A 72,089-nucleotide genomic window follows, 5' to 3' on the forward strand; every position below is an offset into this window, starting at 1 on the left:
CCGCTGCACACTAAAAGGCACAAAGAACAAAAAGTGAATTTCAACCGTGCCCCTTTTTTCCAGTCAGTGCATTCCCAGCCCAGGCCTATTGACGAGCGGTTGGAACAATACCAAAATGCAGTGTAAGATCAATCTTGCTGTTTACTCCACTGAGTTGAAGGAACAAAGGACAGAAGAAAGGGCTTAAACCCAGCTATAGTAAAAAGAGTGCGGATGAAGGATGAAAAATGTGCCTGATGGCCAGTTGCAGAGAGTAAACTCATTTAGAAAATAGGCAGCTCCAGCTGAGCTAAAACCAATGATGATGATTTGTATTTTGTACTGTATCTTCAGGGGATAAAAGCACTTCTATCAGATACCATTGGAGACCAACATGAAACACGGCAGCAAAATACTGTGCCTCCTACCGCAGAGGGAAGAGAATAAAAATTCCCATAATTGGAAAGGAGTATAAGATATCTGATGCAAACTGCAAGCCTCCCCCACACCCCATTATAGTACAATAACACAACCCAGTCCTCTCTTTAACTTCACACAACAAGTCACCGAATGGAATATTCAGCCAGAGGCTTCTATTCAGCATGACACCGTGTTTTACTCAGATAAATATTGCTGATTTGTGATTTTTGAAAGGAGATGAGCTTTCAAACCTTAATATATATGCTGCGGAGGGCAGGAGAGGTGAAGTGTGTAACCATATGACGGAAGCAACAAGGTGAAAACAGAAACATGTCGGAAAAATTATCTTTTGCTGGAACCACTGTATCTGATAGGCAAGGTGAAAATATAAAGACTTCCAGCACCAGAGAAAATTAAGGTTACTTAAACAATTTTTATGGGAGTTATTCGTGTTAATTAAAACATTTTCCAACCCTCACAAGATTTGCAAAAGACAAAATAATGTCTGACAAAAAGGAAAAAGATAATATCGTTGCCTTCCAGGGGCTTACAAAATTAGCCATGCTTGACCAGATTCTCTGAAATAAAGGGGACTTAAGTTTGTTATGAGTAATTTACATTCCATAGATTTCAATGGGTCTGCTCTTAAGTCTTTATATTTAGCATTCTTTAGATTAATATCCCACTTGATTAGGGTCTTCAAATCCTAACAGTTTCATTGTGGCATAAGCTTTCATGGAGTAAGTTCTAGTACACAAAATCTTATATCATAATAAATCTGCTAGTCTTTGAGGTACCGCAAGATTCCTCGTTTTCCTTACCCTGTTCAAACAGAAATTATGTGGATGATTGTCTCTGGATATGAATGTCTTGCATGGGGACACAAACTTTTATTTAAAAAGCTCGTTCCTTATCGTCTTTATAGATAAAGTCACTTGCTTGTTCTGATTGTATATAATATCTGATATTTGGTGTATGTTACCAATCTCAGACAAATTATGTATTAGCATCCACTGGTGTAAGTCCCTGCTTATCAAGTAATGTTACAGGGGCCACATTTGAAACTTTGAAAAGGTGTCACAAATTGAGCATTGGTACAGCAGAAAATGGCTGCCATGGGGGTGTGATGCAACACAAAATGGCTGCTACATCTAAAAGAGCAGAAAAAGATGGTCTAAGTGTGCTCCCTTATCAGCTACTGCTGCACTTGCTCACAGAGAGAAGTTATTTGCACTTCTGTGCTATTCAGAATGAATGGAAGTGGAGGTTACACACTGTCAAAAATATATAGTAGGTGCCCACATTTAATTGGATTCCAAATATGGGCATCCACTATATGTTTTTGAAAGGGATTTGTCTTTCTGTCTGTACATCTGTTCTACATGGGTTCAGCCGCCTCTCAAGATCTCAATGGCAAACTTGGCACAAGGCTTTCTGAGCCAGGGGCCCTGGTCATCGTGAGTGTTTGGATGCTAGCCGCCATTTTGAATCAAGATACTGGGCCAAAATCTCACTTTGGCATGGCTTTGCACGTTTTCCCATAGATTCAGTCACCTCTCAGGATATTGTCACCAAACTCGGCATGAGGGTTCCCGAGGCAAGGGGGGGGGGAGAGACTTTGTCACCATTTTGATGCCGGCTGCCATTTTTAATTCAAATGGCCGACTGAAATGCGACTTTGGCATGTCTTCTTCAGCATCGGTTCAGCCACCACTCAATTATGTCATCACCAAGATATTTGAATGCTGCGTGCCATTTTTATTCAAGATGGCCCGACTGGAACACGACACCATTCCGACTTTTCCCACTTTGGGGCATAGTTTTAGCTGCCTCTTGAGATGTCATCACTAAGTTTGGTGAGAGGGCATCTGAAGTGGGGGCGGCCGTATTTGTTGGTGTTTGGACCCTTTAGAATCAAGATGGTGGACTAAAATGTGACTTCCTACTAGTACTCAGTATAAGAGAGGCTGAGCTAGTACAAACAGAAACTGGGCAGGAAAAGGAAAATAATTCCTGGTGCACTGTGGACTTTTGAGAGGATATTTACTGACATGGACTTCACTCTTGAATTTTGAGGATATGCTAGCAGAGGCCTTTGAAATTCTGGATTTAAAGCACATCTGAAGTGCATTGCTTCCCCCCAAAGAATCCTGGGGAATCTGGTTTGCTCCTTACAGAGCTAAAATTCCCAGCACCTTACAAACTACATTTCCCTGGATCCTTTAGGGGGAGCCATGTGCTTTAAGTGTGTGGTCTTTATGCTAACTGTGTGTTTTATAAATTTGGGAGGGGGGCAGATTCCAAAATGAAAGTGAACTCTAACTGCTGCTTCACTTATCCTTGCCTGTACTCTGTTTCTTGGTCTTTTTGATTAAAAGGCTTACAGCAACAACGGAAAGGGGAAAGGAACAAAATGGGGAAAGAATAAGAAATTGCCTCCTTTCTTTAGACAGGCAGAAGGAGAGGTGTACAGTTCAGCATTGCCATTGCCTAGTACATTCCTGTGGTACATAAAAACCACTGAGAGCCTTCTAGCAAATTAAAGTCCTAGCAGCTAATAAAGATAATCTCATTTCATTGCAACCCATAAACTCTAAACAAAACTGTCTCACCAAATCAAAACGTCTGGCCAGCTTATATGCCGGGAACCAAAATGCATTACATTTCTACACGTAGATATTTAGGTCAGTTGTGTAGTTAAGGAATAGTGTTACGTCACCAAAAGTCATTCCAGTTGTAAACACCTTTGGCCCAATCTAACAGCAGTTCCAATGTGCCTATGGGCACATTTGCCCATGGAACTCCATGTATTAAATGCTGCTCTCGGCTTTCTTCTATGAATGTGGAACTGCCTTGCATGTGGATAAACCGTGTTCTCCCTCACGGAGAGCACGTGTTGCGGTGGGATCTGACAAGACACCTCACTGTTGCTGGGCAAAAGAGTTTGGCCATCTTTAAGCAGGGGCGGGCTGTTACTGGGGAGATTTATATGTTGCCATTTATTGATTGACAGCCCTATTTGTTAAATACTCTGCACGCAGCGACAAGCTTCCTCTTTTCGCTGCGTGCTTCGGATCACCTGCCCTCCCTCCCTAATGTTAGGCTGTTCACTTGACCTTGCTATGCCTGTCATGGGGTCGCCCGCTTTTGGGGCAGGGGCCCGGTAGGAATTTTGTCCAATTGGCTGATTGGCTGGTGCCATTTGGTTTTTGCCTACCGCAAATCGTCACAACTTGTAAGGTTGCGGTTAGGCATTGGTTTGGGAATTGGTTGGTGGAGGGGTATGGATTTGGCTGTGCCTGCCCCTCCAAAATGCTGCTGCTGCTGCTGCAAGGGATTTCCATTAAAGCAACCCAGGGGCTCCCCATGCTTTTGTCCGAAACCCCCTGACAAGGGGCTAGGGCCACGCAAGAGCCCCTGGGAGCCTTCGGGGAGAGGTGAAGCATGGTTCCCAGTCCCGTCTCTCTCCCCGGGTGACTTACCCTTTCTGACTTCGTGGGGGGTGCAAATGTCAGACTGTCCCCGTGCAGGGTCAGTTAGTCACTACCAATGCCTAAGCAACCACTCACATTGCTGTATTTTTAATAAAGTTGTGGCCAAAATTATGCCAAAAACCTTAAACAAAAATCAAGTGTCATTGTGTTCTTATTTGGGGTGTCTTAGGGACCTCGACACGCAACCCATTGTGAACATGAAACACTTCTCAGTGAGAATGAGTCTCTGTGTTCCTGGAATGGCATGTATACCTAACAGCTTCGCTGACCTTCCATTTATGCCCATTATAGGAAAGTGAGTCCTATTTGTTTCAATAAAAGTCAGGTTTATCATGTTTCGTCAAAGGGAAATGGGGCTGTACTTAACTGAGGCAAGGCCTTTTGGAATGCGCCAGTAGAGCTTCTCAGTCAACTGCTTCCTTAATATACTACCTTCCCTTGTAACTCCCAGAATATTCAGTATACCTCAAGTACTAACAGTGACTTGCATGAAGAAGAATTTGTCTGAGAGACAATGACAACGCTCACATTTAATCATTACAAGAGTTATCTGAAATCATTGTAACACTTTCTTTTTAACAAGACTGTCTTCCTTCCAGATGTTTAAACTTTTTTTAAAAAAATAGCCATTGAGGATAAGAAAGGAACCAGAAGAAGAAATTGTTTGCAGAATTACATCTGTAAGCTTTATGTCTGCTAGTTAAATCCACATGGAGCTTCTGAAGGAAGGAAGAAGGAAGGAAGGAGTTCATATGTAGTATTGTCCATGATTTGTGGTAAATATCGAGTCACAGGGACATATCCCTTAATTGATCCAGAGGGCATCTGTGAGAGTAATACTTAGAATGATCCATGTGTGCCCATTCCTATGCCAACAACATCATGTGGGTGGAGAAAACTGCATGTCTTAACATTCCATTAACTCCACCCCACCAACGTGGTTTGAGCCTCCTGTCCCATTCAGAGACAAAAATCAAGATTTGGCTCCAAGGTCTTTTTGGAAGGCTCTAACCACATGCCTAACCTCTGGCCAATTTCACTATAATAATAATAATAATAATAGGTAGTGATGAGGCAAATCTGTAATTGGCTCCTACAAGCCACAACCTCAGTCCCTTGTATGAATAAATCCCCAGGTTTGTACATGAAAATGAATAGCCATCCCACTGATTTACATGTTGTCATTAACTACTCTTATTCTGGACTGAGACTATCTTAAGAGTGCAGTTTTAAAGGCCAAGTCATAAACATGTTAGAAATATATTGTGACAGAAGTTGGCAGCTGGAATAATCCTCACTACAGTGGTAAAAAAAAAAATGAAAACTGCCAGAGTAAAATAAGGCAGTATTATTCAAAGTAATTCCACATCCATAACAAATAGGGTTAGTTTAAAGGGCTTATAAATTGCAGAGTCTTATTTACTTTGTGATACAATTACATTTGCAATAGATAAAAGTCCCAAAGTGTTAGAACCTTAAATCCCTGCTGTGTCTTTTTGGGGGGTGGGGGGAGAGATGCAAAATATAAAGCGAGTTTCTCAAAAACGCATTCCTCCCCAAGACTATGTTTTACTGAATTATTGGGGAGAGAGGTACAATGAAGGCTGGTTTTGTTCTCTAGCTTATTTTCTTTTCCTTGATTTATAATAAAATATTTATATGATTTTAGATTTACACATAACTGCATTTACACAGCCATATGCCTCTCCCCCCCCCCCCTTTTAATCAAAAACAGTGCCAAGCCACAAAGCCATCCCAGCCTCAGACACTAACTGAATCCTCTGCCTTCACCTGGTTCTTTAGAACCTCTCTGGAGATTCTGGGCCTGTAAAATCAAGATCCCTTCATGTATTTTAAGTACATACTATATCCTCAAGGTGTATTTGTGCCCCGGTATCTGTGCCTGAGGGGATGCAGGTGGCGCTGTGGGTTAAAGCCTCAGCGCCTAGGACTTGCCGATCGAAAGGTCGGCGGTTCGAATCCCTGCGGCGGGGTGCGCTCCCGCTGCTCGGTCCCAGCGCCTGCCAACCTAGCAGTTCGAAAGCACCTCCGGGTGCAAGTAGATAAATAGGGACCGCTTACCAGCGGGAAGGTAAACGGCGTTTCCGTGTGCGGCTCTGGCTCTGGCCAGAGCAGCGATGTCACGCTGGCCACGTGACCCGGAAGTGTCTCCGGACAGCGCTGGCCCCTGGCCTCTTAAGTGAGATGGGCGCACAACCCCAGAGTCTGTCAAGACTGGCCCGTACGGGCAGGGGTACCTTTACCTTTACCTTTATCTGTGCCTGAATCCAAATTACTTCACCAGAAACTACCATTAGTTGTTGTGGTCAGGGCTGTCTTATGCATATGAAGCCAGGGTGGACAGATCTGCCCGGCACACCCCCCCCCCCAGGCTGCCCAGTCCCAGGCGTGCAGGAGGGCAGAGCCGGCCGGCCACCTCAGCGTCTTGCTGGCCTGGTCACCCCCAAACTCCCGGCGCAGAGCCACCCGCAGCAGACGAGCCCGCCATGGCGCTCCAACCGATGGGCGGGCTCTTCCCCGGATTCAACTCTTGGGCCCCGGACTCTCGGCCTGGCACCCCTGAGAGCCCGGTGCCCGGGTGTCCTGCACCCCTAGCCCCTATGGGTAAGATGGCCTTGGTTGTGGTTGCTTAGTGGACTACAGCTCCCTTCATCCCTGAGCACTGGCCATGCTGCCTGGCACTGATGCCAGCTAGAGTTGAGCTGCAGCTGGAAGGCTGCAGGTGGCCCACCCATGATGGACATGGCGCCCCCCCCCCCCATCAAGTGACTCCTGTTTCCATTATAAGTTTCTTGGGACAAGGTAACATAAACAGGAGTCACTTGATGGGGAAGCGGCTGAATGAACCAGTGGAGCTATCGCCACATCGGAAGGCCTGTAACTTGGCCAGGATGGAAAGGCAGGCAGGGAGAGGTCAGTATTCATATTAATGCTACACTACTGGTTTGGGTTTCAACAGATATTTGGCTGGCCCAGCTTAATCAGCCACATTTTGAATCCTTCCAATAGCAGCAGCCTTTCAACAGCCTTTGCCCTTGGTGGGCAGTGTTCATTGGGACTGGTAGGGTGGAACACTGGGGTCAAATAATTCTATTTTCCCCCTCTGTGAATTCCGCAAGAGCAGCAGTGAGACATAGCGCATGCCATGGGGAGGAGGTGGTGAATCGTGGAGCCCAGCTCCATGCTCCCCATTCCCCACCCAGCACGCAAGCGCAGGGATCGTGGCGGCAGGGGTGGGATGCCTACACTGCCCAGCCCAGGGTGCGAGTGCTCAGAATTTCTCCTACCACAGTCCACGCCCTTAGCTACTGCCACTATGGGCAAGCCAAGCACCATGAAAACTTTCCTAACCGGCGCAAAAAGTTTAGGAGAGGGAATTGTTGCCCCAGCCTCAACCAGATTCCACAACAGGTTATTTTCTACAAAGCTAGCAAAAAAAATAATATGGAGAATTCTCTCCTCCATCACTACCCAAGCAGCACAATACATGAGTAAGGTAAAGGTAAAAAGACCCCTGACCATTAGGTCCAGTTGTGACCAACTCTGGGGTTGCGGCGCTCATCTTGCTTTACTGGCCGAGGGAGCCAACGTACAGCTTCCGGGTCATGTGGCCAGCATGACTAAGCCACTTCTGGCGAACCAGAGCAGCGCACGGAAACACTGTTTACCTTCCCGCTGGAGCGGTACCTATTTATCTACTTGCACTTTTCACGTGCTTTCGAACTGCTAGGTTGGCAGGAGCAGGGACCGAGCAACGGGAGCTCACCCCGTCACAGGGATTCAAACCGCCGACCTTCTGATTGGCAAGTCCTAGGCTCTGTGATTTAACCCACAGCGCCACCCACGTCTGTGTACAATACATGAGTAGCAAGGCTTTAAAGCAGAGCTTTCCATATTGTATCGAAACAGTAGTGTGTTGCCTGCAGAGTGTAGATGTGTCGTGTGAACGCTCCCCACGCTCTTTCCGGGGCTGGAAAGGGGTTCATTTAACCTCTGGTTTGCTAGTAAAACTGAATTATTGTGTCACAAAATGATGCTTGTCTAATAAGCGTGTCAATGACATGAACAGTTTTGGAAAGCTCTGTTTTAACGGAACACTTTTGACTGAAGTAAATATGCAAACTCATAGCATTTTAAAAAAAATGCACATTTCCCCCTAGAAATTATATCCACTTGTGATGGATATAAAATATCTGTTTCACATTGTATTCAATCATGGCAAGAATATCAATAAAAAGAATTATTTTTAAAGGTGCAAGAATAGCTGAGATATTTCCCCTTTTGAACTCCAAGTCACTGTCATAATTTTCTTCTACATCTAAATTGTTTTTAATTTCCAGGAAGTCTCTCCAGATATCTTGACATGTTGCCAAATTATTATTAAGTTGACATTTTGCCATCCCATAAAAATGTGATGATCTTTTCTCCATGCTACAGGAATAACTGCTTATTCAGGGCTCACTTGCTTAGATCATTTTTTAAAAAGAAAGATTAAGCTTCAGGAGGAGAATGAATCCCAAATTAATCCAAAATTCACTGTAGCTTTGCACTACATATTCGAATATAATTTGATGTCATCCAGTCTCTCCCTCTTAAGCCACTGCAAATATTGGCTACACTCCAAAGAGCTACTTTAAGTACACTCAAGAACCCGAACATTTCCTGCGAAGGTTTTGTTCTTTCTTCTTCTTAGAACAGCAGGTGTCAATGCCATATCCAAATCTGCTTCCAATAGCCCTTGTTTCAAATGTGATTTGCTGTGGGATGCAGGGGGCTGTAATAATAATAATAATAATTTATTATTTATACCCCGCCCATCTGGCTGGGCCTCCCCAGCCACTCTGGGCGGCTTCCATAAAAACCAAAAATACAGTAAAATATCACACGTTAAAAACTTCCCTAAACAGGGCTGCCTTAAGATGTCTTCTGAATGTCAGGTAGTTGTTTATCGCTTTGACATCTGCTGGAAGGGCCCAAACCTTCCTTGATTAATTCATCATTGAACTTGTGGGTGATCTGAGAGTGTAGGTGAAATCTTGCAGGCTCAGACTAAGGCTCACCTACTAGAAATCTGCCCTAATCAATTCCATTTGGCTCTAGAAATTAACCATCTGAAACTTCAGTTGATTGATCTACCCCTGTAACCCTATTATAGCCCTCGCAACAGGGAATTAAAACTCCTTTGGAATTAACACCATGAACTGTATGCATGTAACTGCCTCTGCTGGATCACAGTGAATAAATAGATGTAGCCTGGGGATTTCTGAAACTTAATCATACTGAATACCTACCTGCCCTATTTTTGTACAAATTTTCCTTTGCCCTCAGCAGTGACCTGTCCTAATACTATACCAGTCTACATTCAATGGACTACTCTATGCGCTCTACATGGGGCTCTACCTTTGAAGGTGACCTGGAAACTACAACTAATCCAGAATGCGGCAGCTAGACTGGTGACTGGGAGCGGCCGCCGAGACCACATAACACCGGTCTTGAAAGACCTACATTGGCTCCCAGTACGTTTCCGAGCACAATTCAAAGTGTTGGTGCTGACCTTTAAAGCCCTAGACGGCCTCGGCCCAGTATACCTGAAGGAGCATCCCCACCCCCATCGTTCTGCCCGGACACTGAGGTCCAGCACCAAGGGCCTTCTGGCAGTTCCCTGACTTAGAGAAGTGAAGTTACAGGGAACCAGGCAGAGGGCCTTCTCAGTAGTGGCACCCGCCCTGTGGAACGCCCTCCCATCAGATGTCAAAGAAATAAACAACTACCTGACATTTAGAAGAAATCTGAAGGCAGCCCTGTTTAGGGAAGTTTTAATGACTGATGCTTTAATGTATTTTTAATCTTTTGTTGGAAGCCACCCAGAGTGACTGGGGAAACCCAGCCAGATGGGCAGGGTATGTATGTATGTATGTATGTATGTATGTATGTATGTATAAATAAAAAAATGGCTGTTGTTGTTGTTGTTGTTGTTGTTATATACATTTAACCTGCTGTTCCCATCTTGTAAAGTTTTGGGACTCAGTAAGCACAGTAGCAGCTAGAATGTGGTTAAAACTTGTTCAACTTTCCCGTCCTCAATTTACTACATGACAAAAATGAATAGAAATTATTTATTAACCTCAGAAATTAGACTTGGTGGATGCCCTGTCAGAGGGAAACCTGCCTGCTGTCGTACCCTTTTCCCTCTTGCATCTCATTACATTGCTGGTCCACTAGGATTCACCTAACAATTTCTGCAGCACAAGCCCTGAGCAGGCCCTGTGACTTCCACTTGCACAACGGGGCTTCTCCCCCATAACACCCAGATTGTCTCTGGTGAGTTCGGGAGAAGCCCCAGAACAGAGTGCACGGGGGGGGGGGGAGGTTGTTCCATTGTGAAAGCTGAAATGTTTGCCCTGATGGAACAGTCAACAAGTCAACATAGCATAATATTGAATTCCTCCCCATGTAGATACACAGGTGAGTGTATTTTTAAACCAAATTCATGAGAAGTGTGGAATTAATTGCCTGTATCTGTCAGATTCAGCACCAGCAGAACAAGCAACTTCACGGTACTCCGGGATGATTAAAATATGTTTGCTCTAGGAGGTTGATGGATAAACCAAACCCATGCTCCTGTAAGTACCGGTAGGTCAAAAGTCCTTCTAGTCCAGCATCCTGAGTTGCATCTAACTAAGGTCTACTCCAGGCTTCCTCAACCTCAGCCCTCCAGATGTTTTTGGCCTACATGATCCCTAGCTAGCAGGACCAGTGGTCAGGGATGATGGGAACTGTAGTCTCAACACATCTGGAGGGCCGAGGTTGAGGAAGCCTGGTCTACTCAGAGTAAACATATTGAAGTTAGTCATGTCCATTCAGTTCAGTAGGTCCACTCTTAGTATGACTGACATTGGTAAAATCTTACATTGGCCAACCAGATGCCTTTGAGAAGCCTCACAGCAGGACCTGAGTGCAAGAATGCTTTCTCCTGGGAATCCCAGTCTCTGATGTTCAGAGACATGCTGTCCCTAAACAGTGGAGGCACAACATAGCCATCATGCCTGGTGCCCACTGGTAGCCCTGGCTTTCATTGTGGCCTCATGCTGCTCAAGTAATATGAGCTGCTGTGTCGATACGTCAGTGTGATGTTCACTGTGTTTTCTTCTTGAAAACACGTTTGTGCAATTAGCTGATTACCCTGATGGAAAACGTGGGATCTGAATAGTTGGCTGGTATGCAAAGCAGCAAAGGACTCCTGTGCCACAAAGCATTTTGTAGAAGAGGAATTTTCAGCAGCTGTGGATTCCATTTGCAAAAAACCCACATCTTCTACAAAATAAGATACAGGACTCCTGTTCATCTGGTCACTTCCAGCTCCATGTTACAAGAGTTCGTGGGTCTTTAGTATAGTTATGATCCCTCTCTGTTTTATGGCAAAGAAAGGGCGGAAACTCCAAAGTGCCATTTAGCAGACTCATTGATCATGAATTTTTTTATTTTTATTTTTTTGAGAGCGAGAGACCGGGGGCATTCACTTCTTGGCCTGACCCATAATTGATAACGTTATTAGTTTGTGTTATGCAGCATTACCCACTTCCCATATGGAGAATTTCCTCAGCAGATTTCTTTGTTTTTACTCTCACTGCAAAAAAAAACTGCAAATAAATCCAAATTTGGCCCAGTGGAATTATTGCATCATTTAGTACATCTGGCCATTTGGTAGCATTTCCTGCCGTCACAAAGGAGACCTGCACACACAGTGCAATTCCAGGTAAATGATGTATAGGAAACTGAGGGAGCTCATCTTAGCCCATCATTAACTTCATTTTGAGACAGCCCCAGAGGCAGTTCTTTAGCCACCAGCACAGTCAGCTGTCAATTGTGTCAAGCCAATAACATATTAGTTAGCAGGGGAGCAATGTAGAAACCAGCCATAGATCCAAATGCCTAAAAGATATAGGAGAATGTGGTAATTATGCCCTGCAGCTGCCAGGGCTCTCCTCAGAGAACTCACAGATATTGGTTGTGCCAGTGAAACAGGACAGATGACACACACACACACACAATGCTGTTATAGTGACTAACAATAGACAAGACTCCATGCTACCTTACACATCATCTGCAAAGTATCTTCACCTAACATGCTCCATATTACAATACCAGTTTTAAAAATGGCTGCTGTGCCATATCTCACAACGCAGCTCTGCACAATCTTGACATTCATCGAAATGAATACAGGTCATCCCTTCTGGCCAGGGACCCATTTTCCTGGAGGATTGCTTTGCCCTGTATGTGCCCACTCAACTGCTTCAGTCTGCAGAAGAGGTACTTTTACAAGGGTCACATAATGCTCATTCCATAAGTCAACCTTTCAGTGTGACACCACCTATTCTCTAGGACGCCTTGCCTACTCATATTAGGAAGGCAACTTGGCTGTCTTGTTTTAAACACCTGCTCAAAATATTTTTGCTTAGACAACCTGGCCAGACATGTGATATTATTATACATAGTAAAGGTAAAGGGACCCCTGACCGTTAAGTCCAGTCGCGGACGACTCTGGGATTGCGGTGCTCATCTAGCTTTACTGGCCAAGGAAGCTGGCGTACAGCTTCCGGGTCATGTGGCCAGCATGACTAAGCCGCTTCTGGCGAAACCAGAGCAGTGCACGGAAACACCGTTTACCTTCCCGCTGGAGGGGTACCTATTTATCTACTTGCACTTTGACGTGCTTTCAAACTGCTAGGTTGGCAGGAGCAGGGACCGAGCAACGGGAGCTCACCCCGTCGCGGGGATTCGAACTGAGGCATCTGATCAAGGCCTGTATTTTAAAGATATATTTGCAAATGTTTGTATGTTTTATGCCAGGCAGAAAAGCAGCTGGCTAAGTACTTTGGCAGTTGTTTATCCTCCTGGACAAGGGCCCCCCTGATTTATAGCAGTAGCAGGAGACAGGTTTCTCAAAGTTGTAAAAAGGGAAATACAGGCTGGGAGGTTACACTGACCCTACATATTACAGAATACAGTCAAGCTGCAAAAACACTAATTAAGAGTTGGTAAATAGTAAGATCTCTGTTTAGATAGAACTTAATACCACGAGCCATTTGTTTTAGCCATTTGTTTTGGAATGCAGGGGCAACAGGGGCAAAAGGTGATCTGGTAATTAAGGTGCCTTGTCGAGGCAAATGTAAGATATATGGCTACTTGTCTGCCATTTATGGATAGAAGGAAATATAGCTCTTTGTCTCCCATAAAAGGTAATAGGAAATGGGTGTATCTTTTATGATTGGTTCTAGCAAACAGCCAATAGGAATTTCAACCAGGCTGACTGGACAGAGGCAGCCAAAGGAGGAGCAAGGGGGCTGGGCTGAGGAAATGTAAGTGCTGGCCATCAGGGCTGGAGGGCAGGCAGAGCTTTGGTAACCATATACCACTGTGTCTATCATTTATTTGTCTGACAAATAAATTATTATTTTAATTTCTCTATTGCTGCGTTGAATATTTCATTCCAGCTAAGCGTTAACCACAAGCAGGGTGCTACAGAACTACCGACCTTCTGATCAGCAAGTCCTAGGATCTGTGGTTTAACCCACAGCGCCACCCACGTCCCTTTTATTATACACATTTGCTTTTAAATCTGTTGGCTTTATTTTGATAATGCTATTATATCTACTCTTTTAAAAGTCTGCTTTTTTCAATCAATAATTCATGCTACTTTGTGTAAACCACTGAGAAATATTATTTTGATTAAGCAATTATGCAAATTATTCCAGATTAAAAAAGAAAAAGAAAATATTACTCCTGGTTTTGCATACTGTTTGGGACTGCAATTGCAAGGGAGCCACTATGCACCTAACAGACCCTGATGCCAGTGCTGAATCAACGGAGGAGGCAGAGAACAACCCCTTAATGAAATCCACAGGCCCCACCCCTTAACTTCCCCCAATTACAGCCTTCTAAAAGCTGTAGGGGGTTCCACAAAAGGCAAAGGGGGCCTTTAACCACCCCACCCCCATTAATTCAAGCACTGCACAATACACAGTTGGTGGGCCGCCTTTGTTTTGGTGGGTCACAGGTTCTGCTGGCCTCTCATAGCCTTTTATTCATTTTGATGACTGACTGATCACCTTTCTCCTATGAAGGGCTCATGACAGTAGAGAAAAGCAGTGCACTTTTCTTCATGTGTGCTTAAAAATCAAGGTCAGGTTAAATTCTTTCAGCTCTTTGGAGATCAAATTTGTAAGTGAAGTTCAACTTCACTGAAAGCAGCAGGAATATTGCTGTTTATTTCAGTGGGTACCAAAGCAAATGGGCATAATCTACCATTGAAATGAATTTTATTACTTATTTCTCTTTATTTTGTATTTACATCACACCTTTCCCCCAAGAGCTCAAGGTGGCATACATAGTTCTCCCTGGGTACGCAGGATACATTTCCTGGTGAACAGTACCTTGAATATTTTATTGCATGGTTCTGATTTTATAGCCTTATTTTCAAAAGTGGGTGTAGGATTCCATGCCATTCTGGTTTAATGATTTAATCTTGCATAAGATCTAGAAAGGGACTAAGCAGGCAAACATCATTTTTCTTGTTCTTGACTTTTTTATCATGATGGTAATATATTTCTCTCCTGTGAATCTTGAAATCCTCTTACAACTCAAATAATTACTAGCTCAATAATATGCTTGACCTAAACACTTCTTTATCACTGCAGTGTTCTGTCAGCAACAAGAAAGTAAACTCCCTTTCTTCCAATTTCCTTCCTACTTAAAATTAATTTGCTTATTACACTTTGTAGGAAATGCCTTAAAATTATTATATCACCACACTGCAATATCGGACAATCTTAGGGCTGATTCACACCTTTTAGCATGCTACACATAAACAAATTTACTTGCATGGGATGCATTCTGAAATGAGAATCTCTGTTCATGGAGAATGACCTATAATATGGCAAAAGTTCAGATACATAGATGGATAGATAGATAGATGGATAGATACAGGCTGGATGGATAGATATCACTCACCCAAAGCTACAAAAATGGAAGGATTCAAATGGTAATATGATGTAGCTGGAATTCACCAGCTTGATTCAGGCCCCTCTGCAGCATCCTTCCACATTTCCTCCTCTCCTCCTTCCTCTGACTCCCTTTCTGACTTCCCTTTAAGTAAAGTTTGCTCAGTAAATCATAGTTTAACTTATATCTGAGTTAAACCATGGCCTGAAACTATGGCTTGAAGTAAGCTTTTGATCCTTGTTTTGAAGGCAGACTGGTACAGGTGTAATGGCAAAAGACGATATGCTTAGAGAAATAAGGAAACGAGGGTGGGGTGATATGGGAAGGAATCTGAGTGCATGAGCACCAGGCATCTCAACACCCTAAAAATCGCTCCACGGTTCATTTTCAGTCCATGACGAAACTGGCATTTCAACACTTTGAATTTTCCAAGCGCAAGGTCAATCTTCTCTATTTTATCTAATATGGTGTTGTAATTTATTAACAGAAGGTACAACAACTCCGTTCCTTTCTTTGCAAATGCCAAATCAAATGTATGCACCCCCATTTTCACAACAACTGCTTCAGTGCCTCAGATCTACCCTTCTCTACCCATCTCGCTGCCCCACAGCTTCCTTTATGACAAGATCTGATAGTGCCCTTAAAGACCAATTTGGAAAGTTGCCTTCACCTTGAGAGTTATAAGACAGCACCACACAGGTGAAAGGAAACATGACAGAGGCCATTGCTCATCATTTCATTGAGATGGGAAAAGGGGGGCTCTGGGTATTCAGGAGAATGAGAACCTTTTTCTTTCCTCCTTCACCAGTGATGTTTATTGATTTGTCTAGTTCATAGGGAGCATCCCTTAATGTTCTGCTTTCATGTTTCTGCTTTGGTGCATGGGTGCAGAAAAGAATATTGCAAATTGATCTGCCTTCTTGGCCTTTGTTGGGAATGAACTCCTATTACGTTAGTTTCTCTGGCTTGTCATCTCACGGTTGCTTTGCCACTATATAATCAGCATGGCTAAACACCAAGAGCTGAACTGATTAATTTCCAGCATTCTCCACTGAACCCATTGATGGGCTTGCTGTTTGATGATCTATGCAATAGACGGCCACTTTTGATTGCTTGACCTCTGACCTTAAACCTCCAGCTGTCTACTCAAGCACCTGTTTAAGTTAACAGCGCACACACTGTGTTTTTCTTAGGGAAACTATCACAATAGATTGCCGTTCCATTAGTACAAAAGGTGCAAACTTTTCAGCAGTTCTGTTTGCAACCCACACAGATTCCAGACATTTCTGAATGCTCAGTACCTCAGGATACAGGAGTTATTTTAATTTACAAAGTGGTATTTTAGATCCTTACAGATGAGCAAACAATTACATAAAAGAAAAAATGCAGTATATTTATATACATAGCTTATTACCCATTTTTAAGACTTTGCAAAGGTGTCAGTCTTGGTTTATCAAAACGGCTGTATAACTACTTTTCAATTATTGCAAATATTTAAAAGCACAAAGCATTGGTTTGCCACTCAACAGGAAGCTGCAGGTAATCTCAGCTCACTGCTGAGTATACAATGATGTGGATTTTATAGGTGTACATTTTTAAAGATGTAATATATGGATTGAACCCATGAGCAGCATAATGAATCAAGACTGCAAAAAGTATTCCAATATAATGAATCTGGAAGCAATTATTTTGATTGGAAAGATATATTGCAAATGCTATAAACCTCTTTTGAGAACATTGTAAGAAGACTGAAATGAAATACAGTGGGTCAGTCTCTTGATTTCATACATATATACATATGTACACCAAAACCATTTTTAAAACCTTCAGCTCATTGGATTTCAATTGTGCTGTGCTGATCAGCAGTGCTATTTTTCTAGAAAAAGAGGTGCCAGAACTCACCATGAACACCTCTCTCATTCTCCTAGAATGGCAATGGTGCCCACTTGAGAGGTGCTGGAACTCATCTGAGAGGTGTTCTGGGGAGTTCTAGCTGGAAAAAAGCCCTGCTGATCAGTATTGAATCCTACAGCACCATAGTCTGCAGAAATGTGTTCCTAGTCCCAAGAGGGTATGGGAGGGTGTGGCATAATGTCTTAGGATGGGACCTTTAGGGCCAGCAGGCAGAGGAGTGCTGCATCTGCAGACTCTGATTTGGGATGGAGCTTGGTAATGGCTTATATAAGCTCGGTACCGTCCCACCCTCCAGATCAGTCTCAGCATTCCTCCATCTGCTCTTGGGTCAAAGTTTATGAACAGCTGGTCACATAAACGCCAACAAAAATATGTGTGGCCTGTTAATAGGCTTTGGAGATTATTGCTAGTCCTGTAATGCACCTTTGGGGTGACTGGTAATTAGCACACCAGGGGAAGGAGATGTCTATAAATAGGAGAATCAGAAGTCACAAGGGCAAAGCTGACCAAGAAAGGAGCAGCTATACATAGGCTCATAAGTGACCTCTCAGAAGCTTGTGCTGCTCAAGAGTTTTGAGTCCCAGGAAGTAGAGAAAGGAGCCCTCTATGATGCTAGCCTGACTCACACACTTAGACTTTGGGGGACTCAGGGAGTAGCGAGTCAGAAAAGACTCCCACAATGCCAACTGGGGAGGAGGTAGTCAGTCCAGGAACGGATCAGGCAGTAGGGAAGCAGTGATAGCTGCTGCCCACTGGGAGTTGTGGGGCAGAAAGGAGGGAGACCAACAGCCAGGGAAGCTAGAGCTTATGGCAGGTGCAGCCAACTAGTTCTAGTCTTGTCCCCATCCTCCTTCCTGTTGAAAAACAACACTGAGACTCAGGAGAAAGAAAATATACTGTGTAGTGATGGCACCATAAAGAAGGCTGATCGCCAAAGAATTGATGCTTTTGAATTCTGGTGCTGGAGGAGACTCTTGAGAGTCCCATGGACTGCAAGAAGATCAAACCTCTCCATTCTGAAGGAAATCAGCCCTGAGTGCTCACTGGAAGGACAGATTGTGAAGCTGAGGCTCCAATACTTTGGCCACCTCATGAGAAGAGAAGACTCCCTGGAAAAGACCCTGATGTTGGGAAAGATGGAGGGCACAAGGAGAAGGGGACGACAGAGGACAAGATGGTTGGACAGTGTTCTCGAAGCTACCAGCATGAGTTTGACCAAACTGCGGGAAGCAGTGGAAGACAGGAGTGCCTGGCGTGCTCTGGTCCAGGGGGTCACGAAGAGTCGAACATGACTAAACAACTAAACAACAAAAACTGGTGGCAATAAAGTTGTTTGAGGCCAAATCACTGGCACAGCTTATATATGTTGCCTAATTCAGCCCTTACTGCAGTTTTACACCTCTGAAAGCAGTTCAATCTAAATTTCTGCTGGCTATTCATCAAGCATGCCAAATGCTTTGACCTCCAGAAGGTGGAAGCCAGGACTTGGCTTGCCACTTACAACATTTAGCTGATGCCAACCTGCCCTCCAACTGGCTTAGCCCAGATAACTCTCCAGGATAACTTTCAGTCTGTATGGAAGCAATTGCAGCTGTATAGATTCGGGTTCCCTCAATCCCTCTAGGATACAAAAACATTGAAGCAGCTATCAATGTATTGTAGATAGTAGATATTGAACACCAGCATGATCTAGGCTCAGCTTCCAATGACACTCTAACTTGACAGAGCAGTATAGCCTAACAAACCAGCTATCTTTCTGCACTCACAGTCCAAAAGCCATACAGAGCCCTCCCACTGGCATGCCTAAACAGCCTCTTCAGCAGTCATGTAGGGAAGAGACTTAAAAAAAACCCTTCCATGAATAACAGAGTCTTTGCAGCTCTCGAGAGATTGAGTCATGAACCCATGTCCTCCTGTATTGTTCCTTTCCCCGTTATTTGCGTAACATTTCCTCAAAACCTCCTCCTCACATCTGCCAGGACATTCTGATGCATCTCATGTCCTTTTTGAGTACCACTCTCATTGTGGCCAAGGACTGTGTTACAGCAAGCAAAACCCCCAGGAACTGATCCTAGACCATGGGTAGGCAGCCTAAGGCCCGGGGTCCGGATCCGGCCCAATCGCCTTCTAAATCCAGCTCGCAGATGGTCTGGGAATCAGCATGTTTTTACATGAGTAGAATGTGTCCTTTTATTTAAAATGCATCTCTGGGTTATTTGTGGGGCCTGCCTGGTGTTTTTACATGAGTAGAATGTGTGTGGGTTTTTTTAATTTAAAATACATCTCTGGGTTATTTGTGGGGCATAGGAATTCATTCATTATTTTTTTCAAAATATAGTCCGGCCCCCCACAAGGTATGAGGGACAGTGGACCGGCCCCCTGCTGAAAAAGTTTGCTGACCCCTGTCCTAGACGTTTTGTAATTTTCCTCGTTGGAGTTCATGACAGGATTACATCTTTTAAATTGTTGATGCTAATTTAGTTTTACTTTATGAGATTTTTATTTTCTTTATGTCACTCTATTCTTTCTTACTCTATTATACCCAACAATTAAGATTTGCTTTGGAAAATAATTATTCCCCAGACCATATGGGTGCTTTGCCTTCCCTTGGGCCGCGACCTGACGGTGTGAGCTCTTTCCTCTACAGGAATCTTCTTTATTGAACATGCTGTTTGTTACACACTGTGGTCTTACACTGTTTTATCATGGGAGGTTATAAGCTGGTGGTCCTTCCTTTCAGGAGGAGTTGATCTAGTCTAGCCTTCCTATCTCATCCCACTCTCCGATTTTGTGAAAGGCATAAGGATAGCCTGAATACACTACACAATGTAAATCTCACTTTGTAATTTGCTCTCTCAATCCCTACAAGCAAAGTCATGAAAAAAGACATTTAAATGTTCCTTACGTCAAGATTTTAATGTTGATCCTAGGAGTGTATCCTTAAGTTATGAATAAATTAATATTCTTTTGCAATGATTGCAATACTTTGTGAAGAGATTAGTACCACATTTATTCAGAATCTAAGCATTCATTATTTATCTCTGAAAATATAACAATGGGATGATGTGATGGGACTGCCTTATAATCCTGGCTTTGAAGTTTAAATGATTTTTTTTAGTATCTCTGGTGCAATTCATCTAAAAATCTGGCAGCAATTCTCCAGCTGGTGAAGAAAATGATTCCTACTAGCTGGATGTTTAAATCAAGGCAAGGCAAGGCAATGGGTGCTGGTTGGTAATAATTGCAGAGCTGATTTTAATTGTATTTATACATCTTATTTATTACATCTATAACGAATCTAGTTTTCAGTTGGTGCCATCACAGCCTAAAACACAATTAATTCTCCTAATGCAATCTAAATTGAATCCTTATGAGAGAGAGAGAGAGAGAGAGAGAGAGAGAGAGAGAGAGAGAGAGAGAGAATGGTGACCTAATTTCTTTTGTAGACTTCACATAATGTAGCAGGGAATCAATGGTGTCCCAGATACCTGAAGCAAATATTTTAAAGATTAAAATCACTGATGAAATATGTACTTTTCACAGACTCGGCTTAATACCTTAGTGAGTTTCTGTTTTTTAGTTTGTAAACTATTCAGCAAAGTGAATTCTCTGCAATGAATAATGTTTTTGAGGAAAGTAAATTCAAGACTACAGAGGGGAAATCAAGAAGGAATAATAGGAGGAAAACAGAACTTTACTGACTTGCACCGATCAGGTGATGCAAAGTAATGAACATGCAAACACACAGAGCGTCAGGGCACCATTTCAAAGGATGTGCATTCCCCTTTGTGAAACTGAATTAATACTTCTATGTAAATGGTGACTGGACAGAAGATAATGAAAAGACTCTTTATTAAATTTTACAACAATGTGCTTTGATGCACCAAGCATGCTTAACTTTAATAACAGTGTAAGAACCTCATTGAATTAAATGAGACTAATAAAATATTGAAAATCCAGAAGGCAGCATTGCCTACTATGGGCCACTGCACACGTAATATTTGCCCTCCATTAGTGCAAAGTGGTGCAGGGTACAGTGTGCCCATTTGTGCATGTGGTTACGTCTAACAATTGAGCACATTTTATTTTATTTTTTTGCCCTCTGTACATATGAATTTAGTTGTGGCATCAAAACACACAGAAGGAAAATAACCAGTCCGGTGATTTTCACACATAAGGAAATGTATGAGGATGTAGAGTTGTTACCAGAGGGAGATTTAGGGCAGCGTGACCAGCTCACCCACACTGAGTGCTGAGCAGGGTGTCAGAAATTTTGACATAGGGCACATGCAGAATGAAAGGCGAGAGGCAGAGGGAACCAGATTTTGGCCTCACAGAGTGCTTGTTCTTACTTTGTGTGAAGACAAAACTGGGCTTTCAGATGAACTGCAACCACAGTGTCTGTTCATTTTGAAATTTATTATTATTATTATTATTATTATTATTATTATTATTATTATTATTTAATTACTAAGCCATATGGACCAGTGGTTTGATTCAGGATAAGGCATCTTCCAATTTTTCTATGACTTCCGGAGGCAGCAGAGAGTGACCTTAATTGTACACACACACCCCAAAAAGCATATGTTCTATTGTTTAAAAAAACGTATTGTAGATTGCTGTTGTGTTGTTCATCCCCACTCTGATAAACAAAATTACTGTGTGGGATAAGAGGCTAGGCTTTAGGCAACAGTGACCAATTCCCCAATTTTGTTGCTGAATAATTAAAGGGAAAATGTGATTGCATACCATGATTGTGATGAATTGTAACAAACCCCTTGATGGCCCATTCACTTGATCTCATGCATATGTTGAATGGCTGGGATGTTCATAATCTGCCAGCATAATGTGTTATTCTTCCAACAGTCACGTATTCCTTTGTAGAATAATGCACAGGGAAGCTCCATCCATCTGAATGGTATATACCGTATATGTGAAGAAACCATGAGTAGAAAACTAACATGAGTAGAAAACCGAGTCAGCTAACAAGAGTACTATTTCTAGCATCGCTGTTGATAACTTCCATAAACTTGTGCAGGAGACAACCTCCAGTTTTGTCTCTGTCAATCTAAGATCATCCTTAGCTCCCTACTCTGATAAATATTAAATCACAGTGCCTCAAAGCAGGGAAATGGAACTTGTGACTTCATGCCTTCTCCTTTAATAATCTTAGACCACTGAAAAGTTCAGGCACTGGAGCACAGGTCAATCATACATATTCAAATGGATGATTTCTATGTACACACCTTCAAAGTGCTGCAGTGGAGACCTATGATAGCCCTAAGCCTCTGAAGATCTGGTCTACAAGTTAAGAAAAATCAAATAGTGCAACTCTTGTGGGAATGTATCACCTCAGAAGGTAGGGGAACCACATGCCTAGATGATATTCCATATCAAAGCACAGAAAGCAAGCCTGTCAATCTGAAGAGTAGACTGGAACTCTTCTCTCTGACACCATAGCTTTTTCCAAAGGCTTGGGACTGTTTAATGTAAGTGAGCCTTCAACCATGTATCCAGCCCGCATTTATTCTATTTCACTCCCAGGAATGTTGTGCTCCGTGATTCCATATGCTTTGAAATAAGTATACTTTGAACTTTATATCTCCCCCCCCCCCGCCCCATCCCACTCCTTTTAAAATCTTTTGCCCCATGCCTATATTCTCTACATACTTTGGAACGAATAGATCCATCTGATACAAAATGGCATTCTAGATTGACAACTGATTAGTATACAAGTGTGATTATATGCAAATTGTCAATTTCTATTGACTTAATTGTGATCTGATGTAACATGTATAATTAACACATGCATTTAAAGTAAATGTATATTTAATTAACATGCATATTTATAAAATGAATATATTTAGCGTATAATTTTTATTTGATTTGGGGGGGGAGGTTACATTTAGGCTGTACAAAAATGTGGGGATTGAGCTAACGAAAGTGTGGAAAGACAAGGATAATAAGTTCCCACAGAAACATTTGGTTGTATCCTTCACTGCAGCCTTCCTTTGCTTCTGGTATGTATGTATGTATGTACATACAGTGGTACCTCAGGTTACAAACACTCCGGGTTACAAACTCCGCTAACCTGAAAGTAGTACCTCGGGTTAAGAACTTTGCCCCAGGATGAGAACAGAAATTGTGCTCCTGCGGCACGGAGGCAGCAGGAGGCCCCATTAGCTAAAGTGGTGCTTCAGGTTAAGAACAGTTTCAGGTTAAGAATGGACCTCCAGAACGAATTCGTAACCAGGGGTACCACTGTATGTATGTATGTATGTAGGTATGTATGTATGTATGTATTATACCGCAAGGTGGTTCACAACATAAAAATACAAAATGAGAACGTAAAATACATAACAAAAACAAAGTAAAACTAATAATCCCTGATATTCCAGGGATAGACTTCTTTTAGGACTGTCACGTGTTATAGGTTCACATGCTCCTTCTGTAATGGGATAGACAGCTGGTTTGTATTAGGCTAAAGATTGCTTACTTTGGGATATTTTCTTCATTTTGGGGAGTCATATATTCATGAAAACACCACTAAAAATGATCCCAGCTTCTGCAATCTGCCAGTTAGTTCTTGGGCTCAGTTAATGGTGCTGGTTTTGGTGTATAAAGTCCTATACAGCTTGGGCCCAAGACACCTGAAAGATCATCGCACCCCTTATATACCAGCCTTGCATGTTGAGCACACTACTTTATGGAAGAGTGTCATGGGCAACTTATAGCGGCCAGGAGTAACACCTCAGTGTCTTCCATATGCGCTGCAGCAGCAAGATTTTGGGCATCACATAGCAGTACAGAATCTCAAATAAAGATGTGCTCTTCCATGTCCACATTCCCTGCATGTTCACACTCCTGTCTCAGCGCCATCGATGCTAACTTGGGCAAGTAAATAGAATGGAAGTTGGCAGGATCCCCAAGGACATGCTCTATGGCAGGCACACCCAAACTTGGCCCTCCAGCTGTTTTGGGACTACAACTCCCATCATCCCTAGCTAACAGGACCAGTGGTCAGGGATGATGGGAATTGTAGTCCCAAAACAGCTGGAGAGCCAAGTTTGAGGATGCCTGCTCTATGGGGAGCTGGGGTCAGGCATCAGGCCTGTTGGCATACCAACTCTGTGTTACAAAGATTTCTGCAGACATGACCAAAAGGCTGGCAATACCAACCTTGCTGTGTGGGAATCCTTTGCAGATGACCGCAGTGCCTGGAGACAGACAGTCAGGTCATACGTTCAAATAAATGATGATTCACCTTCGACTTTCTCCTTGTAGTAAAGGGGAAATAGAGAAGGCGCACATGTCTCATACCAGGCTGAAACATCTTCCTGGAATGTAGTGACTGGACATCCATAGCAGTGACCATAGAGGGGATGACCACTGGGAGGAGTGCAGGGAGAAAATAACACCATGGTGCACCCGCAGCAGCACAAACTGCCTTCATCTGCCCCAGATGCAACAAAACATGTCTCTCCTGTATTGGTCTCTACAGCCACAGCAGGCGTTGTAACTCTCCAACGGTTTGACTTTGCCCCCAATGCAGTACTCTTCCATTGCATGGCCAGGCAGAGACCTCCCAACCCCAGGCGACCCCCAGGAGGAATAATGGCTCATGACAACGTGTTATGGGATTAAAATTGGCCACAACTTTATTAAACTTTCAGATGTAGGGAGACTTTGGCTTAGGCATTGGGCGTTTATCCCTCCCAGTCCCCGTCCAGAGATCTGGGGAACATCAGATCCCCCCCATTTCACCACAACACAGGGGAGAGCACTGATAGCCTAATGGCGTTTGGCCAGTGACTCCCCTCCACACAACCCCTTTAACAGAGAACCCTGGGGTTGCCACCGCAGGTGGGGCATGAGCCACTGCTACACGCCCCCCCCCTTTAGGGAAGATAGACTAAAGGATTCCGCCCAAGACAAAAAGCCCAGAATTAAGTTTAAGATACTAACTGATGCGAAAGAAAGAGGGGGCTTTGCCCTGCCGGACTTAAAGTTATACTATGAAGCCGCAGCCTTTTGCTGGCTAAAAGACTGGCTACTTCTCGAAGACACTGACGTATTGGATTTGGAAGGGTTTAACAATGCTTTTGGTTGGCATGCATATCTATGGTACGATAAGGTTAAGATCAATAAGGTCTTCAAGAACCATATTGTCAGGAAAGCAGTTTTTAATGTCTGGACAAAATACAAAGACTTACTGGAAAACAAAACTCCGAGGTGGCTTTCACCTCTGGAAGCTAAGGCCCGAAAAAGACCCAATATGGAGGCCAAATGGCCAAAATATTGGGAAATATTAGAAAAAGACGAAGATAATTGGAAATTGCAGAGTTTGGAGAAAATGAAGGATAAAGTGCGAGACTAGTTACATTACGCTCAGATTAAAGAAGTTTTTAAAAATGACAAAAAGGTAGGGTTCCAGGTGGAGAAATCGAAGTTGGAAACAGAACTGTTAGAGCCTAAGACTAAGGTACTCTCAAGAATGTATAACTTGCTGTTGAAATGGAATACACAAGACGAAAGGGTTAAATCGGTTATGATAAAGTGGGCTCAGGATATTGGGCATAATATCATGTTTGAGGACTGGGAAAGGTTGTGGACCACTGGGCTGAACTTCACTGCATGTAATGCTTTGAAGGAAAATGTAATGAAAATGATATATAGATGGTACATGACCCCAGTTAAACTTGCCAAAATATACCATTTGTCTGATAATAAATGTTGGAAATGTAAAGAACATGAAGGAACATTCTTTCACCTCTGGTGGACTTGCCCTAGAGTGAAGGCCTTCTGGGAAATGATATATAATGAGTTGAAAAAGGTATTTAAGTATACCTTCACTAAGAAACCAGAGGCCTTCCTTCTGGGCATTGTCGGCCAGAAGGTGTTAAAGAAGGACCGAACATTTTTTATGTATGCAACAACGGCAGCAAGGATACTCATCGCTAAGAGCTGGAAAACCCAAGATCTACCCACACTGGAAGAGTGGCAGATGCAGCTGATGGACTATATGCAACTGGCCGAGATGACTGGTAGAATTCGAGACCTGGGAGAAGAGAGGGTTGAAGAAGACTGGAAGAAATTCAAGATTTATTTACAAAAGTATTGTAATTTGGTCGAATGCTAAGAAGGATGCTAGATCATAAATAACTGCCTACCATTGAATTAGATTTGAATTTGACGATAAGTGAGATTGAGGAAAATATAAAATTTCTGGAGAATTATTAGATTAAATTAATTGAATAAGACTTAAGAATATAAATAAGATGATAAATTGCTGGAAAAAATTTATAATGATGTAAGTGGGAGTGGGAGACGCGAGGGAGTCCAAAGAAGTTCTGAAAAATGTGTTATGATCCATGTTATATTGTTTATTATTTTTGCATTTTGTATTTAAAAAAATTCAATAAATATTTATATATAAAAAAAAATAAAGGATTCCGCCCAAGGCCTGAAACTGCCAAAGTTGTGACGTTTTTGCTACGGGGAAGGCAAAACCTGCCAATGCAGGGAAATTCCTTCCCGGTCCCTCAACAGCAACCATCAATGACCGTAGCAGCGGCCGCATACCTGTAAAGAAGAGGTTAACCTGCAAAAGGAAGGCGTAAACTGAGGGAGGGCAGGGTGGGAGAAGCTCTGGAGCCAACTGAGGACTCCCGGTAAGTCTACCCTCTCTTGTGTGTGCAGGGCGGTCCTAACCCTACCTGGTCCATTTTCCTGGCAACACCTCCCCAGCTGGGATTGGCTAACTGTCTGTGGTTAGGCGGGAACCTCTAGGCATCCAGCTTGGGGAGGTGAAGGCAGGCTGAACTGCCAGGGATTGGCTGGCTGTGCGCGACCCCGCAAAAAGCGCCCCCTATTTGAGGTGGGGAGCGGTCATTGTCTCCTAAACAGATGGATGCCAGCAACCCTATACCCCCAGAAAATGATGCCACCCTGCAGGTGAGGGCTTCCAACAGGTACCATCTTATCAGGCAGGTCATATGATAAAGGAATCAAGCTTTTACTGTTGTGGCACCTACCTTTGGAATTCCCCCCCCCCCTTAAATGTTGGGCAAGTCCATGTCTGTTGTCTTTTCGGCACCTACTGAAGAAAAAGAAGTCTTTTAAGCTGAGATATTTCCCACGCTGCATCTGTTTGGAATTGCTTTTATGAAGTTTAAAATATATTTTAAAATTCCTTTGCACATCTGCACTTCATGCTGTTGGCACAAGTTGATGTTACTCCCATTAATTAAAGAGAGAGAAAACAATACATAAATCATGCTGGTGCTATTGGTGTTACCTGATTATATTGTTACAACAATAATAATTATTAGAGTTATATGATAATTTTATCACATATCAGTTTATTAAGATGAAAGGAATTGTGGGTTTCAGCCTAAGGAGCTTACCCCAAAACACATGAGCCTCCATTTGTAATTTCCTCAAAATATGCCAAAGAGGTACCAGAACAGCTCGGTAACATGTAAAGGCAATCAAAGTGGAAGGTAAAGGGACCCCTGACCATTAGGTCCAGTCATGACCAACTCTGGGGTTGCGGCACTCGTCTTGCTTTATTGGCTGAGGGAGCCGGCGTACAGCTTCCAGGTCATGTGGCCAGCATGAGTAAGCCGCTTCTGGCGAACCAGAGCAGCGCACGGAAATGCCGTTTACCTTCCTGCCAGAGCAGTACCTATTTATCTACTTGCACTTCATGTGCTTTTGAACTGCTAGGTTGGCAGGAGCTGGGACCGAGCAACGGGAGTTCACCCCATTGCAGGGATTCGAACCGCCAACCTTCTGATTGGCAAGTCCTAGGCTCTGGTTTAACCCACAGTGCTACCTGCGTCCCTTAAGTGGAAGGTAATTCTCTTATAATGGCAATGGCACCCAACTGAGAGGTGCCAGAATTGAGGTCCAGTGAGTTCCAGCTGAAAGAAAGTCCTGAATAGAATGAACTACACAAGCAGAACTCATTTCTTGTATCTGGGCACAAAAAGTCCCACAAATGTGCAGTGAAATGTTAAGAATTATGCTGTTGTGTGGTGGTCCAAAATTAAAACAGAACTGAAGTGATTCCTATTCAGTACTTTGTAAAATAGGAGCAGCAACTGAAATCATATCCCAGGCAAAGAATAGAGCCCAACTTTTCTGAGAATTTTCTTTGTGGGGGCTCCCCAAACGGCTGGAGAATTTCAGTTCCCCCTGAGAACTTTTGGCAAAACATCAGCCACAGATAGTTAATGCAACCCAATATATTGTAATATTGTTGAAGGGGGTGATAAGCCTGTGCAACAACTTTGCATCTCTTAGCCCATTGCAACCTTCGTTCACCAGCATGAAATAACAACATTGTTTCACTTAACATTTACTGAACCTGAATTTCTAAGTGGGGGATTTTTCTGAGAATTTTCTTCCTTTTTGCTCCCCAGCTGTTTCAGAATTGCATCTGCCCACCCTCTGCCCCTGAGAATGTTTGGCACAGTACCTCCTATTTTTTTGGCTTGCAAATAGGGTGGGGAGTTTGGGGAGGCATTTTTGCCCAGCCCTTGTTTAAACACCAAAGGGGAAAATCTATTGCGGTTCATGCCCAGCTTTCTTTGTAAGCCACTCCCTCATATCCCAACCCATCTCCCCTTTTCACAACTCAATTGTTAAATGAGTTTGCAAGCCTAGAAGATGACCCAGGCAGGCGAGGAAATAAAACTCCACTTTTCACATTTTCCACCAGCAAGAAATTATCTGTGTGCCAGGCATCCTTTAGACAGATCTGCATGTATTCGTTGATATGCATCCCAAAAGAATCTCAAGGAAAAGCTACAAAGGCTTCAAAGGATCACAGAGACGCACATCTGGAGGCTTGCTGCATTGCCAAGAAAAAGACTCTTTAGATGGCTGAAAACGCTCAGCGTTGCCTTGTGGGCATGACACCACTCGAGGCATCTGTTGATCCCACACTCCATGCACACGGGTGCTTAAGATTATTTAATTATCCAAAATAATACTACATCACAGGTGCTGTCAGATGAGAGTGTGGGGTGTTCACATAAAAAGCACATACTACGGAATCACCATGCCTCTTTTCATTCTTAATGAAGTTCTTCAAAGCGAATGAGGAAAGGCAAATGGAAATACTGGAATGCAGAAGAGGTGATGGATTGACCCAGTGAATCAATGCAGTTGTCCTTAGTTTGCCCTATGTTATATTGTGGTTCTGTTGCTTTGCACTCTCAGGCTTTGTAACCCTCCTCTTAAAAAGCAGGCTAAGTAGTACCGTAATAATCAAATAACTCAATAATAAAACTGGAGTATTTTACATGGACACTAAGGCGCATCTTCCCAGTTGTTTACTCCTGGACCCTGTTAGGCAGTTTAAGAAAAACCCCACATTGCAAGAAGATTGGGTTTTTTAACAGTAGCAACAACTTGGGTCCATGGGTTTTTTAATAGTTGTTGTTTAGTCGTTTACCCCATGGACCAGAGCACACCAGTCACTCTTGTTTTCCACTGCTTCCTGCAGTTTGGTCAAATTCATGTTAGTAGCTTCGAGAACACTGTCCAACCATCTCATCCTCTGTCGTCCCCTTCTCCTTGTGCCCTCCGTCTTTCCCAACATCAGGGTCTTTTCCAGGGAGTCTTCTCTTCTCATGAGGTGGCCATGAGAAGTATTGGAGCCTCAGTTTCATGATCTGCCCTTCCAGTGAACACTCAGGGCTGATTTCCTTCAGAATGGAGAGGTTTGATCTTCTTGCAGTCCATGGGACTCTCAAGAGTCTCCTCCAGCACCATAATTCAAAAGCATCAATTCTTTGGCGATCAGCCTTCTTTATGGTCCAGCTTTTCCCCATGTTCAGCTGCTAAAATTAAGAAAACATGAAGGAAAATCAAGAATGACCTGATTTCCCGATTGTTTTTGTGCAAAAGGGATGTGAGCTCAGTTCTGGTACTGAAAGCAAAATCCTAGTGCACTCAGGGGTATTGTGTGTCTGCCCATTGTTCTATTTTGCACTTGGCTCCAGCTCAGGGCTTAGGAGAGGAGGAGAAGCATATCCATAAAGCCTGAACTGGAAGCCATGATGTGCTGATGTTATTCCATCCAGGACCAGTCCTACCGTTAGACAGTGTTAAACAGTTGCCTGAAGAAGCACATCAGGATGCCACTGAGTGGTTCAAATTGGCAGTTTATTATTATTTCCAGGTATCATTTAACATCATTTAAACGTTCTGTTTTAAGGACCAAAATGCCCCAGGCTGTTTCCTCGTCTGGTTTTTTCCTGTGGCTTTCCTCTTCTGTGCAACATTTTTTGTTTCTACTTACCCTTTGACGCTCAGCTAGAGAGCCCCTTTGTCTGGTGGCCAGTTAATAAGGCTTTACATTACTTCTTATTTTTGTTCTCTTTCTGGAGCAAGGGTTTCAGGAGTTGTGATGGAGTTGCAATCAGGTTAATACAGAAAGACACCTGAAGGAAAAAAAACAGGCCCTCTCTATTTGGAAGACAATTATCTTGGTGAAAGGCCATAATTGATTCCATCACCCTTTTTGGCCACCATCCACAACCTGTTTGCTCTGGAGCAGTCCCTTTTACTTTACAAGGACTGTTACAAAGTGAAGCCCTCTCTTCCTACGTACATATGTACATGCATGCACTCTTCTCTGGTCTTTCCACAAGAACTTAGTGCCACGTAGTAGAATTTCTAAAGACAAATTGTGGATAATCTCCACAATGATGAGTGCTATTCTTGTTGTCATTTTATTATTTACTTATTATATTCTGTCTTTCCTCTTCCCAAGCTCAGGGTAGCTGACAACACAATTATGAAAATACAATGAAACAACAAAATACAGCTTCAGATACAAGGTTACGAAAAAGTGATAAAACACAGTACTGTTATTCCATGTGCCAAAGGCCAGCTGAAATGAGTATGTTTAAATTCTCACTTGAACAATACTGAAGGGGATTATGTAATCTCCATGGGGGAGGGAGCTCCACAGCTGAGGTGCCACCACTGAGATGGCCCTTCCATGTGTAGCAGCCTCCCAGGCCATCAAGGGTACCATCTCAAAACTCAGGCCGCCAGATGTTGGAGACATGAGGAGAAGCTCCCTTAAGTACTTGAGCTGTTCTGGAGTAGAAATAGAGCTATATACAAATGAAGTAACAATTGAACACATACTCCTTTGTTGCTCTGTGTCCATGCTATTTTTTTCCCCCACAGAGAAATTGTTGCTAGAACACAATACAAATCAATATATTAAAATTGACATATTATCAGACTCTTGCAGTAAAAAGCATCAGGCTATTGTCTCAGTATTTCTTTCAAGGGGCCATTGATAGTACGCATGCCTTAACAAACCATCAATTTAAATGATTTTTTGGGTGGGTGGGTGGGTGGGTGGGTGTGGAACAACACATAATAAGTGACAGATTTTTCAAATCAGATAAAGATGGGAACCAGATTATCTGTCTGTGGGTGATAGATTGCAGCAATAATAAATTCACTTTAAGACACTGGATCAATTTTTAATCAAGCCAAGAATTATTATTGCAGAGAGATAAAATGACCCATGAGAAGATGCCTTAATTTTCCACCAATCAAATTATAGCGTTTCTAAATAAGATGTAATGAGATCCATGGAATATCCAGGTTACACAGCCTACCTAATTACCCATGTACCCTGTCATGTAGAGATATAGTAGTGGTAAAGTGACCTCTGGATTCACCAAGATGAAAAGGTAATTAGTTTTTCCACAGGGCTGTAGTGAAAACAACAGCAATGACACATGTCATCTCCCTCCACCAGCTCTTAGTCTCCAAGGTGTTTGTTCCTAATATATACAGGATATGACCTATTGAGTAATAAACTGCAATCATTAAGTAAAGCATATGTCTGACACTATCTCCAAACTGAGAATGCAAGGATTGCAAGAAAAACCAATCCAACTGGATTCAACCTTAAAGTTTATCCTGCAGCCCACATTTGGTGATTCAGGCATTCGGTCAAATAACTTTGTCATTAACTGTGTCATCATGCCATGTGTATCGCTGTTAAAAACTTAAATGGATGTAATTATTATTTCAAGTGTTGTGACAGGCCCACCTTAGCCTTCCAGGTTTGAGCCCTCACCCTCCACAAAAAAATGACTGTTTGAGTTACTCATCAGCAAGAGGATTATCCAGTGTAATGAATCTGGCATAAACTGCCCATGATTGCTAAAGTTTGAGTGGCTCAATATAAACTGGCTTCCATTTTTAAATGCCAACACGTCCTTTGGAGAGCCTGGAAAGCTATAAGTGCTCTGGAAGGACAGACTACCTTGGGAAATGAAAAATTAGATACTCTTCCAGCAACCATTAATTTGCATCAGCATGGGCACCTGAAAAACTCTCATACGCTTGATTTCCTAGATTGGCTTTTCACAAGCCCTGACTCTTGCTGTCACAAAATATTGGTTGGTGACATTAAATGTCAGTATTCCAGTTATTTTCTTCGGCCTATAGTGGTGATCATGATGGTGATGATGGTTTAGTTGACTGCTATTTGGCTAGGAAGGTGTCCTTGAATGCAGCTGGGCAAATGGCCATTGACTCTTTGGAACCTAAAGCTAACACAAAAGCATACACTGGGAGGAATTCTACATCCTGCTAAGGCAATCATCAGTCAAGTGAGCCATTTTGACTTGCCAGATGGAAGAACCCGCCTCTCCTCCCCCAACAGGCTATTCCAGGGGTTTTTCAACACACACCCCAACCAATGTTCTGGGTGTAGGGGGAAGGGGGGGGAGAGGAGAAGAACCTCATTGTGCAAGCAGAAGGCTACCCACTGTTTTCACAGAGCAGAGATTGTCAAAAAAAGCTTTTTCAATGTTCTGTATTCCAAATAGCCTGATTTCCTGATTGTTTATTAATTATACTCTAAATGTCCTCTGGATTTGAATGTTCTTTGGCTACCTGGCCTTTAAACACCCAGTTATGCTTTATAATACTTTGAAACAGATCTTTTGAGAGAAACTGACGCCTTTCCAAATATCTAGAGGCCAATAAAATAATCAAGTGCCCCATTTTTTTGAGAAATGGGATTCCTACTGTTCCTGTGACTGTATCAGTTTGATCAGAGAAATATCTGAGGATGCAATGCTAGAAGGTTGGAATTTTTTTAAAAAAGGCAGTAACCTGGCTCCACATCTCCTCATTTCCCCACACTATCAATTAGAGTAGATCCATTAAACAGTGATATCCTCAGTGTGGGAGATTAGCAGCCAGGTATTCTCTGTTCCCCTCTCTCTTTGTCCAGCCATGAGGGCAGTTGTGCCCTGTTGCTCCCTCCAGCTCTGGCACTGAAGCTGGTTATACTCTAAGTCTTTTGCCTGCATAGTTTTTACTGCTACTATTGCTGTGATCCAAGTAAGTAAATCTTATTTTTAAACTTATTTCCCAGATTGTTGCCTGATTCTTTAAGAGGGGTAGGAATGGGAGAGCAAGCTTAATTCATAGCTGGACTTACTCAAAACAAGGTTTTACAGCCCAGTTCCTATGCTTTTAATTCTGCTGACAAGGATGGGATTTTGAAACTCTGTTCATCCCACACATGTGGGCACATGGAGGGATGAATTTCAATTAACATATCCTCTCCTACCCATTAAAATGCACCCCACACTCAAAACCTTTTGATACATGTCCTAGGCCTGAAGCAAGATCTACAAATTAGGACCTATTTGTCGTCTGACCATCATTTGGCCAATGCCATTTTGAGACGGAACAGTACTTTTCTTCTAGAAAAAACGGTGCTGGCACTCACCATGAAGCTGTTACAGGAAGTGCCACACTTTTAACCAGTACTTCTTTTCTAGGAAAGAAAGGTGCCAGGAGTGCATACTCTTGAGTACTCCCATTTACCACCATTGGTAAATGAGCGCACAAAGTCGAAAGTCCTTTAGTGAAACAGTAGGTACAGTGGTACGTCGCAAGACGAATGCCTCGCAAGACGAAAAACGCGCAAGACGAAAGAGTTTTCCGTTTTTTGAGTCGTTCCGCAAGACGAATTTCCCTATGGGCTTGCTTCGCAAAACGAAACGTCTTGCGAGTTCTTGCGACTTTTTTTCCTTTTTCTTAAAGCCGCTAAGCCGCTAATAGCCGCTAAGCCGCTAATAGCCGCTAAGCCGCTAAGCCGTTAATAGCCGCTAAGCCGCTAATAGCCATGCTTCGCAAGACAAAAAAAACGCAAGACGAAGTGACTCGCGGAACGGATTAATTTCGTCTTGCGAGGCACCACTGTATACATTTCGGTAATACCTAGGTGTATATTTTGTTTTTCTAGCTTGATCAAAATTATTTATTATTTCATAACAGGTAGATGGTTAAGAGTTTAGGTGGCTTCAGTGGTGGGTGCCGGGCACCCCCCAGAATCCAACGCCCGGGTGCCCCGCACCCCTTGCACCCGCGGGTAAAGACGGTAAAGCAGTGCCCAAGTACACCAGGGAAATGAGTTCCATGACTGAGCAGGCTTTCCCAACATCCAAGCCAAACACTCCAGCCCAACACCATTATGGCTTCACAAGTGGAGGGTAATGATTACGATACTTGCAACCACCCAAAGGAAACTCTGACTACATTTGTCTTCACGTGAAGACAAGACTTTACAACCTGGATTTTAGAGAGATTCTTTCATGCATCTATGATTTTAAATTTATGATTGCCAGCTCTTTTGTATTTCAATGGAATTTCTAGAATCACCACAAAGAGCATACAATAACGGGATTTATAGTGGATCGGAATACTCGGTAAAATGCCACGGAAAAGCAAACAAAGAACATGTGATACATGAAATGGCTTTGAAGCCAGTTTTGAATGTTCATGCCATAAACCCCAATAAAGAATTTTAATAATAATAATAATAATAATAATAATAATAATAATAATATTTCTACTAGGTTTCCCCAGCCACTCTGGAAGGTTTTCAACAGAACATTAAAAACAGAATAGAACATCAAACATTAAAAAAACTTCCCTAAACAGGGCTGCCTTCAGATGTCTTCTAAAAGTCGGATAGTTGTTTATTTCCTTGACATCTGATGGGAGGGCGTTCCACAGGGTGGGCGCCACTACCGAGAAGGCCCTTTGCCTGGTTCCCTGTAACCTCACTTCTCGCAGTGAGGGAACTGCCAGAAGGCCCCCAGAGCTGGAACTCAGTGTCCGAGCTGAACAATGGGGGTAGAGACGCTCCTTCAGGTATACTGGGCTGATGCCATTTAGGGCTTTAAAGGTAAGCACTAACACTTTGAATTGTGCTCGGAAACGTACTGGGAGCCACTGTAGGTCTTTCAGGACCAGTGTTATATGGTCTCAGTGGCTGCTCCCAGTCACTAGTCTAGCTGCTGCATTCTGGATTAGTTGTAGTTTCCAGGTCACCTTCGAAGGAAGCCCCACGTAGAGCACATCGCAGTAGTCCAAGCGGGAGATAACTAGAGCATGCACCACTCTGGTGAGACAGTCAGGCAGGTAAACTGGCAGGTGAGACTGGCAGATAGGGTCTCAGCCTGCGTACCAGGTGGAGTTGGTAGACAGCTGCCCTGGATACAGAATTGACCTGCGCCTCCATGGACAGCTGTGAGTCCAAAATGACTCCCAGGCTGCACACCTGGTCCTTCAGGGGCACAGTTACCCTATTCAGGACCAGGGAGTCCTCCACACCAGCCCGCCCCCTGTCCCCCAAAAACAGTACTTCTGTCTTGTCAGGATTCAACCTCAATCCATTAGCCGCCATCCATCCTCCAACCGCCTCCAGGCACTCACACAGGACCTTCACCGCCTTCACTGGTTCTGAGATAAAAGAGAGGTAGAGCTGGGTATCATCTGCATACTTTTGCCGTTTTTCCATAACTTAATTGTCCATTAATGGATTTTCTGGTAATGGCAGCGTGGGGGAATCAGTGTTTATCAGTTAGCAAATCTTATGATGTATGACGCATAAAATTCAATATTTAAAGGTACGACACTTTAGTTTCCATATCATTCTGTAGAAAAATTTGTGGTTCTACAGATCTACATGATTCCGATTCCAATCACCAAGATCGTTAGGGAGCCTTTAGCAAAATCCTGAAAAGGGAAAATGGCAGAGACCATTTGTTCTGCATCCAGGCTCTCTCCTTTGGGCATCGTTGCCACTTAGCAACACAATGACAGACATAATTGGCTCACACAAAGAAAGTCACCATAAAATTAATGAACTACAACAATTCATCCGTCTGCTGCTCATTCTTTGCTAATTTATTAATAACAATTACCCAAAAATGGCATGGATTATAATTCCATTTTTCTTCTTAACCTTAAGAACAGTGTCCGTAATAGGCTTCAAAAAGTGATCTCATACTGTTTCAATCAGATTGATGGTTTATTACTTGTAATGTGTCAGTGGCCAAATGACCATAGAAAACTAACTATTCCTGGTGACTAAAATGGCTTCTCTTGGAATATGACCACACACACACACACACACACACACACACACACACAGTGGCGTAGCGTGGGGGGTGCAGGGGGGCCGGCCGCACCGGGTGCAACATCTGGGGGTTAGGGAAATCCACGGGTTAGGGGGCGCAAATTACTTGCCTTGCCCCGGGTGCTGATAACCCACGCTACGCCACTGCACACACACACACACACACACACACACACACATTGTATGACAGCTGCTCTTGTAACTTTCTTAGATCACATAATTTCATTATAGAGATCTGCTGTACATTCTTTTTATGATTTTCAGTGCCACATGCTCATGTGTCTTCATCTGTCTTCTCCATCAATATTTGGGCGGGGGAGGGGAAGTATCTATTTCTGGTGGGATACAAACAAATATTTTCACTTCCCTGATAATCAATCCAATGCGAAATTGTTTATTTCGGCTGGCATATTATTGATCCTACTAAAAAGAATGCTAGTGAATTAGAACATACAGACAGGCACACATGTGCAAAACCACAACAAAACTGAATGCTCAAAGAACTTCCACACTTGTGGTTGTCTACAAAATCAACATGCTTCACTCAGGAATCATCCACACTTCCACTTGTCCCATGCCTAGAAGGCATGGGTCTGAGTGATTTCTTGCTTTTCCTGCTTGTCCGGCCCTTTCTAGGCACAGGTTCGAGCTGTTTTGCATTTGCTTTCTCCTGGAAAACACACTCTTTACTGCTGAATCGGAACAAACAGCAATTGTGGAAAACCGGTTTTCCCAGGGGAAGGCAGCAGGGCAAATGGAGCTGTGGAAGAGCCCTCAGTGAGTAAATCCAAAATATTCAAATAGTTTCTCCCTAGCCATTGTAATCCCATTTTTTCCCGGGTCACCACCACCCAGTTTTCACTGGTGTCCATTTTGGGGGTGTTGAATGGGATGGCGGCTGCGGTTTGGCAGGCAGACAGTGGCAGAATGCTATGGCCTTGCCTTCTGCATAAGAGTGCCCTGTGATATGGTGGGGGCAAGGCCAGAGAGTACAGACCCGCTCTTCGCCCCCCCCCCCCATGCAACCACAGTTGCTTGAGAAGACACCTGACAAGGACTATGCAAACATTCTGAAGTGTGATAGAAGTGATTTGGGCATACATTCCTTGCACATTCCTTGCCCTGAAAACAAATGCCTCAAATGTCCCTTCCACAATTTAACCGCGTGAAAGGAGTCCATGTAATTAGGGGGGGGCATGTTGCTAATCCTGCCCACAGGGTCATGAGGGTTTTCTTCCCCCCACTATATCCCACCCCCTGCAATATGTATTGCCAATAAACTTCCAATTCATTGCAAGACGCAAAGCTCCATTTTGGACCGGTCTTACAACTGGGGGCGGGGAGAGTCACATTGCAGGTCCCTTACTCTCATGTTAGGATCGGGTGCACACTAACTGTCCATCAAAAAATGCCAGCTTAACCTGTAGTTTGTGGACCTCAGAGCTACTGTACAGCTTTTAAACTCATGGGTCCCATTTTGAACTGCCATGGTTAATGGTCAGAGCTACTCTTTTCAAACATACCTATGATAGTGGCTCCAGAATCACCCTTGAGAAAGAGTTTTTATACTTGAAGCACACTGGGCCATAAATTATCTTCTGTGCACCTTTGAGATGTCTGTCCTCGCTCCCTGCTCCTTGGTTGTGTTCCTATATTTGATTTCCTTCCTTCCATTGACCATGTAGAGGCCAGGAAAGAGAGATGGTCAGAGTAGGACCCCACAGTTGTATTTGGCAACCAACAGACATATTTAATTCCTCGCAATGTTTCAATGAGAACTTGTAACTTACATAAAAAAGTAAGAACAATACATCATTTTGTTTGAATAATGGAGATGTTATGCCAAGATAAATGGCTTTTGCATTAAATAAGAAATATAAGCCCTTACTTCCACTTCTGCAATATTTCCAATAATACTGTATCTCTGTCTAATTAGGACATTCATTAAAAGTAAGTAAAGTTAATTTAAAGGGAGATTTCCAACAGTCTTCCATTAGATTTCCCAGTAAATTAACACTTTAAATCTCTAATGGATGTCTTCAAAAGAAAGTGTTATTAACAAAATATGTGATAATTAACATAATTAAAGCTGTTGAAGGTGGAGATTTTTTTTTAAAAAATGTGGCACATGTTGTTTTAAGAATATGCAAAAAGGAGTGAAATAAAAATCCCACCTCCATTTTTTCACAATGTAGTTATGTGTAAATATTGTATAGAATTCCTTAAAGACCAGTTGAGGGCTCCTGTAATTTGGTCCCATAAACTTAGAAGAAAGCATCAAAAAGCATTTTTGTGTGCGTGGCATTTCTTTTGCAACTTTAAATTCAAACTCCACTGTTTTCACTCCCCAAATCCATCCTTCTTTAAAGCCCAGAGGTTCCAGACTATTTTCATTTATGCTGTCCTCTTTAGATATTTAATTAATTTGCGCCCGAGTTCTCAGTATCCTCAGTCCATAGAACCATCCTCCGTTTGGCCCAAGAGTACAGAATACATATTCACACTCTCAGAAGCCAGAGAGCTTACCATATTTAACAAGAAGCATCTCTGACAGTAATTGGAGATGCATATCAAGGTACATAAATGAGAACATACTCCAGTGGCCACAGGAATCCTGCAAACACTAACATCAGAGAGCAAATTTTAACATAACGCCTCTATGGACATGAATTTTCAATAAACAAACAAGTTGAAGAAAAGCTCACTTTTGTCTTGCACTATTCCCATTGAAGAAAAATGAATATTCTGTTTCATATACTCTGTACAGCTGTGCCGGCCTCATTATTTACTTCTCTCTCTCTTGTCACATGTGCAGAAACGATAGTGGGATAAACTCTCTCTTCCTTGGTGCCAGCACTTAATGCAAATCGCAGCCGTCATTAAATGTGCAAGACTGCTATATGTGAGTGAACTAAAATAACCTCTTCCTGCTCTTTGCAAAATAAAAACAGGCTACCTATATTTGTTAAACTGTTATATGAGAGATCCAGCTCATACTGGAGACACGAGCAATATTTAACAAAGAGTGGTCTAGATGGTCAAGGATATCAGATCCTCCATGTTTAATTTAAATATTTGCCTCTTCCTTAATAAGAAGTCAGATCAGAAAGAATACTCTGAACATTTCTTCTTCACAGTGCATGTATTAATTATCCCTTAAGTCTAAGGAGGCAATCTGGGGGTGGATGAGGGCAAACAAGCTGAGACTGAATACAGACAAGATGGAGGTACTGTGGATATGGAAAGTGACTACTCTGGATGCAGATTTACAGCAGGGCACAGATGGGGTTGCGCTCCCCCTGAAGGATCGAATATGCAGCTTGGGAGTGCTCCTGGACTCAGCACTAACTGCAGAAGCTTAGGTGATGCTGATGACCAATAAGTCTTTTTACCAGTTTAGGTAGGCTTGCTAAAGGCAGCCCTTTCTTGGAAGGTCTGGCCTTCTATCAGTTGTCCAGTGATGTCTAGGCTGGATTTGGAAACTTCAGTGGGTGCAGAATTCAGCCACCTGAACCCTGGTGGAAGCCAGGCAGTAAGTTCATGTGACAACCGATACTGCACCAGTTTCACCAGTGCATTTTTAGCCCGATTCAATGTGCTAGTTTTATCCTTTACAGCTGCCACAGGTTTGGATCCTTCACCCATATCAACGATGCATGCCTCAAGGTCAGCAGTGAAGGTCCTTCTCACCTCTAAGCAGGCATGAGGAAGAAGATCTTTCCCGCAGTGGCCCCATGTCTCTGGAATACTTTTCCAGCTGGGATCTGGCATGCCCCAACAATATAGGAATTCTGAATACCCCTGGGGATTTGTCTGGTTTTAGTGGCTTTCACCTGAGTTCTGTATTTGTTTCACTTGGATTCCCCCACACCGAACCCTGAATAGCATCTACTGTTGTTGCTGTTGCAGCTTTTGTTATCATCCCTATATTGTTTCCATGTCATAATGGCTTCTAAGTAGTTTGCAAGCATAAAACCAATTTTAAAATACATGTATAGTCAAACAATCAAACAAATTCAATCAAAAATTGCTATTCTGTATGATTACCTCTGCTGGCAGAGAGATGGGAAAATGTGTCCCTGTTAATTCTCCTGAGCTCTCAGCAGCTTTTGATACCATTGACCATGGTATTCTTTTGGACTGACTGTATGAGTTGGGGGATGGGAGGCACTGCTTTCTGGTAATTCTGGTCTTAATTGGTTGGTTGTCTCCACAAGGTGATGCTTGGAGTGCTGCTTGACCCCATGGCACCTTCAATGTGGGGTCCTTGGAGTTTGATCTTATCCCCTACCTGTTTAACATCTACAGCAAACAGCTGAGTGAGGTCATCCAGAGTTTTGGACTATGTTGTCAGCAATATGCTGATGATATACAGTTCTACTTCTCCTTTATGTGATGTAGTGGTGTAGTAGATGTGGTGCAGTGGTTAAGAGCAGTGGACCCATAATCTGGTGAACCAGGTTCGCCTCCCCGCTTCTCCACATGCAGCTGCTGGGTGACCCTGGGCTAGTCACACTTCTCTGAAATCTCTCAGCCTCACTCACCTCACAGAGTGTTTGTCATGGGGGAGGAAGGGAAAGGAGATTGTTAGCCCCTTTGAGACTCCTTAGGGTAGTGATAAAGCGGGATATCAAATCCAAACTCTTCTTCTTCTTCTTTACACCTCCAGGGGTAACAGTGGATGTGCTGGATTGTTGTCTTGCCTGGATGAGAGCCATCAAACTGAAGCTCAACCCAGATAAAACTGAGACGCTGTTATTGGGCTGTTCCCTTGACTGGATGGATGGGAGGCTGCCTGCTCTTGGTGGGGTTACACTCCCTCTGAATGAGTGGGTACTTCTGGATCCTTTGCATCACTTGAGGCTTAACTGGTCTCAGTGGCATGGTGTGCCCAGCTGCACCCCTATCCAGACAGGAATAACTGGGGCAAGACAATCTGAACATGTAACACCAATCCTTGCCTGACTGCACTGGTTGCCAATTAGTTTCTGGGTCCAATTCAAAGTGTTGGTGTTGACCAATAATGCCTTAAATCACATGAACTGACCCAGACTCTTTGATCATCATCTGAGGCCCTTCTTTGTGTGCCCTCCATGAGAGGTCTGGAGGGTGGCAACATGAGAATGGGTCTTTTCTGTGATGGCTCCCTTTGTGGAAGGGACGCTCCATAGCCAAGCCTTTGGCTGATTAACTATGGCCTTTTAAGTGTGTTTGGTGGTGATACTGGTTTTTGTTTGTTTGTTTGTTTGTTGACTTGTTTCTGTTATGTATTTTGTGTTTTCATTATGTATTTTTATGCTGTGAACAGCTGTGTGAACTTTGGATGGACAGTATAGACATTTAATAAAAATCAGAAACAAAATACCTTGAAATGCTGAGCCACAGTGATGCTTCTATCAATGTGAAACAAAGCAATGCTTTATGGGAGAACTGTGGGTCTTTGCACAAGATGCAGCTCATAAGTGACATCACAGAATGATGTGGCGGTCAAGGTGGTGTAAATAGTTTTCCCGCTCCTCATTTAATCCCCACAACAACTGTGGGAGGCAGATTAGACTGATAGGTAGTGACTGGCCTAGGTTCACCCAGTGAGCTTCATGGCTGAGTAGGAAATCAAATCCTGGTCTTCTGGGTCCTAGTCCAATATACTCTGTGTGTGTGGACAGATGAGAGAGAGAGAGAGAGAGAGAGAGAGAGAGAGAGAGAGATGGGACCCATGCCATATATAGCATATTAGCCATCTGTTAAAGGTGCTAGTAATGCAGAATCCTAATTATTATTATTATTATTATTATTATTATTATTATTATTATTATTATTATTTTATTTGTATCTCTCTCTCCCCAGCCAACGCCGGGCTCAGAGCAGCTAACAAGTAAAAATAGCACAGTGTACATAAAATCACACAGTCAGTTAATTAAAATACCTTCTAACATCAATTCAGAATCAAATTAATGGCAACCATTGGGTTAGAGTTCTATGAGGATTACAGAAGGAGAGAGGGGGTCAGACTGTGCCTTGGCCAAAGGCCTGGTGGAACAGCTCCATCTTGCAGGCCCTGAGGAAAGATGTCAAGTCCCGCAGGGCCCTAATCTCTTGTGACAGAGCATTCCACCAGATCGAGGCCACAGCCGAAAAACCCTGGCTCTGGTTGAGGCCAGCCTAATCTCCTTGTGGCCTGGGATCTCCAAGATGTTTTTATTTGAAGACCATAAGGTCCTCCGTGGGACATACCAGGTCCTGTAGATATGAGGGTCCTAGGCCGTATAGGGCTTTAAAAGTTAAAACCAGCACCTTAAACCTAGCAATCATTAGATGGCTTGAGGTGAATAATATACCACTCAGATATCTCAGTGGCCTTTAAGAACCATTAGGCATAGTCAGTGGCAAGCAAAATGCAGAAGAATAGGAGTACGTGGTGAAAAAAAATGGAAAGGGTAATGAGAAAGCTTAGAAATCTGCTTCAAATTAAGGACATTCTTGACAACCGGGGACACTTGAATGGTGTGATGGATTTATCCACCAGGCATCAGGGACAAATTAACATCACTATTTAGGATTGGTTCACCCATGCATATAACACAATGTGATTTCCCATTTCTTGATTGCTCAGCACTTGATGGGTTTTAAGTTAAACGTGTGGGCTGACTCTGCTGGAAAAGATTCATCCTGATAGGCTGGAAGGAGGATGAACACCGGTCCACACACTGCGGCTGGCCATAGTATCCAGTCATTGGCTTGTATCTCATATAGCCTTAGTACAATCAGTGTCTCTTTCACCAGGAACCAGGGTTCATCCACACTTCTGCTTGTCTCACCGCTTCCACCCGTGCCCAGAGAAACCCACTCGTTATGGTTTAATCACAGCAAACATTAACCAGGTTTTCCGTAGACGAGTGTTGGCTCCAATTCCGTGGTAAAGAGTGTGTTTTCCTGGCAGCAGAGCAAATGGAAAACTGTTCAGACTCATGCCTAGAAAGCATGGGGCAAGCAGAAAACCTCCCGGACGCATGCATTCTAGGCATGGGACAAGCAAAGTGTGGGCCGAACCTCAGATTTCACACACAGGGAGGAATTCAACTTTGTGCTACTCCTTCAGCACAAGCATTTCAGCTTGCTGAACAAAAAGATCTGCCCCTCCTTGTGTGCTGTTCTGGGGCCTCACACAGCATCTCCCCAAGCCAACTGGGGGAGGAGGAAGAGGGAGTCTTAAAGTGCTGGTGGGACTTCTTCTTGTTCTGTCTCCCACTAGCACATCTACTCTCTTGAATCCAGCCTCTAATTTTACTGCCACTGGTTTTACCCATGCTGCTATTAATGTTTGTTTTATTATGTGTAGGGATGCAATGTGATGGCAAACCCTCTCTCCTTGGGGGTGACCATTTGGGTCCACTCCTAGTTACTCTCCTATTTTTATTTTATTTTATTTCAAATCACTGCAGGGTTTCCTGCCCCCTCCAATCTTCTGCTTTCTGTTTTCCTGGGCTGTTTGCCCTAATGATGTACCGTATTTTTCGCTCTATAAAACGCACCTTTTCCCTCCTAAAAAGTAAGGGGAAATGTGTGTGGAGCGAATGCAGGCTGTGCAGCTATCCCAGAAGCCAGAACAGCAAGAGGGATCACTGCGCAGCGCTCCTTCTTGCTGTTCTAGCTTCTGGCTTAGCCCCTCAGTCCCTTCCCCCACCTCCTGGAAAAGCCCCCAAGAGCAGCGCTCCCTTTAAAGAGTGTTCTCCTTGGGGGAAAGCCTGCAAGTGCTGCACACATGCTCCATGCGGCTTGTGAAAGGGAGCGCTGAGCAGAGCCTGGGATGCATACAGGCTCTGCTCAGCGTTCCCTTTAAAGAATATATATTTTTCTTGCATTCCCCCTCTAAAAACTAGGTACGTCTTATGGTCAGGTGCATCTTATGGAGCAAAAAATACGGTGCATGCGAGTTGTGCAAACCAGTCACTTGGAGGAAACTGCCAGAGACTGATATTTTCTGAACTGGTGGCTTGACCTGCGAGGAGTTCAGTACAGTGGTACCTCAGGTTACATATGCTTCAGGTTACATACGCTTCAGGTTACAGACTCCGCTAACCCAGAAATAGTGCTTCTGGTTAAGAACTTTGCTTCAGGATGAGAACAGAAATCGGGCTCCGGCGGTGCAGCAGCAGCAGGAGGCCCCATTAGCTAAAGTGATGCTTCAGGTTAAGAACAGTTTCAGGTTAAGTACGGACCTCCGAAACGAATTAAGTACTTAACCTGAGGTACCACTGTATCCATCTGACTTGATGTCAAGAAAAGGGAACTGCTTTGAATGTGGGGACATTCATATTAATATTGGAAGCACAATACCGTTGCTCCAAAATACTTGAAGAGAACAATATGACCCTAGGGTTCCCTTCCAACTTTATGATTCTATGAAGTAACTGGTGTTTTGCTTTTTAAAAAAAAAATAAAAATCTGCATCTGCATTGTTTTGTAAAAAAACAAAACAAAAAACATGATTCTGTGTCTACTTAGCTATTAATCCAGGGAAGCAGAAAAAGAAGTGGTTAGACACTTACACGCTACGCTGAATCACAAACTTTCAAAACAATTTGCCATGCCAGACAGTGGGGGCTGCTGCTTTTTGTAGTATATTTAACCCAATACAGAAATTGTGAACCAGGTCTTTCAACTTCAGCAACAGTTTCCATGCTTGCCCCTATCCAATGCTGGAAGAGAAGTGTGCATTTCCCCATAACCATACACTGCACTGCCTTTCTGATTCCTTTACCTCTCCTCCTGCCGTAAATTATATTGGTATTTGCAAAGAAAGCCAAATGCTAATTAAAATGACAAATGCTATAGAAACCTGAGTGTGAGCTCAGGCTGAAGCATGCAAATTGTGAACATACATGAAAAACAGGCACACTATGTAAATTGTATTAATTAGAATAATTTACACCGCAGAACTTGAATTGAATTTTCTCAGTAAATTGCACTTCCTTGGTGCAGTAATAATTAAAGAGTATGACAAAGTCATGGCTCCTCCTCTAAAATCTATGCTGCATATAGTACAATTCTTTATATCTGTGCACAGTGTTTGATTTGAATGCCCCCCCCCCAACCACACAGCACTGCCCCTGGAAATTCTCACCACTCAGAGAAATGAGGAGCATGTGGAACTATGCATCACTGCCCTGAACCAACTTGGAGTGCAAGGCTTTTAGTACCAGATCACCATGCACTTATCCTCAGATGGATGAGGAACGGCATGCACAATTGCAGGATTTTCCTTATCTATCCAATAGTCAGACAAACCTAGACAGCATCTTAAAAAGTAGAGACATCACCTTGCCAACAAAGGTCCATATAGTAAAAGCTATGGTTTTCCCAGTAGTGATATATGGAAGTGTGAGCTGGACCATAAAGAAGGCTGATCGCCAAAGAATGGATGCTTTTGAATTATGGTGCTGGAGAAGACTCTTGAGAGTCCCATGGACTGCAAGAAGATCAAACCTCTCCATTCTTAAGGAAATTAGCCCTGAGTGCTCACTGGAAGGACAGATCGTGAAGCTGAGGCTCCAATACTTTGGCCACCTCATGAGAAGAGAAGACTCCCTGGAAAAGACCCTGATGTTGGGAAAGATTCAGGGCACTAGAAGGGGACGACAGAGGATGAGATGGCTGGATAGTGTTCTTGAAGCTACCAGCATGAGTTTGACGAAACTGCGGGAGGCAGTGGAAGACAGAAGTGCCTGGTGTGCTCTGGTCCATGGGGTCACAAAGAGTCGGACATGACTAAACGACTAAACAACAACAGCAATCGTGCAACGAGTAAAATGCAATTGATCAGCTGTGTTCCAGAGAAGTAGGGATGGATTTGGTTCTCCCCAACATCCTTCCCTGCTGCACAGCTGATCAGCAGGATTTTAGATTTTTAGAAACATCCCCCCAAAAACAAGTTACTTTGTATCAAGGATATGTTTTAGCAAAACATTTCAATTCTTTTGCAGGCTTTAAAGGACAGAATTTGAATCCCATGCACTGACTCTGGACTAGGGATGCTCACATGAGATCTCACAGGAACTCGGATTGCCCTGTGAGATCATGTGAGAGCATCCTAGAGCCTTCTGGAGCCAGCATGTCGAGCAGGCTTTACCTGGCCAGCGAGGTGGAGAGCTTAAAAGCTCTTTTCTCACCAGGTAACCCCAAGTGGACTCAGTGCAAAAAGAGCTTTTTAGTTTCCATCTAAAAAGGGATGAGGTGTGTGTGTGGTGTGTATCAACCCTATTCTTATTATTGTAATTTGTTTTAAATTGCAGATGACCACAATGCCTGGAGACAGTCAGGCCATGTATCCCAGCAGTGACCACAGGAGATGTGACTGCGGAGAGGACCACAGAGAGAAGAAACGCCATGGTGCATGTCTCTCCCATATCAGTCTCTGCAGCAGGCACTGTAGAATGATAAAAGCATAGAACCGTAGAGTTGGCATCATCTAGTTCAACCCCCTGTAATGCAGTGGCGGCGAGCTTTTGCTCGAGTGGTGGTTAGGCATTGGTATTGCTCTGTAGATGGAAGAAGGGAGGTTACGCCATCACCTGCCCCGCATATTGAGGGCTAGTTCAGTAAAGGATTCCGGGGGCATGGCTCTGTCCGAATCCTATGGAGGTGAGGGCCTAAGGCACATCCCCTAGCGGTGACCCCGGGGGAGTTCCTAGTTGATGTGCATCAGCAGGACTCCCCCTACTGGTGGTTAACCCTTCCCAGACTTCTAGCAGACGGGCTGAAGTTGGATATAGTTGGTTAGGACCAATGCCTAAGCCAATACCGCTCATCACCTGTAACCAATAAAAGGTGTGGCCTTATTTAGCCCGTTAACCTTAATGATTGTGTCATGTGTCATTATTTCCACTGGGGGGGGGACTCGCCACGCAAAGCCACTTCGACCCTTCAGAGGAGGTGGAGTTGTGGGCTTCATGGCCCCACCACGCGTGTGGTGGCTGGAACCCAGCCCCCGCACGACTGAGCTGCGTCACCTCCTGGCCAGCCAATCGGCTGGCTCTGGGGGTGTGGCCTGCCTTATTTAAAGCAGGACGTGGCCGGGGATCTTCCTCTTTGCCGCTTACCAGCTGTTCCTGCTTTTCCCACCCTCCTGCCCTATAAGGTTTTTGTTCTTTGACCTTGAGGACCACAGAGAGAAGAAACACCATGGTGTATGTCTCTCCTATATCGGTCTCCGCAGCAGGCACTGTAGAATAATAAAAGCATAGAACCATCTAGTCCAACCCCCTGCAAGGCAGGAATCTTTCACCCAAAGTGGCGCTCAAATCAACGGCCCTGAGATCAAGAGTCTCATTCTCTACCAGCTGAGCTATCCCAGTAGTCCAACAGTTTGACTTCACCCCCAGAGGTACCCTCCTGCTTTGTCTCCCAAAATAGACAGATGAAACCCATGTTACAAAATTAGTCAGAAATGCAATCAGTAAGTAAATAAATCAAGAGTGGTGGGTTTTGTGATGCAAAATTTCATTGTGCTGTATTTCAGCAAAGAGAGATGCAAAGATCTGCATTTTCCCAGATCTGCGTTTTCGTTCATTGAAATCTGAATGAAAAAAGTTCACAGGTCAACTGCCTAACCACAGAGTGGAACTACAAAATGGTTACTTCCAGGGGTAAGTAAGAAGAGGCTTCACATTCCTGCTGAACACTCCACTGGTTAATAGCCTAATTCAATAAAGCAATTGGTTATAGTAGGAAGCTCAATACAATTAAGATTATAACACTAACAATGAACCCATTTAAATGAGGCTCTGGGTGCAATGCAAAGCATTAAAAACTAATATTCATTAAAATAGTTTTTGCACTATTTATACTGAGTACATGGAAAGCATTAATAATTCAGATGTATATAATGATGTTAAAAACGATGTTCATCTTTACCCCATTTGTTCAGCAGTGCATTTTAATGCATAACCCTGGAAATTATATATGGAAGCAACCCAAAAATGATTCAAAAAATCTGTGCTTTAACAGAAATTCATTTCCAATGAACAGAGCTGGCATCAGGGGTTTGCCATACTTGGACACCTGCTGAGAACCACATCACACTGCCAACCCCAGGAACATCCTGGCCTCATTTCTCCCTCTCCCTCCACCTCCTCCTCCTCACTGTCACTGCCTGTTCACCTGCCCTGGTGGCAGTGGCTTCATGGCGACCATAACAACCTTGGAGCTGTCTCAGTGTATTAGCAGCCCAAAATATTCTGCAGGACACAGGTATTTTCAAGTGAATGGGAGCCTGAAGAGCTGAAGTTGGGGCAGGTGTCCTCTGTAACCCCATCGTCATGGTCAAACCACTTCTCAGTGATGCTTAGACTGGGAGTTGCTGTTTCGCTCTGCGAGAGTGGTGGGCTGGTTAAAATTGTCAGGCAAACATGTGGAATCTGATAGATTCCTGAACTCTCCTGGTGAGTTTCCTGTCAGCTTGGCTTGCACTCAAATCAAAGCACTGATCAGGCTGTAGAATGCATAGGAGGCAAGCCCTAGGGGCTTTATGGGCTTTGGCCCCCACAATAAAATATTTGAGGGGGTTGGGCCTCCACAAAGCTGTTGGGCATTCCTATTCAAATGGTGTGTGTGCACTGCATTGTATGATTGATTGTGTAGGGCAGGGCTTACCTGGGCCCCCACAATATTTTATTCAAGTTGGCACCCCTGGTAGAATGGGTGAGACGGACATACCCCTCAACTGTCCTGGTTAAACTGAGACATCATTTTTTTGTGCCAGAGCACAGCAGCCATTTGGGGCACCACAATCTCACCTTGAAAATGCACTTTCCTCTGGGCCATGAACTCACACAGGCCACATGACTTGCGCAGGAGCACGTCCCCGGCTTTTTGCCTTGGCGCGTTGGAGGGTATGACATGATCACTCCCAAATGTTCTCTTCTGCACTGCAAGAGATGAAATGGGTGATCCTAGAAAGTCGATGGTACTAAGAACATAAGAAGAATCTGTTGCATCAGGCCAGTGGCCCGTTTAGTAGAGCACTGATAACCTTTATCCTCCATAATGGTGGTCATCACTGCTTCTTGCTCAGGATAGTTATGGCGTGAAAGCTCTCTACCATCCCTTGGAGCCTGGGCAGTCAGGTTAGATCAAAAGCCAGTAAGTTGTCATATGAACAGTAGAATATTTGTAGAAAATACTTTGTAAAAACTTGTGAAACTAATATTCATGTGAGTTGGTGCATGTGGCCTAGTACGAGGTCAAAAATAGCACACCCAGTTCTGCAAATAGATCTGCTTGCTATCAGTATAATGGGTGGTGTGCGTTGTTGTAGTAAGTGGAGTACAGTGGTACCTCGGGTTAAGTACTTAATTCATTCCGGAGGTCCGTTCTTAACCTGAAACTGTTCTTAACCTGAAGCACCACTTTAGCTAATGGGGCCTCCTGCTGCTGCCGCACCGCCGGATCACGATTTCTTTTCTCATCCTGAAGCAGAGTTCTTAACCCAAGGTACTATTTCTGGGTTAGCGGAGTCTGTAACCTGAAGCGTATGTAACCTGAAGCGTATGTAACCCGAGGTACGACTGTATGTGTTCGGGGAATGAGGTTCACTTGTGCAACAGGACTCTCCCACCCTTGCATCTAACCCCATGTGCACCCACCATGTTCCCACTAAACCCTCTTCTGGAGTTTCCTTAACCTCCCAGAGCAGATTTAGGTGATGCAGGAAGAGGAATGGGGAGGATGAAATGGGAGAAGCTCCAGGAGCAGACTTCATTTAGTGCATGCCACAACGTAGTTGAATCCTGGCCTCTTTTTTAATTCTTAGAAGAAACTTCCATGTTATTTTTATAACAATTATAGTCTGCAAATCGGTTTGCAGAACTGTTTTAAATAATACGCAGTAATATTTTTAGAACTGTACTAAAAGCAGGAAGAGGAGAAATCAAGATAAGGCAGAAACTAAACAGATTCGCAGCATGCTACTCAGAGAGAGGTCTAATTCAATGGTTCTAATTCAAAAGACATGTGCATACGATGACAGACTAGGAGCAAATCCAACTTGAACACAGCAGGACCTATAACTGAATAAAGTGTGATTAGCCTTGCAGTACACACAGATGAAATCACAATCTTACCTGCTCAGCAGTCTTCTTGGTTCTAAAACAGAGCTTTCCAGATTTTTCACGTTAGTGACACACTTTTTAGACATGCATCATTTTGTGACACAATAATTCAGTTTTACATCATTTTGTGACAAAGTAATTCCATTTTACTAGCAAACTACAGGTTAAACTAACCCCTTTCCAGCCCCGGAAGGAGTGTGGGGAGCATACGTGCAACACACCTACACACTGCAGCTGACACACTAACATGTCGCAATGCACAGTTTGGAAAGCTCTGTTCTAAAAAAAGGCTGGCAACTTTTTTTCTTTAGTCTTAAACAAGCATTTTAAAAGACACATGTCACAGCTGTGTAGGAAAGGGCCCCTCAGAGCTACAGCACCCTGAGAGAAATGGCTGTGCCATGGGGGGGGGGGGTAAGTCAATAACTCAACAACTTAATAAATGAGGATGGGAGGAATAAAATGTCTTTCAAAAGAGTCATATTATGCCACAGAGGCAGCTTTTCCTACTATTTTGTCTATATTGCCTTCCTTAAAATCTCTCTTTCGGTGTGGACAAGGCTAAACTACTTTTGATTTTATAGTCCTACATGTAGCAACACAATTCAAAAGCTACAATCCATGGGAAAACAGACTAGTTCCTTGGGTCAACCCCAGGCTGGATTCTATATTCTCTTCTGAATAGCGCTCCCAGTGTAATCTGTTACAATGGCATTTTTGCTAATAGGGTTAGAATTGGGTGCCAGATATGCTCAGTGAATTATTATTCAAATATTCTTCTAAAGAATGCATGTTGTTGCCAAGGTATGGTAATTCATAGCAATTTTATTTAATTACACCCGGTTGTTGCTCAATCCTTTCCATAAATGTGAGGATGCCACAAGTTGTCTGTTATTCTGTTCCACAGTTACACCCGCTTCCCCCACCCACAAGTAAACATATATCACAATCTCCTTGGATAATCATAAATCTCAGCTAATACTCTAGATCTCTTCTCACTGGCCTAATATATCGCCATTCCTCCTGGGCTCCTTCCCAGTTTTATATAAATGCCCACATAAGTTGTGCCATCAGGTCTGCACTTGGAGGCAAACATCCAGGCCCCACTCAGCTGAATGAACAGGAGGACCCCCAACGCAGTTGAGATGGCTTTTGAAGTGTGCCATCTAAAGGAACCCTTCCTCCAAGACCATGAAGTCCAGTCTAAAACTACCTAGTATTTTCCCATCACTTTTCTTAGTATAAAAAGTCCAGAGCCTCCCCACCCCACAATCCAATGTTTGATTTGGGTGGATATATTGTGCAAGAGCACAATATTCAACTGTTGCCATTTAACACAATTCATCTGCTTTTTCTGCTGTGTTTTATGAAGGGGAAATCTTACTGGTCAAAGGGCATATGCCAATAACATTCTAGAAGTGCTTCAAAACAGGAATCCCAATGAAAAGCCATCTTGTTTCTGCATGAAAACACTGGTCACATCTAGGTTCTGCTGAGGTCTACTGAAGTTCAAAATTAACACTAAATTTCAACGTTCAGCTTCCATTTCAGGATGGGCTTCAAAATTACCCACTGAACCCCTTGCCCAAGCTATTTTATAAGACGTTGGTCTATAGACTCCAAACACCCACAACAGTGTACATAAAGGTTGAGATCAGATCCTGCCAAATGGATGCGTCCCAGTACTTGATGTTTTTCTTCCATTTTTTAACTAGTCAAATGCCCATTATTGGGATGGGTAAGAATAGGAGGGTAGTGAGGGGTAGACTGCATTCTTAGCACACGGTGACACATTGTAAGTTCCTGCAGGATCCTGCCAGTGAGGAAAAAGAAGCTCAGTGGCTAAGTGGAGGCATGTTTTATCTTCATTGTGATAATGTTTCCAAGATTAGCCCTGACTCCCCACCATCAAAAAAAGAAGTTCATGGCAGCCATTCCCTTGTACTGCAACTTTGGGCTGGAAATGAAATCTTCTCCATTCTCCCCATGATCCCATTCACTGAGAATCAAGCCTGCTCCTCTCTGCCTCACCCTAAATACGTTCTCTTGGGCCCATTTTTCTGATGGTGAAATAAAGAACATCTGGGTCATCTCAGATGAGAAAAATATAATGTAACTTTCTAGCCAAGCAGCATGTCCTTATGCATGTTTACATGGAAGTAAGTTCCACTGAGTTCAGAGGCATTTACTCCAGGGTAAAGTCACACAGGGCTGTAGCCTGCAATTTGAAGCACCCTAAGATTAGTGAAGAGGTTGTTTGATTCGTCATTGGGTTCATCATCATCTTATTTGAAGGGGAGGTGTCTTCTGGATTGGTTCTGGTGAACAGCAATATCACCAGAACATTATCAATATTAAACATTATCAAGTACAATGTGCCTTGAGCCTCCGCCTTCTTAAACCCTCCTAATGCTCTCCTTGGTGTGGGAGGTTTTCCCCTTTGCAAATTGGCCGTGAGAATCTAAACTATATTAAATGAACAAGTACCAAAGAGAAGAAGGAACATACTATTTAGAAATAAATTTTGTTTGAACCACAATGTGCCTGCCACAAAAATATCCATACTCAAGGAGCGGCTGGCAAAAATATCCAAGCATGAAAGGACAAACTAAGGACTAAGGGCCTGTGCTTATTGTTCTATGTTGGGAAGTAGCTAGCTTTCTATATGCAGAGGTAGGTAGGTAGGTAGGTAGGTAGGTACATAGGTATGTAGGTAGATGATGATAGATAGATAGATAGATAGATAGATAGATAGATAGATAGATAGATATGATGGATGGATGGATAGATAGATAGATGATAGATAGATGATAGATAGATAGATATAGATGATAGATGATAGATAGATAGATAGATGATAGATAGATAGATAGATAGATAGACAGATAGATAGATGATAGATAGATGATAGATAGATAGATAGATAGATAGATGATAGATAGATGATAGATAGATAGATAGATAGATAGATAGATAGATAGATAGATATAGATGATAGATAGATAGATAGATAGATAGATAGATAGATAGATAGATAGATAGATAGATAGAGATAGATGATAGATAGATAGATAGATAGATAGATAGATAGATAGATAGATAGATAGATGATAGATAGATAGATGGTAGATAGATAGATAGATGATAGATAGATAGATATAGTTAGTTAGTTAGTTAGATAGATAGATAGATAGATAGATAGATAGATGATAGATAGATGATATAGATGATAGATGATAGATAGATAGATAGATAGATAGAGATAGATGATAGATAGATGATATAGATGATATAGATGATAGATAGATCGATAGATCGATAGATGATAGATAGATGATAGATAGATAGATAGATAGATAGATATAGATAGATAGATAGATAGATAGATAGATAGATGATAGATAGATGATAGATAGATGATAGATAGATAGATAGATAGATAGATAGATAGATAGATAGATAGATGATAGATGATAGATAGATAGATAGATAGATAGATAGATAGATAGATAGATGATAGATGATAGATAGATAGATAGATAGATAGATAGATAGATAGATAGATAGATGATAGATAGATAGATAGATAGATGATAGATAGATAATAGATAGATATAGATGATAGATAAATAGATATAGATAGATGTGTGTATTGCATCCAACACACACAAACACAGGGAGTCTCAACAGCCACTTGATCTTGCTGTTTCTACAGACTAGTCCTTAATTCTAAGTGGCAGCACTGGTAACAGCTGTGGTGCTTTTGAATTACTCCCAATGTCACTCCTGTACTTAGCTTGGAATATTTACAACTGTATGCTGTCCCGCCATGCCTTCAAATGCTCCTCCAAGGTGATTTTAAAAAGAAAACAAACCGAAGCAACAGCTTCTATTTTTGAATTGATGAGGACTAATGGGATCCTCACAATCACAGAATCTTCTCTTCTCCTCTCCCCCCATCGTTAAAAAAAACCCTTTTGTATTATCCAATCATGGAATGTCGCAGCAGAAAATGTCAGCTTTATTCATTATTTCATTCAATATAAGTGGATGTTCTGACTAGCCTTTACCAGCTATCCGATTTCTCACAAAAGAGGCATTTGCCAGGTGAAAGATGGATATTCTGTGAAATATTCTACTTGTCATCACTTTTTGTCCTTTTATCTCAGGCTGAGACACCCTTTGACAGATAAGTTCAGTCATGGGGAGGGGGTCAGAGAGAGATGCCTTTCTCAAAGGCGAGCGCACACTGCTCCCGTGTGGTTTCTGTGAAGAAGAAGCAGACAGGAGGAGCAGGATGGAAAAAGAAAAAGGTAAGCGGCTTGAATAGGTGGCGGGCAGGGAAGCAATATGGCCTGTCTGCTCTACAGTGACGACTGCCCAGAGTGATGGTTCAGGCCTCCCTCTTCGTGAAGCGTGTTTTTGACAAAAAAGAAAGAAGCAGCAGCAGTACAGGTATAGACCTTGTTTGACACCCTGTATGTGTCACAACAGAACTTCTAAATTAGCAATCAGCAAACACCTGGCAATTAATAAATGCAAAACTGCTATTACATCGATAGAGGCATTAGAAAAAACAACAACACAGATTTAAAATCTGGAGAGCTGTCAGCTTAAGAGGTATGTGGAGAAGATTAAAACGGTCGGCAGCGGCGAATTGGCGGAGGTGGTTCCAGCTCGGATGTGGGGAAGAGGATTCTGAGCGATGCTTTCGACATTGCAATACAAGGACCATTTGCAATGTATGGATATACAGTGGTGCCCCGCAAGACGAATGCCTCGCAAGACGGAAAACCCGCTAGACGAAAGGGTTTTCCGTTTTGGAGGCGCTTCGCAAAACAAATTTCCTATGGGCTTGCTTCGCAAGATGAAAATGTCTTGCGAGTTCCTGCGGGGGTTTTTTCCTTTCCCCCCCCCCTTTTTCTAAGCCGCTAAGCCGCTTATCCGCTAAGCCGCTAAAAGCCGCTAAGCCGCTAATAGCGCTAATCCACTTAGCTGTCAATGGGCTTGCTTCACAAGACGAAAAAACCGCTAAACGAAGAGCCTAACGGAACGGATTCTTTTTGTCTTGCGAGGCACCACTGTAATGCAAATCCCTGGTCCACCTAGCTCAGTAGATGGAGAGTAGCACCTCTCCAGGGTCTTGAGCACAGATCATTCTCAGTCCTGGAGATGTCTTTTTTGGCGGTTGCCTAGAATTGACCCTTCTAGTAGCAGATAGGACGGTGGAGGGAGCAGCAATGCTCACCTGATCTCAGGCAGCTGAGTTGATGCTGCTTCCTGGGAAGGAGCGAGGTGGAAGGGAAGCTGGGCATGATGCAAATGCACCACAAGGTGTTCGGGATTGGCCACACTGGTGTGCTTGTACCAGGCCCACCTCCCTGCTGCTTCTCCCTTCTCTCTCTCCTTTCCAGTAAGCAACAGCATCTTAGCTGCTAGGAGGCCAGGTCAGTAGCACATGCTATCCACTAATGGTGTACAAAGCTTGTGCTCTACTGTGGGATTTTTGCCCTTCTCCTGAGTATTCTTTTTTTTATTTATAAAAGTATTTATATTGTTATGTACTGAGTTGAATAGGATCCAAACTGCAGCAGTCTGATTGGTCCTAGAACAATAGGATTCAGAATGCAGCAGTCTGATTGGTCCTAGAACAATAGGATTCAGAATGCAGCAGTCTGATTGGTCCTAGAACAATAGGATTCAGAATGCAGCAGTCTGATTGGTCCTAGAACAATAGGATCCAAAATGCAGCAGTCTGATTGGTCCTAGAACAATAGGATTCAGAATGCAGCAGTCTGATTGGTCCTAGAACAATGCAGCAGTATGATTGGTTTGCAGGAACCACCCAATCATGCTCCAGATATAAGTGAATCCACAACCTGATTGGCTTACAGTAGAATTCCACAATTAGCCAATCATGTGCAGCCCATTGTGTAAATAATGTATATAAAGCAGATACTTTGAGGGGACATTCATTCATTCCTCCTCACCACTATGAGTGAATAAAGAGCATGAAATCACTTTGTGACTCTGAGTATATTTCATATATCTTTGGCAATCACTCATAGCCAAGTAAGATTGTCTTTCCGCAGGGCCTGTAAGACAGAGCTGTTCTGCCTGGCCTTTGGCTTGGAGCCAATTTGATTCCCTCCCCCTCTTTCTTTTTTCTTTTCCTTTCTCCTCCTGCAATGAGGTTTCAATATTTTATTGTTGTATTTTAATTTTGTTTTTAAGTTGCATTCATTCAATTTGTTTTTATTATTGCTTGTTAGCTGCCCTGAGCCAGGCCTTGGCTGGGGAGGGCGGGGTATAAATTATTATTATTATTATTATTATTATTATTATTATTATATAAACACAGTTTTAACAATGAGTCCGTAAGTGACTGTGGAAGCCAATTCTGGACCCACACATCCTTCCACAGTGGGGACATTGGTTTCCGGGCGGGAGTTGATCTCTGTGTGGATTTGCCAGGTGTGCCTTCCTCTTAGAACATTTCTCCCTTGCGTCCTGAGTTCGGCCCATGACACCTTTGGTCAAGGCTGTTCTCCAACTGGAGCACTCGCAGGCCAGTGTTTCCCAGTTGTCAGTGTTTATACTACATTTTTTTAGATTTGCCTTGAGAAAATCTTTAAACCTCTTTCGTTGACCACCAGCATTACACTTTACATATACATATACATATACATATACATATACATATACATATACATATACATATACATATATACAGTGGTACCTCAGGTTAAGTACTTAATTTGTTCCGGAGGTCCGTACTTAACCTGAAACTGTTATTAACCTGAAGCACCACTTTAGCTAATGGGGCCTCCTGCTGCTGCTGTGCCACCGGAGCATGATTTCTGTTCTCATTCTGAAGCAAAGTTCTTAACCTGAAGCACTATTTCTGGGTTAGCGAAGTCTGTAACCTGAAGCGTATGTAACCTGAAGTGTATGTAACCTGAGGTACCACTGTATATATATATATATTATAAATGTATATACTACTGATTGATACAATAGCTCTGTACTGCACAACAATATATACAATAAAGTATAACACGCAATAAAAAGAGGGTGAAGTGGTTAAAATGACTGGCTGATTAAAAAATGCAAATAGTTGCACAGACCTGTCGACATAAAAAGGTATTCAAGGAAACAGAGGAGAAAATTTGTGCAAGCAGAGCTTTGTCCACATTGGCGCCCTGACTTTGGAACTCCCTTTCTGGGGAACTGTGCTTGTCCCCTACGGTGCTGTCATTGAGACAAGTATTGAAGGCATTTTTTGTTCACGTAGACATTTGGCTCCTGAATAGCAGCTGGTATCAGCGGGTGGCGCTGTGGGTAAAAGCCTCAGCGCCTAGGGCTTGCCGATCGAAAGGTCGGCGGTTCGAATCCCCGCGGCGGGGTGCGCTCCCGCTGCTCGGTCCCAGCGCCTGCCAACCTAGCAGTTCGAAAGCACCCCTGGGTGCAAGTAGATAAATAGGGACCACTTACTGGTGGGAAGGTAAACGGCGTTTCCGTGTGCTGCGCTGGCTCGCCAGATGCAGCTTTGTCACGCTGGCCACGTGACCCGGAAGTGTCTCCGGACAGCGCTGGCCCCTGGCCTCTTAAGTGGGATGGGCGCACAACCCCAGAGTCTGTCAAGACTGGCCCGTACGGGCAGGGGTACCTTTACCTTTACCTATCAGCCGTTGCAGTGACATGCTTAAATGGGATAAATGTAATTTATTTATTGTTTAGATTCAACTCTTGTTTATCTGCAGTTTCAGTGCAGGGCTCTGCACAAGTCCAGATCCCTCTACCTCTGTTCTCCATTTGCAAAATGAACGTGATCATATTCTGCTTGGTTAGGGTTGTTGTGAGGACAAAGGGAAAGCACAAAGCATTTTGCGTACAGAAAACTCTTCAGATGTTTCATAGGTCTAAGTGGGAAAATATAAATATGAGCATCTTACCAAAGGTTATTTACAGCATAATCCTGTACAGGAAAGCTCAGCACTTAAATATCACTGCCTTTAAATATTCCAACTAAGTGTGCATAGAAGTGAAGCCTTAATATTGTTCTGTCTCTTGGATCTCCAATAATTTTCCTACTTTCAGATTTTTACAAAACAGACAATATAAGATACAGTGAATTCAGTGTTTAAAACAAGATGCCTTGTATATGATTTGGCATTCCTTTGTGACATTTACAGTGCAACCATTATTTTGAAGACAACCCTCATCACAAATCTGGCTAATTTGGAACTATCCTTGATGATCTGATACAGTTGATCACCTTTACATGGACTGTGTTATTTTAACTCATGTAAAACTGCTCATTCCACAAGTCTATTTTATAGTTTTGTTTCTCACTTTTTAATTTTTGTCTGTTGTCATAATTGTTCTCTCTCTTTTATATATATTATAAAATGAAATAATAATAATAAACTTTACTCAAAAAAATCCCAAGATACCTTTTCAACCAAGCTTTGATTTACATTCTTCAAATCAAACTTTTACAACAGTTAGGGTCATTTTGGATTAAAACACACATACCAAGAACACAGTTTTGATTTAATTGATTTATAACTGATATTTTATTGTTTGATTTTGTATTTTAAATTTTGCATGCTACTTTGGGGGCTTTTGGCATAACAACAAGCTTTAACATCACATAAGGGAATATTTATGAGAAATGCAAAAAGCAGGAGATTAAATGTTCCTTTTTTGGGGTATTCTGGAAGTTTAGAGTGAACTGTTGTTCCAGAAAATGTGACACAGAGTGCCTGCAAATTACAGGGATGGAAGAGAGATTTGATTCAATTCATGTTTAAAGGTGAACCTACAAAATTTACACACCCCAAAGCAATTTGCAAACCAAAATGCAGCCATACTTTGGAATCCACACTTATCCAAATTTTGAAATGCAGGTCTCCAATCAAACAGTGTTTACAAGATTATGTATACCATATTGAGGGAAAGTGTGCATAAGAATGATCATATATTAGTGAAAATAACATATATTAATGAATTGTAGATGTCTTGCATGCTTATTTTCAAGTGTATAATGTATTAATGTATTCAATGCATAATGTATTTATGTTTAGATTTTTAAATATAAACCTATTTTGAATATAACATGTTTTAAATATAAAATGTTTATATTTTCAAATATGTTGTGAGTCACTTGGAGATCTTCTGGTAACAAATGAATAACAAAAACTAACATTAAATGCCAGCAAAATATATAAGAATCAGTCAAATCTGCATACAGAAATGTGTCGACTGGGAGAAATTTGCACTAAAATGTTGATGGATTGTCACAAGGCTTTTTAAAATCACAAATTGCTGCAAAAATATGGAGAACCGAAAAGAAGTCTGGGGGAAGTGAGAAGCCCAGAGAACCAAAATTGACCAATCTGTCTATCCCTGATTTCATGTGCTCACATAGGAACATGGGAAGTTGCCTTAAACTGTGTCACTATAGTGTCTCAGACCATTGGCACATTTTGCTCACTGACTGACAGCAGCTCTCCAGAGCTTCAAGTGGGACATTTCCTGCTCTTTCGGGTTCAGACTTGAGACCTTCTGTACCCAAAGCCCCTCCATCCTGGGGTGCCAGAAGTTGGCCCTGTACTAATGCCCGCCAGCTGTGGTGGCTGCCAGGGAACAGTGTATTGGATGTAGAAGAGACTGCATAATTCCAACTATAATATAACAAATTGGGGTTGAATCCTGACAAGACAGAAGGGGGACAGGAGGTGGGCGGGTGTGGAGGACTCCCTGGTCCTGAATGGGGTACCTGTGCCCCTGAAGAACCAGGTGCGCAGCCTGGGAGTCATTCTGGACTCACAGCTGTCCATGGAGGCACAGGTCAATTCTGTGTTCAGGGCAGCTGTTTACCAGCTCCATCTGGTACACAGGCTGAGACCCTATCTGCCCGCGGACTGTCTCGCCAGAGTGGTGCATGCTCTGGTTATCTCCCGCTTGGGCTACTGCAATGCTCTCTACATGGGGCTACCTTTGAAGATGACCCGGAAACTACAACTTATCCAGAATGCGGCAGCCAGACTGGTGATTGGGAGCAGCCGCCAAGACCATATAACACTGATCTTGAAAGACCTACACTGGCTCCCAGTATGTTTCCAAGCACAATTCAAAGTGTTGGTGCTGACCTTTAAAGCCCTAAACAGCCTCGGTCCAGTATACCTGAAGGAGCGTCTCCATCTCCATTGTTCTGCCCGGACACTGAGGTCCAGCGCCGAGGGCCTTCTGGTGGTTCCCTCGCTGCGAGAAGCCAAGTTACAGGGAACCAGGCAGAGGGCCTTCTCGGTAGTGGCACCTGCCCTGTGGAACGCACTCCCACCAGATGTCAAAGAGAAAAATAACTACCAAACTTTTAGAAGACATCTGAAGGCAGCCCTGTTTAGGGAAGCTTTTAATGTTTAAAAGGTTATTGTATTTTAGTGTTTTGTTGGAAGCCGCCCAGAGTGGCTGGGGAAACCCAGCCAGATGGGCAGGGTATAAATAATAAATTATTTATGTTATCATTATTATATATGTTATTATTATTATAGCACCTGAAAATGAAAAGGGGGCAACGTAACAGAGTTAATCATAGTTCTATTTCAGTACTATTGATGCACACGATCCTCTTGCATTGAAGCAGCATGATCTCATGACGACATTTTGGAAATCTTTCAGTGAAGTCTGGTCAGTGATACAGAACACTTTGGAACTCCTGGGATCTTCCCTGAAACCACCATATTTTGTTAAGTCCTTGCAAAGCTGAGACCCTGGAAAACTGACTCCGCCAGATTTTGAATGAAGGGGGAATGAGTCAGTAGACATCAACTCCAAAATGAAGGTCCCTCAATCTTCTCCTTCATCTTTTTTAACTTCCCCTACACTCACCCATTTGCAAGGATTGGGAATAGTGAAACAGAGTTTTTGGTCCCTGCAGCTAATCCCAAATCTCTTCTAATGATAGACTGTTCTAGAGAAAGTTCTTTCTCAACATTCCCTTGGGTTCCCAGATGTTGGACTACAACTCCCATCATTCCTAGCCAGCATGGCTAGCCTGGCCAGTGGTCAGGGGTGATGGGAGTTGTAGCTCAAGAACACCCCAAGTTTGAGAAAAGATGTTCTCAGAAGATACTAAACACCATACAGTGGTAACTTAGCTTAAGAACAGCTTAGTTTATGAACAACTTGGATTCTTGGGCCCTCTCGGGAGTGGCACCCACCCTGTGGAATGCCCTCCCAACAGATGTCAAAGAGAACAACAACTACCAGACTTTTAGAAGACAGCTGAAGGCAGCCCTGTTTAGGGAAGCTTTTAATGTTTGACAGACTACTGGATTTTAATATTTTGTGGGAAGCCCTCCAGAGTGGCTGGGGAAACCCAGCCAGATGGGTGGGGTATAAATACTAAATTTATTATTATTATTAAGAATGCTGCAATCCCAGAAGTAGCTGCTTTGGTTTCTGAACTTTGCCTTGGAAGCAGAACATGTTCCGCTTCCTGTTGAGTGTGTTCCAGTTGTAAATTGAGTCCCCTGCTGCTATGGGAAAACATGCCTTGGTTTAAGAACACTTTGGTTTAAGAACGGACTTCCAGAATGGATTAAGTTTGTAAACCAAGGTACCACTGTACATCTTTACACAGAAGTGAAAAAATGGATTAGTTTAAAATATTCAAAATGTTGTTCCCTGTTTCCCATCCAGCAGAGGTATCACCCTACTTCTTCTATCTGAAATTTATTTTAAAATTTCATTAACAATAGTGTGGAAGTTTTGTTGCATATGTTCATTTCTGTCTTTCTTATTTTTTGCTTTAAAAAACACATTATAGATGTAGATAGCCATTCTGAAATAGGACATACTATATATTTAAGTAAACAAACATGTAGGCCAATACAGTGGTACCTCTGGTTATGTACTTAATTCGTTCCGGAGGTCTGTTCTTAACCTGAAACTGTTCTTAACCTGAAGCACCACTTTAGCTAATGGGGCATCCCGCTGCTGCCACGCCACCAGAGCACAATTTCTGTTCTCATCCTGAAGCAAAGTTCTTAACCCGAGGTACTATTTCTGGGTTAGTGGAGTCTGTAACCTGAAGCGTATGTAACCCGAGGTACCACTGTAGTTTCCTGGGTGTGTTGTTGTTGTTTTCAATAGTATACAATATCAGAATCCCACAGAGAGCAAAGTTCTTAGAAAATGTCAGTAGACTGACAGCTCATTAAGAATAAAGCTAACAGGTTCAGTGTAAGGAGACTGGAAGAAAGAGCTTGTGAAATAAGTCTCTGGTCTCTGTTTGCTTAAGCCTTATCAAAAAGCAGAAATGATTTTACAACAAAAATGAATGTAAGGATCTGAAAGACAAGCAGTTAGGGAAAAAAGAAGTCGGGATTAATAAATGTGGGGAGAGAATCAGTCACCAAACCAATCACTTATTCTCGTAGTTTAAATTAGATCTGTTCCCCAGCAACACCTCAGCCCAGCAAGAAAAAATGGAAGATATGGAAGAAGGGCTTGAGAGCATTTGAGCATTGTGATGCTCACTCAGGCTGTACTAGACCGGTTGGAAATATTTTTTTGATGTGGGTGGGGATTTGGTCTAAACCACTGAGCCTAGGACTTGCCGATCAGAAGGTCGGCGGTTGAAATCCCCATGATGGGGTGAGCTCCCATTGCTCAGTCCCTGCTCCTGCCAACCTAGCAGTTCAAAAGCACGTCAAAGTGCAAGTAGATAAATAGGTACCACTCTGGCGGGAAGGTAAATGGTGTTTCTGTGCGCTGCTCTGGTTTGCCAGAAGTGGCTTAGTCATGCTGGCCACATGACCCAGAAGCTGTACGCCGGCTCCCTCAGCCAGTAAAGCGAGATGAGCGCCGCAACCCCAGAGTCGGTCACGACTGGACCTAATGGTCAGGGGTCCCTTTACCTTTACCTTTTACTGAGCCTAGGGCTTGCCGATCAGAAGGTCAGTGGTTCGAATCCCCATGACGGGGTGAGCTCCCATTACTCGGTCCCTGCTCCTGCCAGCCTAGCAGTTCGAAAGCACACCAAAAAGTACAACTAGATAAATAGGTACCACTGTGGTAGGAAGGTAAATGGTGTTTCTGTGCGCTGCTCTGGTTTGCCAGAAGCGGCTTAGTCATGCTGGCCACATAACCCAGAAGCTGTCTGTGGACAAATGCTGCCTCCCTCGGCCAGTAAAGCGAGATGCGCGCCGCAACCCCAGAGTCGTCCACGACTGGACTTAACAGTCAGGGGCCCCTTTACCTTTACCTTTACCTTTAGATCATCAGAAAACCCCTTTTACAAGAGGGACCTTAACATCTTTTGTGCACCATTGTGCAAGGTGAGGTTGCCTGATTTAGCTCACAAACTTTGGGGTGCACTGAAGGGCATCAAATTGTCAAAGTTGCTGGTAGGTTTTTACTAACACGCGAAGCTCCACTTGGATGTTATGCCTCAGGTGCTTGTTCTTTCCTTTTTTTGGGGGGGGGGTGGAGAAAGGGGATGTGCACACAACCCTTTCTGGACAACCTATCTGTCCTTTTGTCTTAGACTCACATCTGGAGGCTCAGACAATTGCTTCCTCAAGTCAAGGAGGCTAATTCGTCATGACAAAGTTTCAGAATCTGTGGCCTAGGGCATAATGGGTACATAGTTTATAGGTTCAAATAGTTAGCAAGCAGAACTATGAAGCAACTGAATGGCCTGGAAAGAGGCGTTATGGTGCATCAGGCAAATCCTCCCAAGTTCACATAATTATTGACCCGAGACATCACAATCATTCCTCCAGAGCCATGAAGGTCAAATTGTGTTAATCCCATTGCCACCACAAATGATCTGGTATCAAGCAAAATAAGGCGCATATTATACGAGACAGGTGAAGCATGCCCATTGCTTAGGGCCATGAAGTGCATTTTAGTCTCAGATTTATTATTGGGGGGGCTTTAAAAGGAATTTCTTTCTTAAAAAGAGAGAATGCCTGCACACACATAAAAAAATAATTAGCCTTTTTCATCCAACTCTGGTTGCAACTCAAAAGGGTGCTCTCAGAACCGTTCCCACAGAAGCACTGGGGAAATGAATAGAGGCAGAGAAGGGACAGTGTATCGCGTCCCAAATCAGAGGTTCTCTCCAATTGTCTTTGACACACAAGATTCTTCTCGGGGCCCAGTATCTAAACTTTATCTGCAGCTATCCTTTCATTTAACCTTCATTAGTTGTTTCGGATAGAGCTCCCCACTAAAGCGCTGAATGAACTCAAAAGAGCTAAAAGCCTCAACCGACCAATTCCGGCAGGATTAATCGTACAGGTCAATGTGATTTTTTAAAAAACTTCAGTCTATTCACTTCAATGGCATTTCTTTTCTTTTTCTGCTCTGTACCAAGCTGATATTATCAGCTGCTTCAGACAGGTGATGCATTATTTAGATATATATTTTTAACACCATGAAAGATCTGGTGGTTAATCACGTCATCATTTAGATTTAGAAATATCATCTGTAGTACTGTGATATTTCAATTGGCTAGTTGTATCAAGACATTGATTGACTAAAGCACAGCATTTTATATAATCGACCTACTAGGATATAATTCAACAGAGAGTTAGGGCCCCTCTTATTCCTTGAATAAACAACCAAGTACTCTGTATCTACATGCATGTTCTTAGGCAGCAATCCTATAGACACTTACCCAGGAGAAGGGAGTGTAACTGAATTCAGACTAATCTCTGAGCAGACATGCACAGGATTGCACAGTGCTTAATTTTGGTAGCACCATGATCAGTATTTTAAAGCTAGCTCTTTGGTGCTTTTTGAAAGCCAAATAGCTTAAAATCTCTTTCAACCTCCCTTTGTACTGAACACACATTAAGCAGAGCTGTAGCTACTGAGGGGCTAGCCAGGTTTTTTGCCCCAGGTGAAGCCTCCAGAGCGATGCCCTTGAGGCCTCCAGTTTCTGTGTCTGTGTACACAAATGTGCATGTGGGGGTGCAGAACTGGGTCTTTGTCCTGGGTGAAATAAAGCCTAGTTTTGCTCCTGTGTTAGGTATCCTCTATCCCCACAGAAGGTCAAAAGCTCTTTTAGGAACATTGTGGTTTCTCAAAAAGAAGACAAAATACAGTAAACATTGCTGCATACCACTCCAACCTCCAAGCAAGGTGAGATTCCATGGGTTCCAGGTGCTTCCCTGGGTTCCTGTTCCCTTTTGGAAACAGTGGAGACTGTAGTGTCTTTATGATAAATGGTTTATTTACATATTAATACAACCAGACCCTATGATGGAGGGGTTCACAGCATTGATACCCCAAGAGAGAATTTTTTCTTCCATAGATGCAGCCTTTGATTCAAACAGAAATCAACCATCACGCCCTGAGTCTCACTCCGGACTGCAACCCTTTTCCTTCAGGTCACACCCCACCCCACCCCAAATTCAATTTCAAAAGCTTTTTCTTCTAACTCACTCTGAGTTGAGGAACGGGCCCCTCTCATTTGCCATCTGGAACAGAGCTCCCTCACTAATGGCCCAACACCCCATCCGATTTCCTCATGAGGAAGCTGGACTGGCTTATATTTTTTAACATCTGATGATTCCAGGGGTTCAGAGTCTGGCACCCAGAAACTCATAACATAGCAGCCTCTGAAACTCATAACGAAGACCAGTCTGGCACCCACAAACTCATAACAATATCAAGTTAAACCCATTGAAACAGTGGTTCAAGTGGGGTGGTCCTATGGTACTACTAGCTACAGCATAACTCTAAACTTTCTATCTGTGTATATAGTTGAATGTATTGCACTTAACAGCAAAATCCTATAAATGTGTATTTACCAGGGGTGTTAGTGTGATATTGGTTTGCTGCTATTGCTTTTTAGTGTATATATTTATTAAATCTGGATACTGTCCTTCATCTGAAGTCATGCCTCTAGTGTGCACCCCAAAAATGCCATGTGGTAAGATGATGGTGATGATAATTTATTACTTACACCGCACCCATCTCCCTGGGTTGCCCCAGCCACTCTGGGTGACTTCCAACATCATAAAAACACAGCAAAACAATAAAACCTTCCCAATACAGGGCTGCCCTCGGATGTCTTCAGAAAGTTGTATAGTTGTCCATCTGTTTGACATCTGATGGGAGGACATTCCACAGGGCGGGCACCACTACCGAGAAGGCCCTTTGCCTGGTTCCCTGTTCAGGCAAAGTACATCACCTGAAGTTCCATCAGTTTTGTGTGTGCTTAAATATCTCCCTCTGAATACAGTGGTGCCCCGCAAGACGAATGCCTCGCAAGACAAAAAACCCGCTAGACGAAAGGGTTTTCCGTTTTGGAGGCGCTTCGCAAAACGAATTTCCTATGGGCTTGCTTCGCAAGACGAAAATGTCTTGCGAGTTTTTCTGACTTTTTTTCCCTCCCCCCCCCCCCTTTTTCTAAGCCGCTTATCCGCTTATCCGCTAAACCGCTAAAAGCCGCTAAACCGCTAATAGTGCTAATCCGCTAATCCGCTAATGGGCTTGCTTCGCAAGACGAAAAAACCGCTAGACGAAGAGACTCGCGGAACGGATTCTTTTCGTCTTGCGAGGCACCACTGTATATGGTGTTGAAAAGTGCTTAACATGGTTGAATCATGCTCATTTCACGTAGCAGAGATCTCTCTTTATCCCTGGAATTTCTCCTGATTCCTATATAATCTCTTGGCAGTTAACAGGCTCCTCAGTATTGATTTTAAATTATCAATTGACTGACTTACGTTTAAACTAAAAGAAATAACTGTCTTTTATTAGGATAAAAATGTATTTTAAGGAATAATCAAACAAGTAACTCAATATTCACATTTCTAGTTTCTGGACAATTTTCTGCCATGAGGTTCCTACTCTCTTTCTCAGAGGAGTTCAGTGTTAACACAGAGAGCATTACAGTTTGTTTGGCTTAAGGAACACATTAATTTATCTGGTCTGCAGAATTTAAACATCTGATGAATGACAGAGCGGTTGATTTTATTCATCAGCTAATTGCTTTGCCACCTGGAGCTGGAGCTTTATATATTCAGCTTCTAAAAGATCTGAAAAGGATCTCAATTATTCTTTAATTTGTTCCTTGAATGTAAAGTAGGAAAATCTGGCTTAATCAAACATTGTCTCAATTCTATTGGGATATGTCTAGTTACCTTATAACAAGGTAAGCTTTCATTTAATCATATGATATGATAATTCCCCACTTTCAAGCCAAGTATCCTCTTAGTTGCAATCAATTTTCTACTGAAAAAAATAAACATTGTCTCTTTACCAAAATCCCAGCTGAGAAAGGGGAATACTTTAATCCAACTCGCTGTTAGTTCAACCACACTAGTAATTTCTGCGTTGGAAATCATACATAGTGATGTGTATGCCCAACTGCACATATACCGGTACAGATCTTCTTGGCATACACTGACGTCTATGGCCACAATGGAATCTATTACGTGACCATGAGCCAGCATGTTTATTCTGTGTCATCACTGCTCAGCCCCCACTGTGTTCACTTGTGTTGACCTGCTAATCACAGATTGGGCATGGGCAGGGCTCCAGGCTCTCTCATGTGCACTACTATGTAGCTAATGTCTGCTCTAGGCCATGTTTCATCACTTTGCCACAAACACCTACAATGAATTAAAGGGAAATGATGCTCCAGGTAGAAAAATGCAAAGTCTCCTCTTAAATGAATATCTGTAACATCATCAGTTGCCCTTTCACCAAACACAACTGTTATTAACATCTCTCATATTTATATCTCTAGTTTGATTAAATTCTTCCTCCCTCCCCTTCTATTTATTTTTATTCCTTTTCAGACTTCTTATCTTCTTCTGCTTATGCCTTCCCTACCAGTTGAATCTAGGGATAATCAGGCTTTGAAAACAGGAGATTTATGTTAAATGGGTTTTATTTTGCAGATATGGTCCATTTTAGAAGTAAGACGTGAAAGATTCAACCTATCACAAATCTGTTTCCAAAATATCACCTAAATTCTTCTCCATGATTTTCTGTGTGAAATATCCGTTGTATGTTTTCTGTATATTTGTTGATGGTAATGAAGTGGAAGGAAAAACCCTCAAACCAGCAACAGATGTACAACTCTGCACCTCCTTGGTGCCATTTAAGATAGCTCTGTTTTACCTTTCACAATACCATAATGGTAATGGGAGGAAATGGAGGGAGTCACAAAATACAGCAATATCTTCTCTAACAAAACATTTATGAAAAACTACAAACAACACACCTGCCATGTAACTAATAATGAAGAAAATTAACTATACTCATATAATAAAGAATACCCCCACCCACTAATTAGCTGATAAACAACTATTTCACCACTTTAGTTTCCCTACCCCACCCAAAGGTCTGGTGTCAGGCCAGCTATTGCAAATCAGTGGTGAGTGGGTCCAGCGTTCCCCTCCAGAGATGATCCAGCCTCTCTCCTCTCCCTTCAGGGGAGAGCAGAGGCAAGGCAGAGCAGGAAGGTGGTAGCAAAAGTTTTGCCTGCACTGCAGTTAGTCCATCTGCTAGTTCTTGAGATTCCTGCTCCGTGTTTGCAGTCATGAGATTGTCTATCACATGATGGTGTATGTTTTCATTCCACAGTGTAGGAAGTGACAGAGACAGGATGTTTTGGTGTTACTGTGTTCCATGAAGTGGGACTATTGTCTTTTGTTCTCTCTCTCTCTTTGATGTGATGAGAAAGTGGGTGGAGCTAAGTCTGAATGCTCCGAGTGTATTATGTGTAAATAAAGTAGATTAGCCAAAATGCTGCGCTACTGAGTTCTGTTATGCCAACTGCAAATACTCTGCAGACTCCTAAGCATGCTAATGCATTTTGGTATCAGTTGCTATGATGTTCGGGTTGGAGAAAGCTTTTGAAGCTCCCGAACAACCGATCAGGAGGGAGAGAACATGCCAGTTGGGCATGTGTCTCTACCAGGGTCCTACACGAGAGTAGGCCCAGTTTGCATAGCTGTTTGTATAATAAATAGATTTCTGCCACAGTTTTTGCCATTTAAAATCTGTATAGAGGGCTTGTGATGGACTAGTAAAAATAACAGAAACTACATGTGGAATATCTTAACACAAATTATTAGCCTCTGCTAGGGAAGGACAAGTCTGTCATTTTCAATTTCTCATTCCCCCCCCCCCCCTACTAAATTTATTTCTCCACACTTCCACAGCAATTTGAAGTGGGTTGTTGTTGTTTTTAAGGAAAAATGTGAACATGTATCAACATTTGAGTGTAAAATTTCCTAGTAAGCACATGTATGCATTTTCTGCACACTTTCGCCTAATATGATTTGGTTGGAGAACATCATCACAAAGTATGGAGAAGTACAAATCTAAAACAATAATTGTATATTGATTCAAGAAGCATAAATTAGGTAGTTTCTTATTAAAATGCAAACAAAATTGAATTTCTCCCAACCATACCCTCCACGAGTGTTTGCTTCAGGTGATCACACAAGTGGCTGTTTCCATCTCGTTGCCATATGAGAAAACTTACGTGCCTTCTTTTAAATGTACTTTCAAGCTTTTTTTCAAAAGTGTAGCATAGATGCATCTCATGTATCCCTGTACACATTCATACTATGTATAAAATGGTGTGATTGGCTCAAAATAAGAGGGAGGGAACTAGGGCTTGGGTTTCTCTCACACACACACCCCTTCAAAGTACACACACACACATACACACACACATATATATGCTATTTGCTTAGCATACAATCAGCTGGAACAAGAGAAACTCGCTCTCTGCAAATCAGTGCACAATGCAAATAGGTGCAGAATTATGCCTTCAGCCATATAACAGAAAACGTGCAGGATTTAGGTATTAGCACAGTGAGTAAGTGGAAGTAAATGGACAAGCTGTGATGAGCTGCCTCATCAAAGGCACACAAAGCATGGAGATAATCTGATGCTACAAACATGTACTTGGCTACAACAATATCGCCAGTGGTGTAATTACGATAATGACCTCCTAGAGCTATTGTGTCTTTAATTAAGTCTTTATCAGTAGGCATTTGCCACTTAATCCTAACTCTAACTACTGCAGCGTATCTTCTGCATTTTCACAAAGAATTACTGTATCACATTCCTGTCAGAAAGATGAAAGGGGATATTTTAGTTCAAGTGCCAATTCATGGAATGAAAGCATAAAATGCATTAACATCATCTTCTGCAGTGCTTTAACACCAAGTAAGAAAGAACCTCCAGGGGTGGAAATTGTCCCCCGCCTTCCCTGAAATTTTGTTTCTTTTCCAACACGAATGAGGAAACACAAGGGTCACACCTGATTTTATAGACCGATGGCAAAACTGTAACAGCAGGCTCAGGGCCCGTCACAATTTTACCCCACCCGTCTTCCAAGAAGCTTAAGGAAGCAGAAAGCTTCCTCTCCCAGCCCAGCCCACTATTTGTAACTTGCTGTCTAAGAAATGTAAAAGGTCGTTTATATATATATATTAAATATAAATATTGCTTTTAAGTCAAAACCCAAGGAGCATTCAATTTTCAATTTGAAAATAAAACAAGCCCCTGCTTTTTACAGTTCATTACACCACAGCAATGTTGGTCACAAACAATTCCAGTAAACCCTTTAAGACCTGCCCCCAATGCCCAAGAATATAATTAGCATTATTAATTCATTTTTGGCATCACTAACAAAGACTTAAGACACAAGATTTGGTCTTGATAATTGTTCAAAGGGGCAGGGTTGTTTTCAGGCAAGGGGTATATTAGAGGCAGAGAGTAGTAGTAGGAGGAGATTTTCTGTTGCTGAAATGCCACTACAGTTGACACAAACATGGGATCTTTGAGCAGTAGGTCTGCCAGTTCTACTTGGTTTTGACAGGCTGCCCGGCACCAGAGGAAAGAGTATTTACTTAATTTACTTCAGAAACTCTTATTCTATGGAAACTTGGCCTATTCCTGCCTATTCTCAGTGACATTCCTCCCCTCCAAAAAAATATATGAATATTTATATCCTTCCTCCACAACCCCCTCCAATACATAGTAGGATGTATGTGATACATGTTTGCGTGAGGCTTAATACCCCCAAGTTCTTCAAATTAATGACACATGTTTCACAGCATCAAAGAAAGGAAGGAAGGAAGGAAGGAAGGAAGGAAGGAAGGAAGGAAGGAAGGAAGGAGTGTGTGGATTAGGGTGATCAATCTGGCCTAGCCAGATTGTTCTGCCTCTTCCCCCCTCTTTGCCTTATTTATGACTCGGGCAATAAGATATTTGTGGTGCAATTTTTCAGTTATCTGAATTTAAAGGAATAAATGTCTGGAAATGAAGAATTATCACTTTCACCTTGTAGGGACATGCCCACCAACGCCTGGCATGCTGCCTTGGCACCCAGCTGAAACTGGTTAGGAAGTTGGACTAGAACAACAGAAATCAGCTTGAATTTTGTAAAAAGAAAAAAAATTAAAAATGCCACATGGACGTCACCAGTTACAATCCTATCAGTATGCAATGAAAAATGCAGAATACTGGGGGAAGGGGGGGGAGTCATTTAGAATGCCATGTCTCCAATGTGAATAGGATGGCCCAACTGAGCAGATAAACCTGAAGTGATTTTCTATCTGGGTAGTACAGGTAATTTTTTCTCTGACTCATGGAAAGTTCATG

At 42.8% G+C, this 72,089-nt stretch overlaps 1 long non-coding RNA gene across 1 annotated transcript; it reads right to left on the minus strand.

The window, feature by feature from the left end:
• Positions 1 to 26,664: 26,664 nt before the first annotated feature.
• On the minus strand, positions 26,665 to 50,650 carry LOC307212753. The gene is made up of 3 exons (XR_013837176.1): positions 50,442 to 50,650; positions 49,116 to 49,247; positions 26,665 to 26,928 (listed from the first exon to the last, which is right to left on the minus strand). It is a non-coding gene; the product is annotated as an uncharacterized lncRNA (long non-coding RNA).
• Positions 50,651 to 72,089: the final 21,439 nt, after the last annotated feature.

Source organism: Podarcis cretensis (genome assembly GCF_951804945.1).
Source record: "Podarcis cretensis genome assembly, chromosome: 3".
In the NCBI taxonomy this organism is placed as follows: domain Eukaryota; kingdom Metazoa; phylum Chordata; class Lepidosauria; order Squamata; family Lacertidae; genus Podarcis; species Podarcis cretensis.